A 61229-nucleotide genomic window follows, 5' to 3' on the forward strand; every position below is an offset into this window, starting at 1 on the left:
GAGACCTCTGGTTGTCATGCCAATGAACCGGTGACCCGGCCAGATGCGCGAGTTAGATGCAGCTGTCAGCGTTTGACAGCAGCATTTAACGGGTTAATAGCCGTGGGTGGATCGCGATTCCATCCGCGGCTATTCCGGACACATAGCTGATCAAAACAGCTGACATGTGCCGGGAAAGTTCTGGGCTCACCGCCAGAGCCCACAACAAAGGGAGGGTGTCCAACATTGGCGTACTATTACGCCCGATGTTGGAAAGGGGTTAATGATAACACCTCTATATACAGTAGATAACACAGGATTCACCATACACAATAGGTGATGTCGCAGATCACCTCCTCCCCCTCCTGTACTATGACTGATATCACCTCTATATACAGTACATAATACAGGTTCCACCATTCACAATAGGTGATGTCACAGCTCACCTCCTCCTCCTGTACAATGACTGATAGCACCTTTATATACAGTAGATATTACAGGATCCACCATTCACAATAGGTGATGTCACAGCTCACCTCCTCCTCCTGTACAATGACTGATAGCACCTCTATATACAGGTCCTTCTCAAAAAATTAGCATATAGTGTTAAATTTCATTATTTACCATAATGTAATGATTACAATTAAACTTTCATATATTATAGATTCATTATCCACCAACTGAAATTTGTCAGGTCTTTTATTGTTTTAATACTGATGATTTTGGCCTACAACTCCTGATAACCCAAAAAACCTGTCTCAATAAATTAGCATATCAAGAAAAGGTTCTCTAAACGACCTATTACCCTAATCTTCTGAATCAACTAATTAACTCTAAACACATGCAAAAGATACCTGAAGCTTTTAAAAACTCCCTGCCTGGTTCATTACTCAAAACCCCCATCATGGGTAAGACTAGCGACCTGACAGATGTCAAGAAGGCCATCATTGACACCCTCAAGCAAGAGGGTAAGACCCAGAAAGAAATTTCTCAACAAATAGGCTGTTCCCAGAGTGCTGTATCAAGGCACCTCAATGGTAAGTCTGTTGGAAGGAAACAATGTGGCAGAAAACGCTGTACAACGAGAAGAGGTGACCGGACCCTGAGGAAGATTGTGGAGAAGGACCGATTCCAGACCTTGGGGAACCTGAGGAAGCAGTGGACTGAGTCTGGTGTGGAAACATCCAGAGCCACCGTGCACAGGCGTGTGCAGGAAATGGGCTACAGGTGCCGCATTCCCCAGGTAAAGCCACTTTTGAACCATAAACAGCGGCAGAAGCGCCTGACCTGGGCTACAGAGAAGCAGCACTGGACTGTTGCTAAGTGGTCCCAAGTACTTTTTTCTGATGAAAGCAAATTTTGCATGTCATTCGGAAATCAAGGTGCCAGAGTCTGGAGGAAGACTGGGGAGAAGGAAATGCCAAAATGCCTGAAGTCCAGTGTCAAGTACCCACAGTCAGTGATGGTGTGGGGTGCCATGTCAGCTGCTGGTGTTGGTCCACTGTGTTTCATCAAGGGCAGGGTCAATGCAGCTAGCTATCAGGAGATTTTGGAGCACTTCATGCTTCCATCGGCTGAAATGCTTTATGGAGATGAAGATTTCATTTTTCAGCACGACCTGGCACCTGCTCACAGTGCCAAAACCACTGGTAAATGGTTTACTGACCATGGTATTACTGTGCTCAATTGGCCTGCCAACTCTCCTGACCTGAACCCCATAGAGAATCTGTGGGATATTGTGAAGAGAAAGTTGAGAGACGCAAGACCCAACACTCTGGATGAGCTTAAGGCCGCTATTGAAGCATCCTGGGCCTCCATAACATCTCAGCAGTGTCACAGGCTGATTGCCTCCATGCCACGCCGCATTGAAGCAGTCATTTCTGCCAAAGGATTCCCGACCAAGTATTGAGTGCATAACTGAACATTATTATTTGATGGTTTTTTTGTTTGTTATTAAAAAACACTTTTATTTGATTGGACGGGTGAAATATGCTAATTTATTGAGACAGGTTTTTTGGGTTATCAGGAGTTGTATGCCAAAATCATCAGTATTAAAACAATAAAAGACCTGACAAATTTCAGTTGGTGGATAATGAATCTATAATATATGAAAGTTTAATTGTAATCATTACATTATGGTAAATAATGAAATTTAACACTATATGCAAATTTTTTGAGAAGGACCTGTACAGTAGATATCACAGGGTCCACCATTCACAATAGGTGATGTCACAGCTCACCTCCTCCTCCTGTACAATGACTGATAACTCCTCTATATACAGTACATAACACAGGATCCACCATTCACAATAGGTGATGTCGCAGCTCACCTCCTCCTGTATAATGACTGATAACACCTCTATATACAGTAGATAACACAGGATCCACCATTCACAATAGGTGATGTCACAGCTCACCTCCTCCTCCTGTACAATGACTGATAACACCTCTATATACAGTAGATAACACAGGATCCACCATACACAATAGGTGATGTCACAGCTCACCTCCTCCTCCTGTACAATGACTGATAACTCCTCTATATACAGTAGATAACACAGGATCCACCATTTACAATAGGTGATATCACAGCTCACCTCCTCCTCCTGTACAATGACTGATAACATCTCTATATACAGTAGATAACACAGGATCCACCATTCACAATAGGTGATGTCACAGCTCACCTCCTCCTCCTGTACAATGACTGATAACACCTCTATATACAGTAGATAACTGTTGTGAACTCTGTTTTCAGGCTCCCTCTTGTGGTCACAGGTGGTATTGTGTGACTTTTGTTTTGGGCTCCCCCTGGTGGCTTTGTTTGTTATCCTGCGGGTCTGTGGCTGATCAGCTGCCTCGTTATTCACTTGGGAGTTTCCTATTTAGCTCTGTTTCACTTCCACTTGTTGCAGGCTGTCAATGTACTCAGTGCTATTCTGATTACTCCTGATTATCTTCGGTTTCAGTCTCTTCAGGAGAAGCTAAGTTCTGTTTAATTATTTTTTGCTCATCAGTCTGCAATATGATTTCTGTGTATGATGAGTTTAGTCCAGCTTGCTAATATGTGATTTCTTCTGCTGGTTTGCTCTGGGGTACAGAGTTGCTTCCCCCGCACAGTTAGTTGGTGCGGGGGCTCGAGCGATCTCTGCGTGGATATTTTGAATAGGGTTTTTAATTGACCGCACAGTTCCCTTTCTATTTTCTGCTTTCTAGTGTTAGCGGGCCTCATTTGCTAAATCTAATTTCATCTCTGCGTTTGTGCTTTCCCCTTAACTCACCGTTAATATTTGTGGGGGGCTATTCTATATCTTTGGGGTCATTTCACTGAGGCAAGTGAGGACTTTCGTTCCCTCTAGGAATAGTCAGTTTCTCAGGCCGTGAAGAGACGTCTAGTATTTTCCGGTAACGTTCCACGGCTGCCTATAGTTGTTTGTGGATAGGATCAGGTTGCGGTCAATTCAGTTACCACTTCCCCAGTTTGTAGTCGGTTTAGTTACTTAGCTAGTCCTACTTGCGATCATTGCCACTAGGATCATAACAGTACAGCCGGCCGGTAAAGTGTTAATTGCATGGCAGAAGCAGGAGAAAAGAAGCCTTGAGAATTTTTTTTTTTTGCCGTGTGTCTAGCTGCTGTGTGTCTAGCTTCTCTCCTCCTCTTAATCTTGGTGTGGCTCTGAACTCAGCTGCTGATATGGATATTCAGAGTTTGGCCTCCAGTGTAGATCATCTTGCTGCAAGGGTACAAAGTATTCAGGATTTTGTTGTTCACAGTCCTATGTCAGAGCCTAGAATACCTATTCCGGAGTTGTTTTCTGGAGATAGATCTAGGTTCCTGAATTTTAAGAACAATTGTAAATTGTTTCTTTCTTTGAAACCTCGTTCCTCTGGTGATTCCGTTCAGCAAGTTAAAATTATAATTTTTCTTGCGTGGTGACCCTCAAGATTGGGCCTTCGCATTGGCGCCAGGGGATCCGGCATTGCTCAGTGTTGATGCGTTTTTTCTGGCCCTTGGATTGCTCTATGAGGAACCTAATCTTGAGAACCAGGCTGAAAAAGCGTTGTTGGCCCTCTCTCAGGGGCAAGATGAAGCAGAGGTGTACTGCCAGAAATTTCGGAAATGGTCGGTGCTTACTCAGTGGAATGAGTGTGCCCTGGCTGCAAATTTCAGAAAAGGTCTTTCTGAGGCCATTAAGAATGTCATGGTGGGGTTCCCTACGCCTGCAGGTCTGAATGAGTCAATGACTCTGGCCATTCAGATTGATCGGCGTTCGCGGGAGCGCAAACCTGCGCACTATTTGGCGGTGTCTTCTGAACAGACACCTGAGTCTATGCAATGTGATAGAATTCTGACCAGAAGTGAACGGCAAAATTATAGATGGCAAAATGGGTTGTGCTTTTACTGTGGTGACTCAGCTCATGTTATCTCAGCATGCTCTAAGCGCAAAAAAAAAGGTTGATAAATCTGTCACCATTGGTACTTTACAGCCTAAGTTCATTTTGTCTGTTACCCTGATTTGTTCCTTGTCATCTTACCCGGTTATGGCTTTTGTAGATTCAGGTGCTGCCCTGAGTCTGATGGACTTGTCATTTGCCAGGCGCTGTGGTTTTGTTTTGGAGCCTTTAAAATTCCCTATTCCACTAAGGGGAATTGACTCTACGCCATTGGCTACGAATAAACCTCAGTACTGGACACAAGTGACCATGTGCATGACTCCTGTTCATTAGGAGGTGATTCGCTTTCTTGTGCTGCATAAATTGCATGATGTTGTCGTGTTGGGTCTGCCATGGTTGCAGACTCATAATCCAGTCCTGGATTGGAAAGCAATGTCTGTGTCAAGTTGGGGTTGTCAGGGAATTCATGGCGACGCTCCTGTGGTGTCAATTGCTTCATCCACTCCTTCTGAAGTCCCTGCGTTTTTGTCAGACTACCAGGATGTATTTGATGAGCCCAAACTCAGTTCTCTACCTCCTCATAGGGATTGTGATTGTGCTATAAATTTGATTGCTGGTAGTAAGTTTCCTAAGGAACGACTTTTCAATTTGTCAGTGCCGGAGCATGCTGCCATGCGGAGTTATATAAAGGAGTCTTTGGAGAAAGGACTTATTCGCCCCTCCTCCTCCCCTCTTGGTGCGGGGTTCTTTTTTGTGGCTAAGAAGGATGGTTCTCTGAGACCTTGTATTGATTATCGCCTTCTAAATAAAATCACAGTCAAATTTCAGTATCCTTTGCCATTGTTATCTGATCTGTTTGCTTGCATTAAGGGGTCTAGTTGGTTCACCAAGATAGATCTTCGTGGTGCGTATAACCTTGTGCGTATTAAGCAGGGTGATGAATGGAAAACTGCATTTAATACGCCCGAAGGCCATTTTGAGTACTTGGTGATGCCTTTTGGACTTTCTAACGCTCCTTCTGTCTTTCAGTCTTTTATGCACGACATCTTCCGCGAATATCTGGATAAATTTATGATTGTGTATCTGGATGATATTCTGGTTTTTTCTGATGATTGGGAGTCCCATGTTAAGCAGGTCAGGATGGTGTTTCAGGTCCTGCGTGCCAATGCTTTATTTGTGAAGGGCTCAAAATGTCTTTTTGGAGTCCAGAAGGTTTCTTTTTTGGGTTTCATTTTTTCTCCTTCTACTATTGAGATGGACCCAGTCAAGGTTCAGGCTATTCATGACTGGACGCAGCCTACATCTGTTAAGAGTCTTCAGAAGTTCTTGGGTTTTGCTAATTTTTACCGTCGCTTCATCGCTAATTTTTCAGGTGTTGTTAAGCCTTTGACGGATTTGACCAAGAAAGGTTCTGATGTTACTAACTGGTCTCCTGCGGCTGTGGAGGCCTTTCGGGAGCTGAAGCGCCGGTTTTCTTCGGCTCCGGTCTTATGTCAGCCAGATGTCTCTCTTCCTTTCCAGGTCGAGGTTGATGCTTCCGAGATTGGAGCGGGGGCTGTTTTGTCGCAGAGAAGCGCCGATGGCTCTGTGATGAAGCCATGTGCTTTCTTTTCAAGAAAGTTTTTGCCTGCCGAGCGGAATTATGATGTCGGTAATCGGGAGTTGTTGGCTATGAAGTGGGCATTTGAGGAGTGGCGACATTGGCTCGAGGGAGCTAAGCATCGTGTGGTGGTCTTGACTGATCACAAGAATTTGATTTATCTCGAGTCGGCCAAGTGGCTGAATCCTAGACAGGCTCGTTGGTCGTTGTTTTTCTCTCGTTTTGATTTCGTGGTCTCGTACCTGCCTGGTTCGAAGAATGTAAAGGCTGATGCTCTTTCTAGGAGTTTTGTGCCTGACTCTCCTGGAGATTCAGAACCGGCTGGTATTCTCAGAGAAGGGGTGATTTTGTCTGCCATCTCCCCAGATTTGCGATGAGTGCTGCAGGAGTTTCAGGCGGATAGACCTGACCGTTGTCCACCGGAGAGACTGTTTGTCCCGGATAGATGGACCAGCAGAGTTATTTCCGAGGTTCATTCTTCGGTGTTGGCGGGCCATCCTGGAATATTTGGTACCAGAGATTTGGTGGCCAGGTCCTTTTGGTGGCCTTCCTTGTCGCGGGATGTGCGTTCCTTTGTGCAGTCTTGTGGAATTTGTGCTCGGGCTAAGCCTTGCTGTTCTCGTGCCAATGGTTTGCTGTTACCTTTGCCTGTCCCGAAGAGGCCTTGGACGCACATTTCCATGGATTTTATTTCGGATCTCCCTGTCTCTCAGAGAATGTCTGTCATCTCGGTGGTGTGTGATCGTTTTTCTAAGATGGTCCATTTGGTGCCCTTGCCTAAGTTGCCTTCCTCCTCCGAGTTGGTTCCGCTGTTTTTTCAAAATGTGGTTCGTTTGCATGGGATCCCTGAAAATATTGTTTCCGACAGAGGATCCCAGTTTGTGTCTAGATTTTGGCGGACCTTTTGCGCTAAGATGGGCATTGATTTGTCTTTTTCGTCGGCCTTCCATCCTCAGACGAATGGCCAAACCGAACGAACTAATCAGACCTTGGAAACCTATTTGAGATGTTTTGTTTCTGCTGATCAGGACGACTGGGTGACTTTTTTGCCATTGGCCGAGTTTGCCCTTAATAATCGGGCTAGTTCTGCTACTTTGGTTTCTCCTTTTTTTTGTAATTCAGGGTTTCATCCTCGTTTTTCCTCGGGTCAGGTGGAGCCTTCTGACTGTCCTGGAGTGGATGTTGTGGTGGATAGGTTGCATCAGATTTGGAATCATGTTGTGGACAATTTGAAGCTGTCACAAGAGAAGGCTCAGCGCTTTGCCAACCGCCGTCGCTATGTGGGTCCCCGACTTCGCGTTGGGGACTTGGTGTGGTTGTCTTCTCGCTTTGTTCCTATGAAGGTCTCCTCTCCTAAGTTCAAGCCTCGGTTTATCGGTCCTTATAAGATTTTGGAAGTCCTTAACCCTGTGTCATTTCGTTTGGACCTCCCAGCATCGTTTGCTATTCATAATGTGTTTCATCGGTCGTTGTTGCGGAGGTATGTGGTGCCTGTGGGTCCTCCGGTTGAGCCTCCTGCCCCTGTGCTGGTTAAGGGAGAATTGGAATACGTGGTGAAGATCTTGGATTCTCGTATTTCTAGACGGAGGCTTCAGTATTTGGTTAAATGGAAGGGCTATGGTCAGGAGGATAATTCCTGGGTTGTCGCCTCTGATGTTCATGCGGCCGATTTGGTTCGTGCCTTCCATGTGGCTCACCCTGATCGCCCTGGGGGTTTAGATGAGGGTTCGGTGACCCCTCCTCAAGGAGGGGGGTACTGTTGTGAACTCTGTTTTCAGGCTCCCTCTTGTGGTCACAGGTGGTATTGTGTGACTTTTGTTTTGGGCTCCCCCTGGTGGCTTTGTTTGTTATCCTGCGGGTCTGTGGCTGATCAGCTGCCTCGTTATTCACTTGGGAGTTTCCTATTTAGCTCTGTTTCACTTCCACTTGTTGCCGGCTGTCAATGTACTCAGTGCTATTCTGATTACTCCTGATTATCTTCGGTTTCAGTCTCTTCAGGAGAAGCTAAGTTCTGTTTAATTATTTTTTGCTCATCAGTCTGCAATATGATTTCTGTGTATGATGAGTTTAGTCCAGCTTGCTAATATGTGATTTCTTCTGCTGGTTTGCTCTGGGGTACAGAGTTGCTTCCCCCGCACCGTTAGTTGGTGCGGGGGCTCGAGCGATCTCTGCGTGGATATTTTGAATAGGGTTTTTAATTGACCGCACAGTTCCCTTTCTATTTTCTGCTTTCTAGTGTTAGCGGGCCTCATTTGCTAAATCTAATTTCATCTCTGCGTTTGTGCTTTCCCCTTAACTCACCGTTAATATTTGTGGGGGGCTATTCTATATCTTTGGGGTCATTTCACTGAGGCAAGTGAGGACTTTCGTTCCCTCTAGGAATAGTCAGTTTCTCAGGCCGTGAAGAGACGTCTAGGATTTTCAGGTAACGTTCCACGGCTGCCTATAGTTGTTTGCGGATAGGATCAGGTTGCGGTCAATTCAGTTACCACTTCCCCAGAGTTTGTAGTCGGTTTAGTTACTTAGCTAGTCCTACTTGCAATCATTGCCACTAGGATCATAACAGATAACACAGGATCCACCATTCACAATAGGTGATGTCACAGCTCACCTCCTCCTCCTGTACAATGACTGATAACTCCTCTATATACATTAGATAACACAGGATCCACCATTCACAATAGGTGATGTCACAGCTCACCTCCTCCTCCTGTACAATGACTGATAACATCTCTATATACAGTAGAAAACACAGGATCCACCATTCACAATAGGTGATGTCACAGCTCACCTCCTCCTGTACAATGATTGATAACACCTCTATATACAGCATATAACACAGGATCCACCATTCACAATAGGTGATGTCACAGCTCACCTCCTCCTCCTGTACAATGATTGATAACTCCCCTATATACAGTAGATAACAGTATCCACCATTCACAATAGGTGATGTCACAGCTCACCTCCTCCTGTACAATGACTGATAACTCCTCTATATGTTGTGAATTTGGTTTTTGGGCTCCCCCGGTGGTCACTGGTGGTACTGGACTTGTGTGCTTCACTTTCTCTGTTCACCTGTTTCCATCAGGATATGGGAGTATCCTATTTAGCCTTGCTGCTCAGTTATTCTAGTGCCGGCCATCAATGTAACCAGAGCCTTTCTGTTGCATGTTCCTGCTTCTAGACTACTATCAGCTAAGTTGGACTCTTAGTCCTAAGTTTGTTTTGCATTTTTGTTCCAGTTCACAGTTATGTTATTTTTCTGTAGCTGGAAGCTCTTGTGGGCCGAAATTGCCACTCCGGTGTCATGAGTTGACACGAGTCTTAAAGTAATTTCGGGATGGTATTTTAATAGGGTTTTCAGCTGACCGTGAAGTTCCCTATTGTATCTTCTTGCTATCTAGTAAGCGGACCTCGCTTTGCTGAACCTACCTTCATACTGCGTATGTCTTTTCCTCTGAACTCACCGTCAATATATGTGGGGGGCTTCTGTCTCCTTTTTGGGGGAATTTCCCTAGAGGTAAGCCAGGTCTGTCTTTTCCTCTATTAGGGTTAGTTAGTCCTCCGGCTGGCGCTAGGCGTCTAGGGATAAAACGTAGGTACGCCACCCGGCCACTGTTAGTTGTGTGGTAGGTTTAGCTCACGGTCAGCTCGAGATTCCATCACCCAAGAGCTGTTCTGTTATTTATGTTCTCTGACGTTCCCTTGCCATTGGGAACCATGACAGTATGGCCGGCCCAGTGTTAAAACCGTTGGCAGAAGAAAGGAGAGAAAAAGAAGTCTGCAGATTTTTTTTTTTTTCTCTGAGCTTGCTCTATAGTTGACTTAGTTGCATTTCTGCTCTAATTGCAGCCTTTGTCTCTCTCTCTCCTTCTAATCCTTGAATGGCTCTGATCTCACCTGATTAAAATGGATCCTCAGAGTTTGGCTACAGGTTTGAATAATCTTGCTACGAAGGTTCAAAATTTACAGGATTTTGTTATTCATGCTCCTATATCTGAACCTAGAATTCCTATACCAGAATTTTTCTCCGGGGATAGATCTCGTTTCCTGAATTTCAAATATAATTGTAAATTATTTCTTTCCCTGAGATCTCGCTCCGCTGGAGATCCCGCACAGCAGGTTAGGATAGTAATTTCCTTGCTGCGGGGTGACCCTCAAGACTGGGCATTTGCATTGGCACCCGGGGATCCTGCGTTGCTCAATGTGGATGCGTTTTTTATGGCTTTGGGGTTGCTTTATGAGGAACCTAACTTAGAGATTCAGGCTGAAAAAGCCTTGATAGCCCTATCTCAAGGGCAAGATGAAGCTGAAATATACTGCCAAAAATTTTGTAAATGGGCTGTGCTTACTCAGTGGAATGAGTGCGCCCTGGCGGCGAATTTCAGAGAGGGTCTCTCTGATGCCATTAAAGATGTTATGGTGGGGTTCCCTGCACCTACAGGTCTGAATGAGTCCATGACAATGGCTATTCAGATTGATCGGCGTTTGCGGGAGCGCAAACCTGTGCACCATTTGGCGGTGTCTTCTGAGAAGGCTCCAGAAAATATGCAATGTGATAGAATTCTGTCCAGAAGCGAACGGCAGAATTTTAGGCGAAAAAATGGGTTGTGCTTCTATTGTGGTGATTCAACTCATGTTATATCAGCATGCTCTAAACGTACAAAAAAGGTTGATAAGTCTATTTCAATTGGCACTTTACAGTCTAAGTTTATTCTGTCTGTGACCTTGATTTGTTCATTATCGTCAATTACCGCGGATGCCTATGTCGACTCTGGCGCCGCTTTGAGTCTAATGGATTGGTCCTTTGCCAGGCGCTGTGGGTTTGATCTAGAGCCTCTGGAAGTTCCTATACCTCTGAAGGGTATTGACTCTACACCATTGGCTAGTAATAAACCACAATACTGGACACAAGTGACTATGCGTATGAATGCAGACCATCAGGAGATGATTCGCTTCCTTGTGTTGTACAATCTACATGACGTTTTGGTGCTCGGATTACCATGGTTACAATCTCATAACCCAGTCCTTGACTGGAAAGCAATGTCTGTGTTAAGCTGGGGATGTCAGGGGGCTCACGGGGACGTACCTTTGGTTTCCATTTCGTCATCTATTCCCTCTGAGATTCCGGAATTTTTATCTGATTATCGTGATGTTTTTGAGGAGCCTAAGCTTGGTTCACTACCTCCTCACAGAGATTGCGATTGTGCCATAGATCTGATTCCGGGCAGTAAATTTCCAAAGGGTCGTTTATTTAATCTATCTGTACCTGAACATGCTGCTATGCGAGAATATATTAAGGAGTCCCTGGAAAAGGGACATTCGTCCTTCTTCATCTCCCTTAGGAGCCGGTTTTTTCTTTGTATCTAAAAAAGATGGCTCTTTGAGGCCGTGTATTGATTATCGACTCTTGAATAAAATTACAGTCAAATATCAGTATCCTCTGCCACTGCTTACTGATTTGTTTGCTCGAATAAAAGGGGCTAAGTGGTTCTCTAAGATTGATCTCCGTGGGGCGTATAATTTGGTGCGAATTAAGCAGGGGGATGAGTGGAAAACCGCATTTAATACGCCCGAGGGCCATTTTGAGTATTTAGTAATGCCTTTTGGTCTTTCAAATGCCCCTTCAGTCTTTCAGTCCTTTATGCATGACATTTTCCGTGAATATTTGGATAAATTTATGATCGTGTATCTGGATGATATTTTGATTTTTTCGGATGACTGGGATTCTCATGTCCAACAGGTCAGGAGTAGTGTTGAGCGATACCGTCCGATACTTGAAAGTATCGGTATCGGAAAGTATCGGCCGATACCGGCAAAGTATCGGATCCAATCCGATACCGATACCAATACAAGTCAATGGGACTCAAGTATCGGACGGTATTCCTGATGGTTCCCAGGGTCTGAAGGAGAGGAAACTCTCCTTCAGGCCCTGGGATCCATATAAATGTGTAAAAGAAAGAATTAAAATAAAAAATATTGCTATACTCACCTGTCCGACGCAGCCTGGACCTCAGCGAGGGAACCGGCAGCGTTGTTTGTTTAAAATTCGCGCTTTTACTTGGTTACGTGAAGTCCCGGCTTGTGATTGGTCAGGGCGGCCATGTTGCCGGGACGCGGACCAATCACAGCAAGCCGTGACGAAATTACGTCACGGCTTGCTGTGATTGGTCCGCGTCCCGGCAACATGGCCGCCATTAACCAATCACAAGCCGGGACGTCACGGGAGGCTGGACACGCGCCCATTTTAAAAAGCGCGCGTGTCCAGCCTCCAGTGACGTCCCGGCTTATGATTGGTCACGGCGCCATGTTGCCGGGACGCGGACCAATCACAGCAAGCCGTGACGAAATTACGTCACGGCTTGCTGTGATTGGTCCGCGTCCCGGCAACATGGCCGCCATTAACCAATCACAAGCAGTGACGTCACGGGAGGCTGGACACGCGCGCTTTTTAAAATGGGCGCGTGTCCAGCCTCCCGTGACGTCCCGGCTTGTGATTGGTTGCGCCGCGGTCAACCAATCACAAGCCGGGAGGCTGGACACGCGCGCATTTTAAAATGGGCGCGTGTCCAGCCTCCCGGCTTGTGATTGGTTGATCGCGGCGCAACCAATCACAAGCCGGGACGTCACGGGAGACTGGACACGCGCCCATTTTAAAATGCGCGCGTGTCCAGCCTCCCGTGACGTCACGGCTTGTGATTGGTTGCGTCTCCCATGTGACTGCGACGCAACCAATCACAAAGCCGGAACGTAATTTTAAAATCCTTAAGGACCTGAAATTACGTCACGGCTTGCTGTGATTGGTTGCGTCTCCCATGTGACTGCGACGCAACCAATCACAAAGCCGGGACGTAATTTTAAAATCCTTAAGGACCTGAAATTACGTCACGGCTTGCTGTGATTGGTTGCGTCTCCCATGTGACTGCGACGCAACCAATCACAACGCCGGAACGTAATTTTAAAATCCTGAAGGACCTGAAATTACGTCACGGCTTGCTGTGATTGGTTGCGTCCCGGTCACATGGGCGGCACGCAACCAATCACAAGCCGGGACTCACGTAAAGGAAAGAAAAGCGCGAATTTTAAACAAAGAACGCTGCCGCTTCCCTCGGTAAGGTGCAGGCTGCGTCGGAGAGGTGAGTATAGCAATATTTTTTATTTTAATTCTCTCTTTTACACATTTTTACATTAATGTTGTTTCGATACCGATACCCGATATCACAAAAATATCGGATCTCGGTATCGGAATTCCGATACAGCAAGTATCGGCCGATACCCGATACTTGCAGTATCGGAATGCTCAACACTAGTCAGGAGGGTTTTTCAGGTTTTGCGGGCTAATTCCTTGTGTGTGAAGGGTTCTAAGTGTATTTTTGGGGTTCAAAAGATTTCTTTTTTGGGGTACATTTTTTCCCCCTCTTCCATTGAGATGGATCCTGTCAAGGTTCGGGCTATTTGTGATTGGACGCAACCTTCTTCTCTTAAGAGCCTTCAGAAATTTTTGGGCTTTGCTAATTTTTATCGTCGATTTATAACTGGTTTTTCTGATGTTGCTAAACCTTTGACTGATTTGACCAAAAAGGGTGCTGATGTTGCTGATTGGTCCCCTGCTGCTGTGGAGGCCTTTCGGGAGCTTAAGCGCCGCTTTTCTTCCGCCCCTGTGTTGCGTCAGCCTGATGTTACTCTTCCTTTTCAGGTTGAGGTCGATGCTTCCGAGATCGGAGCTGGGGCGGTCTTGTCGCAGAAAAGTTCCGACTGCTCCGTGATGAGACCTTGTGCGTTTTCTCGAAAATTTTCGCCCGCCGAGCGAAATTATGATATTGGTAATCGGGAGCTTTTGGCTATGAAGTGGGCTTTTGAGGAGTGGCGTCATTGGCTTGAGGGGGCTAGACATCAGGTGGTGGTATTGACCGATCACAAGAATTTGATTTATCTTGAGTCTGCCAGGCGCCTGAATCCTAGACAGGCGCGCTGGTCGTTGTTTTTCTCTCGGTTTAATTTTGTGGTCTCATACTTACCAGGTTCTAAAAATGTGAAGGCGGATGCCCTTTCTAGGAGTTTTGAGCCTGATTCCCCTGGTGATTCTGAACCTACAGGTATCCTTAAGGATGGGGTGATATTATCTGCTGTTTCCCCAGACCTGCGACGGGCTTTGCAGGAGTTTCAGGCGGATAGACCTGATCGTTGCCCGCCTGGTAGACTGTTTGTTCCTGATGATTGGACCAGTAGAGTCATCTCGGAGGTTCATTCTTCTGTGTTGGCAGGTCATCCCGGGATCTTTGGTACCAGGGATTTGGTGGCTAGGTCCTTCTGGTGGCCTTCCCTGTCTCGAGATGTACGAGTTTTTGTGCAGTCTTGTGATGTTTGTGCTCGGGCCAAACCTTGTTGTTCTCGGGCTAGCGGATTGTTGTTATCTTTGCCTATTCCGAAGAGGCCTTGGACTCACATCTCTATGGATTTTATTTCTGATCTCCCTGTTTCTCAGAAAATGTCTGTCATCTGGGTGGTGTGTGACCGTTTTTCAAAGATGGTTTATTTGGTGCCCTTGCCTAAGTTGCCTTCCTCATCCGAGTTGGTTCCTCTGTTTTTTCAAAATGTGGTTCGCTTGCATGGTATTCCGGAGAATATCGTTTCTGACAGGGGGACCCAGTTCGTGTCTAGATTTTGGCGGGCGTTCTGTGCTAGGATGGGCATTGATTTGTCTTTTTCGTCTGCGTTCCATCCTCAGACTAATGGCCAGACTGAGCGAACTAATCAGACCTTGGAGACTTATTTGAGGTGTTTTGTGTCTGCGGATCAGGATGACTGGGTTGCCTTTTTGCCGTTGTCGGAGTTTGCCCTCAATAATCGGGCTAGTTCTGCCACCTTGGTTTCTCCTTTCTTTTGCAATTCGGGGTTTCATCCTCGTTTTTCTTCCGGTCAGGTGGAGTCTTCGGATTGTCCTGGAGTGGATACTGTGGTGGATAGGTTGCATCGGATTTGGGGACAGGTGGTGGACAATTTGGAGTTGTCCCAGGAAAAGACTCGGCATTTTGCTAACCGCCGTCGTCGTGTTGGTCCTCGTCTTCGTGTTGGGGACTTGGTGTGGTTGTCTTCTCGTTTTGTCCCTATGAGGGTTTCTTCTCCTAAGTTTAAGCCTCGGTTCATCGGCCCGTATAAGATTTTGGAGATTCTTAACCCCGTGTCCTTTCGATTGGACCTCCCAGCATCTTTTTCTATCCATAATGTCTTCCATCGGTCATTATTGCGCAGGTATGAGGTACCGGTTGTGCCTTCCGTTGAGCCTCCCGCTCCGGTGTTGGTTGAGGGTGAATTGGAGTACGTTGTGGAGAAGATCTTGGACTCCCGTGTTTCCAGACGGAAACTTCAGTATCTGGTCAAGTGGAAGGGCTACGGTCAGGAGGATAATTCTTGGGTGACAGCCTCTGATGTTCATGCCTCTGATTTGGTCCGTGCCTTTCATAGGGCTCATCCTGATCGCCCTGGTGGTTCTTGTGAGGGTTCGGTGCCCCCTCCTTAAGGGGGGGATACTGTTGTGAATTTGGTTTTTGGGCTCCCCCGGTGGTCACTGGTGGTACTGGACTTGTGTGCTTCACTTTCTCTGTTCACCTGTTTCCATCAGGATATGGGAGTATCCTATTTAGCCTTGCTGCTCAGTTATTCTAGTGCCGGCCATCAATGTAACCAGAGCCTTTCTGTTGCATGTTCCTGCTTCTAGACTACTATCAGCTAAGTTGGACTCTTAGTCCTAAGTTTGTTTTGCATTTTTGTTCCAGTTCACAGTTATGTTATTTTTCTGTAGCTGGAAGCTCTTGTGGGCCGAAATTGCCACTCCGGTGTCATGAGTTGACACATGAGTCTTAAAGTAATTTCGGGATGGTATTTTAATAGGGTTTTCAGCTGACCGTGAAGTTCCCTATTGTATCTTCTTGCCATCTAGTAAGCGGACCTCGCTTTGCTGAACCTACCTTCATACTGCGTATGTCTTTTCCTCTGAACTCACCGTCAATATATGTGGGGGGCTTCTGTCTCCTTTTTGGGGGAATTTCCCTAGAGGTAAGCCAGGTCTGTCTTTTCCTCTATTAGGGTTAGTTAGTCCTCCGGCTGGCGCTAGGCGTCTAGGGATAAAACGTAGGTACGCCACCCGGCCACTGTTAGTTGTGTGGTAGGTTTAGCTCACGGTCAGCTCGAGATTCCATCACCCAAGAGCTGTTCTGTTATTTATGTTCTCTGACGTTCCCTTGCCATTGGGAACCATGACATCTATATACAGTAGATACAAATAAGGTGCGAGTCAGTCTAAACAGGAAGTACCATTCTTATATTAAACCTAGTGACTAGGGTTAATCGACTAGCTTAGGATGAGTGCTTATCCAAATAGCTGCCTCGGTAACCTGGATACCTGGAGTGCTCTTATCTAAAGCTATTTGATCCATCATTCTAGTGACCAAAGTGAAAATAACTAGCTTATTTATTGTCACTATAACTTGTGATACGAAGAGAAAAAAACAAACATTTCCTCCATGATAAGCTGATCGCAGACCCCACTTCCCTTGATAAGCTGATCGCAGACCCCAGTTCCCTCTATTAAGCTGATCGCAGACCCCCACTTCCCTCTGATACGCTGATCGCAGACCCCCACTTCCCTCTGATACGCTGATCACAGACCCCACTTCCCTCTGATACGCTGATTGCAGACCCCACTACCCTCTGATAAGCTGATCGCAGACCCCCACTTCCCTGATAAGCTGATCGTAGACCCCACTTCCCTCTGATAAGCTGATCGCATATTACCACTTCCCTCTGATAAGCTGATCGCAGACCCCACTTCCCTGATAAGCTGATCGCAGACCCCACTTCCCTCTGATAAGCTGATCGCATATTTCCACTTCCCTCTGATAAGCTGATCGCAGACCCCACTTCCCTGATAAGCTGATCGTAGACCCCACTTCCCTCTGATAAGCTGATCGCATATTTCCACTTCCCTCTGATAAGCTGATCGCAGACCCCACTTCCCTGATAAGCTGATCGCAGACCCCACTTCCCTTGATAAGCTGATCGCAGACCCCTACTTCCCTCTGATACGCTGATCGCAGACCCCCACTTCCCTCTGATACGCTGATCGCAGACCCCCACTTCCCTCTGATACGCTGATCACAGACCCCACTTCCCTCTGATAAGCTGATCGCAGACCCCACTTCCCTCTGATAAGCTGATCGCAGACCCCACTTCCCTCTGATAAGCTGATCGCAGACCCCCACTTCCCTCTGATAAGCTGATCGCAGACCCCCACTTCCCTGATAAGCTGATCGCAGACCCCACTTCCCTCTGATAAGCTGATCGCATATTTCCACTTCCCTCTGATAAGCTGATCGCAGACCCCACTTCCCTGATAAGCTGATCGCAGACCCCACTTCCCTCTGATAAGCTGATCGCAGACCCCCACTTCCCTCTGATAAGCTGATCGCAGACCCCACTTCCCTGATAAGCTGATCGCAGACCCCACTTCCCTCTGATAAGCTGATCGCAGACCCCCACTTCCCTCTGATAAGCTGATCGCAGACCCCACTTCCCTGATAAGCTGATCGCAGACCCCACTTCCCTCTGATAAGCTGATCGCAGACCCCCACTTCCCTCTGATAAGCTGATCGCAGACCCCCACTTCCCTCTGATAAGCTGATCACAGACCCCACTTCCCTCTGATAAGCTGATCACATATTTCCACTTCCCTCTGATAAGCTGATCGCAGACCCCACTTCCCTCTGATAAGCTGATCGCAGACCCCACTTCCCTGATAAGCTGATCGCAGACCCCACTTCCCTCTGATAAGCTGATCGCAGAGCCCCACTTCCCTCTGATAAGCTGATCGCAGACCCCACTTCCCTCTGATAAGCTGATATCAGACCCCACTTCCCTCTGATAAGCTGATCGCAGACCCCACTTCCCTCTGATAAGCTGGTCGCAGACCCCACTTCCCTCTGATCGCAAACCCCCACTTCCCTCTGATAAGCTGATCGCAGACCCCACTTCCCTCTGATAAGCTGATCACAGACCCCACTTCCCTCTGATAAGCTGATCACATATTTCCACTTCCCTCTGATAAGCTGATCGCAGACCCCACTTCCCTCTGATAAGCTGATCGCAGACCCCACTTCCCTGATAAGCTGATCGCAGACCCCACTTCCCTCTGATAAGCTGATCGCAGACCTCACTTCCCTCTGATAAGCTGATCGCAGACCTCACTTCCCTCTGATAAGCTGATCGCAGACCTCACTTCCCTCTGATAAGCTGATCGCAGACCCCACGTCCTGAAGATGGCGCTTCATAGATCAGTCAATTTACAATACCAGATCATATTACTGTATTGTGTAAGTGATCACAGGGTTTAGGTTCTCAGGGGGGAGATTCAATAATGTAATGTAACGTTCCCATCTCCTGAGCCCCCCACACGCCACGTTCCCATCTCCTGAGCCCCCCACACGCCACGTTCCCATCTCCTGAGCCCCCCACACGCCACGTTCCCATCTCCTGAGCCCCCCACACGCCACGTTCCCATCTTCTGAGCCCCCCACACGCCACGTTCCTGTCTCCTGAGCCCCCCACACGCCACGTTCCCATCTCCTGAGCCCCCCACACGCCACGTTCCCATCTTCTGAGCCCCCCCACACGCCACGTTCCCATCTCCTGAGCCCCCCACACGCCACGTTCCCATCTCCTGAGCCCCCCCACATGCCACGTTCCCATCTCCTGAGCCCCCCACACGCCACGTTCCCATCTTCTGAGCCCCCCCACACGCCACGTTCCCATCTTCTGAGCCCCCCCACACGCCACGTTCCCATCTCCTGAGCCCCCCCACACGCCACATTCCCATCTCCTGAGCCCCCCCACACACCACGTTCCCATCCCCTGAGCCCCCCCACACACCACGTTCCCATCCCCTGAGCCCCCCACACACCACGTTCCCATCCCCTGAGCCCCCGCCCGGTCTGAGCCCCTCTAGGCACCACGTTCCCGTCTCCTGAGCCCCTCCAAGAACCATATTCCCTGAGTCCCCCCGCCCCGTCTCCTCAGCCCCCGTGCACCATGTTCCCGTCTCCTGAGCCCCCCTGCCCGTCTGAGCCCCTCCAGGCACCACCTCAAAGTCTCCTGAGCCCCCCCGTGCACACAACGTCCCAGTCTCGTGAGCCCACCAAGCATCACGTCCCCGTCTCCTCCTGAGCCACTCGGTCTCCCGAGCCCCCCAAGCGCACCACATCACCGTCAGCCGGGAGCCCCCAGCACACAGATGCCTCTTTGTGTTTCCTGCTGAGTTTCGAACCTTGTGCCTATTTTTCCGGACCAATCACACACCAGAAGGGGGGCGGGGCCCAAACCTCCATAGTAACAAGCAATTGGCTGGAACCCCGGAGGGCGGGGTCAGGTCGGTGCCGCTTCTCCTCCTCTTGTGTCTGCGTGCGGAGAGAGCGGGACGGGAAGCGCGGCCGGGACCCGACTCGTTGGCGCCGTTCTACCTTCGCTCCCGAGTCTCGCCCGCCCGCCTCTGTGTATGCCGCTCTCCCACGACCCGGGCTGACACCGCACGGTGAGTGATTGTAAAGACGGGTGAGGAGGGCCAGACCGCGCTGGAGGCCTAGCGGTGCGGAGCCGGGGACCGCCGCTGTCCGGGGGTTGGTGGCGGATGTACCCGGGTGTGTGTATTGGTGACTCAGTGTCGCCGACATTGTGCGGGGAATGTAACAATGGGCGACTGTAAAATGGCGCCTGCTCGCGCCCTCGTCATCAGGCAGCTATGTGGTGACGTCACTACGGAAGCCCCCGCCGCTCAGTCCTCACAGGCGCGCAGTGTAGAGTCGTGCGAAGTCCCAGGGAGCGGATCCCAGTGCTGCGGATGAAGGGCACCCACTCTACATAAAGGAGTTATGTTTTTATATAAGTAAATGCACAGATTTTGGCCCAAAAATAATTTTTGCAATTCTGTTTCATTACAAGTTTGGCATTTACAACCTCTTTGTTTCCATGTCCAATCGTCTGTGCTGAAAGGAGCCCAGAAAGACAGGTAAGAGTTAAATTCTTCTGCTGGACTGCCAGAACAAGCTCACTGGTAGATTCTCAGTCAACTCATTCTACAGCCAGGCGTAAGAAAGCTTACCCATCCGCCCTGTCTGAGGACTTCCTGTGCCAGGGGCCACATGTATGTATGGTGCTCCCTCTGCACCTCTTGTGTTGGCCATGTGACTAGTGCAGGTGAGCTCCTCCCCCTGAGACTGTAAAGTAAGTGTTGCCTACCAATCCAATGACTGCGCTGGTGGTCGCTGCATTATACACAAAGTGATGACATTCTGACCAACAGTTACTTGACCACCACGTCCATTGATTGGATGTGTACCCTTTAGGTCAGGGGTGGGGAACCTCAGGGCCATTTACGGTCCCCGATGACCTTTTATCAGACCCCCGGGCAGATTCTCAGGGACCACATTCTTGGGCAGGAAGGTGTATTCTGATTGCCACCAGCTCATTAATTTCTTCTTGCTCTGTGAGCACACACACACAGTGTTCACTACTGAACACTGAAGGGCAGGCAATGAAAGATTACGTCCTGACACCAGTGCCAGAGTCAGGATGTACATTGTGTACAGCCCCCGAAGGACGGTATAAATATCCAAATGGCCCTTGGCAGAAAAGATTCCCCACCCCTGCTTTAGGTGAACTGAACTTCCTGCCAGCTTTCCCTCTCTTTAGACTACATTTCCCAGAAGGCAGTGCTCTCTACCTGTATTTGTGTCACCCTCATTCCCCGCCCACTTCTCCAGCAAAGCACCAGTTTGAGATTTTTATATAGCCTCAAGATGAATAAATAGCTGACCACACAGTTTCTCTCTTTTAACACTGTGTGTGTGCAGTCTTGCAAGCAGTTATGTTACTGACATGTACTGTAGGAGAGCAAAGAGTCATATAATGTATTATAATTTAATGTAGTAATCCAAAAGGCCCAGCACCAGCCCCTCTGGTCAAAGTCACCAGTTCATAAAATGACCTGGTCCCATAGAGGCTTCTGCTGAGGATCACCAGCCATGACATCACCTTACAGAGCTTCTCCTCCTGCATGCAGGCTTGTACTGGCCTCTCACTTAATGGTATCACCTCCAGACCTCACTGCTCAGAGAGCTGCGTACCAGTCCCAGTAGGCACCACCAGTGCAGCAAGTTGGGGGGCTTTGAGTGGTAACACATCTTTACTTTATGACTGCAAGCAGAGATCTTGGGCCTGACAGCCTGTTACTGAATGTCTTATTACAGTGACTGGGCTTTATACACAGAAAACCAGATCTCCTGTAATAGGAAGAATTCTAGCGGCTCAGGAATCCACTGGAACCTCAGCATCATTTATTTGGAGATTCCAGGTTCTGTCAATTTGGCAAAAATAAAGGATTTCATCTTAAAAGGGGTTGTCCAGGATTTTACAGAAAGCTCCGCAGAGTGGTCCTTTTGTAGAAGAAGTCTCTAATGAGAACAGCTGTTTTGTGTCATGTGTAATCTGATCCCTCAACCGGCTGTAGGAAAAATGACAAATCTCGTAAAAGCCAAAGACAGCGCTGTCTACTGTTCGGAGCTGCGGCTCCACGCTCGGAAAACTATGATCCGGAGGGTTGGAGCCTTCCTGGAAGTCCAGGCGGGGGGTCACAGGACGGGATGTGCTTAGACCGTGCCAGCTGTAATTTACAAGGTGTACCTGCTGATCGTGTTGTATTTGGTCGTTTGCCCTATTGTAGCACCATTCACGTGGCCAGTAAGGGGATCTTTGGGAGGGAGAGTTGCCACTTGTGGGTTTTTTACATAGAATGTATGGATTGTGTATAATTGGAAGTTACTGGGACCCGAAGATTGGTGCTCTGTCTTGATGGTGTGGCGTTGTGCTCATTGTATATGGTGGGGGCATGGCTCTGCTAATCTCATGCACAAGACATAGGGTGGAGGTTGACCCCCCACGCACCACTCCGCACCAAACAGCAGAGCGGTCCGATCCCCAGCAATCAGGATGTTATCTCCTATCCTGTGAACGGGGGAAACCTTCCAAGGGAATTCACCTTTTTAGGGGTTGTCCAGGATCAGAGAAACATGGCTTCTCCCTGTAAAGTAAGATGCTATGTATGGATGATGTGTGTATGTGCATGAGACCGTCCTGCATATGTGTAGCATTTCTATCACTGTATTTTTTTCCCGCTCTCTGCCATCCGCACATACAGCACAGTGCAGCCTGAGCGACACCATCGTAGCTTCCCTCAGCTTGAGACTGTGGAGCTGATGTAAGTCAGTACAAAATACCAGATTTTGTAAAAATTTATTTTTAATGTAATATATAAAGTTTGTGAATTATTATTATTTATTTATTTTTTTTACTATTTGTTATTGGACAAGTGGGAGAGTTAAAGTGTAGGCATTGCAATTTGCCCTTTGATTAATTTGCTTGTTTAACAGATACTGAAACCTTGCTCCATATGCACAGCATCGGACCCTGCAACGCTTGCCTGCTCCGTTGTAACATTAGCCCCCAGCCTCAGGCTACGACTTTCTACTAGGCCAGCTACTTTAATAGGGGCCCTGATTTCTATTAGCCTGAGGGAGTAATGTCAGTCGTGCACAGAATTGCAACAAAGACTGCGGCTCGGCCAATATTTGTGGGATCGTACTCTGTCTAGAAAACGTTGAGGATTCTGCAGGACTTCCTGTGCACATTTACAGTATGTAAAAGTGGGGAATTTTACCAAGAAACAAATAGGGGATTAAAAAATAGAGAACGGTGGCTAAAGCCGTCGTCCACTACTCGGACACAATACATGGCCTCATTCACACATCCGTGTTATCATGGATTCCAGGACTGTGGAGTTGGTATCAAATGGACTGACTCTGGCTCCTAAAATATATAATAAATTGGGTTCAGTAGTACACTGCAGAATGTGCTGTAAATGTTTTCATAAGAATTTGGGAAAGTTATGAAATGTCCTATAAATGTCTGTTCTGTTCCTGATCTAAGGATTTTGGCTTTTAGCGGAGATGAATCTGCTGCACTTTATGTACATGCCCAGTAGTGACCGGTGCTGTGAGGTCGGAGTTGAGATGAATCTGTGCTGCACTTTATGTACATGCTCAGTAGTTATCAGTGCTGTGGTTTTTTTTTTAATTTATTTAGGTTCTTTAGTCAACGCATTTCAAAGCCATTCCAGACTTCTTCCTCAGGACAAACACCATATATGATATAAGGTTTTTTTTTGTCCTGAGGAAGAAGTCTGGTATGACTTTGAAATGCGTTGACTAAAGAACCTAAAAAAAGTCATTTTTTTTTTTAATATCCTATGATTTGGATCTTCGTTAGCTATCAGCAGCACTCACAAACCACATTTGTCTTTTTTTGTTTTTTTTCCCCCCTTTATCTGTTGTCAGAAGACCCATGTGTATACGTGGTTGTGGCACACAACCACCATTTCGGGTTAGCATATCCCCCCTTTTTTTTTTTTTTTTGTGCATTGTAATATTAGATAAGACCCTATTTCCGCTTTTTTTTTTCTAGTTTTCCACTATATCCGTGCAGAACACACAGACAAAAAAGAAAGGTTATTTGGTATCGTGGATGAATACTGCTCATACTACTGTATGGGTCTGTGAAAAAACACAATAGCATCTGTTTGTTGCCTGTGTTTTAACATTGCGAAGTATTGGAGAAGCTTTGTCACTTTTCTTTCTTCATCCCTCTGAAAAACACTGATGGTAAAAACAAGACACTCTGACACCAGTAGCATTTTTTCACAGACATGTAAATGAGGCCTAACAAATATTCACTTCCTGCACCATTCCAGCAATGTCGGGACCAGGACTCCTGACTCGCATATCAATAACCACTGATTCACATGAGTCGGGAGACCTGGTGCTGAAGGCAAGTGTCTAGCTTCTATTATTTTACACCAGGGAACACTGTTTTTAGACAACCCCTTTTTAAAGGGTTGTTTTGGGATATTAATTGGCAGCTCCATCACTAGAATTTGCAGCCGATGTCTGATCAGCTGGTGCTGGATTACCTTGACCCCACTGGTTGCTAGAGCCACTGATTTCAGCACTGTGCTATGTCTTATTGGGCTGCCTGTTGCTGTTTCAGTAAAATCAGTGTTTTATCAGCAGGAGATTATCACTATTGGGCCGGTTTCACACTTGTGAGTTCAATGCGAGAAACTTGCGCATTAAGTCCTGGCACTGCCGCCGGCACTCGAGACCGGAGTGTACGGTTGCATGCATTTCTATGCAGCTGAATGCTCCGTTCCCGAGTGCCGGCGGCAGTGTCGGGACTTAATGCGCGAGTTTCTCACATTGAGCTCACAAGTGTGACCCCGGCCTAGGTATCTCGTGCCTCCTGGTCCCACCTTGACCCCCCAGCACTGATGAGCAGCTTTCTGTTAATCAGTGATATGGCTGGGGTTATACAGGTCTTAGCATTCCTAGCTTTGCTGGGTCTGTAGCAGAGAGAACTGATTCTATCACAACTACTTCACCCAGTAAACTAAGTGACATATCGCTGAAATCGGGATCTCTTTCCCTACATTGTGCTGTTGACAGATTCGCCTTAAAGAGCCTTGCCACATGACTTTGGATATTAAAGCCATTGTCCACCCTGAGACTGATAAGTGGCTATATGTTTTACATGTATCCTTGGGAACTCATTTTCTCCCACTGCTTACTCAGATCGACGTTGCAGTGTCATGGAGTGGGGAAGGGGTGCACTGGTAAGTTTTTAAAGCCTGACTTCCTGTGCTGTGGGTATAGGGAATACAGGGGGAAGTGCAGGTTATTTTTACCAGTATGCCCCTCCCGCGGGCCATTGAGGCGGCCTTGTTCGCTGATACACATTAGGAACTTTTAGTCACTTTTCAGTCGCTTTAAGCTAAAATAGAATCTCCCTTCGGATATAACTATTTTGGGGCTACTAAAAGACATTTAGCAATGTGTGCTCTTAAGGGGGTTGTCCAGTACTAGGACAACCTCTTCTTGATCTAAATGTTTTGCCCCGATTAAAATAATAAAGCCTATACTCTCCTCAGGCAACTTCCCCAGGCGACACAGAACGCCGCCAGCGCTGGAGCACCATAGCGAGTGCTGACCACCGGATCACCAAGCGACATAGCACGCTACCAGCCCCGGGTCAATGTACTGCAAACAGCATTGTGAACAATCTTAGATTACAGAGGGAATTCCCATCTGACCACAAACATTATTCTAATATTCCAGACAACATTGAACTGTTCTGAGGAAGGTCGATCTCGGACCGAAAGCGTTCAACAACAATTGGTTCTTTGTCTGGACGCATAATAAATTGAATTTTTTTTCTCTTCATAAATTGAGTGCCGAGTTGTTTTGGACATATACTCTCCTCCTGTACCGGCTCCATTCCCGTGGTGTCTGCACTGGTCCCCCCCCCCCCATGAACGGTTGTTGTGACCCTGTCCCCCAATCAGCGCTGACCCAAGTGCTGATTGGGCACCACGTGTCACGACAACAGCACAGGAGCCTCAGGGAATGTGCATGTTGACACTGGGGGGAATGGCACGGGAGGGGGGAGTATAAGCTTTTTTTTTTTTATTTTATCGGGGCCAAGCGTGGGGTACGGCAAAGATGTCCAAGTAGTGGACAACTTCTACAACTCCTGGCAAAAATTATGGAATCACCAGCTTTGGAGGATATTCATTCAGTTGTTTTAATTTTGTAGAAAAAAAGCAGATCGCAGACATGGCACAAAACTAAAGTAATTTCAAATGGTAACTTTCTGGCTTTAAGAAACACTAAAAGAAATCAAGAACAAAAAATCTTGGAGAGCTGTTGCACCAAGTGGACTGACATGAATCATGGCTCCAACACGAGAGATGTCAATTGAAACAAAGGAGAGGATTATCAAACTCTTAAAAGAGGGTAAATCATCACGCAATGTTGCAAAAGATGTTAGTTGTTCACAGTCAGCTGTGTCTAAAATCTGGACCAAATACAAACAACATGGGAAGGTTGTTAAAGGCAAACATACTGGTAGACCAAGGAAGACATCAAAGCGTCAAGACTGGAAACTTAAAGCAATATGTCTCCAAAACAGGAAATGCACAACAAAACACATGAGGAACGAATGGGTGGAAACTGGAGTCAACGTCTGTGACCGAACTTTAAGAAACCGCCTAAATGAAATGGGATTTACATACAGAAAAGCTAAACGAAAGCCATCATTAACACCTAAACAGAAAAAAACAAGGTTACAATGGGCTAAGGAAAAGCAATTGTGGACTGTGGATGACTGGATGAAAGTCCTATTCAGTGATGAATCACGAATCTGCATTGGGGAAGATGATGATGATGGAACTTTTGTTTGGTGCCGTTCCAATGAGATTTTATAAAGATGACTGCCTGAAGAGAACATGCAAATCTCCACAGTCATTGATGATATGGGGCTGCATGTCAGGTAAAGGCACTGGGGAGATGGCTGTCATTACATCTTCAATAAATGCACAAGTTTATGTTGATATTTTGGACACTTTTCTAATCCCATCAATTGAAAGAATGTTTGGGGATGATAAAATCATTTTTCAAGATAATGCATCCTGCCATAGATCAAAAAATCTGCAAACATTCCTTGAAAAAAGACACAGAAGGTCAATGTCATGGCCTGCAAATATCAATCCAATTGAAAATCTTTGGAAGTTGAAGAAAATGGTCCATGACAAGGCTCCAACCTGCAAAGCTGATCTGGCAACAGCAATCAGAGAAAGTTGGAGCCAGATTGATGAAGAGTACTGTGTGACACTCATTAAGTCCATGCCTCAGAGACTGCAAGCTGTTATAAAAGCCAGAGGTGGTGCAACAAAATACTAGTGATGTGTTGGAGTGTTTGTTTGTTTTTCATGATTCCATAACTTTTTCCACAGAATTGAGTGATTCCATAATTTTTCCCCTATGTTTGGTTAAAAAAAGTAACCATTACTGACTACCACATTTTTTGTTCTTGATTTCTTTTAGTGTTTCTTAAAGCCAGAAAGTTGCCATTTGAAATGACTTTAGTTTTGTGCCATGTCTGTTATCTGCTTTTTTTTTTTTTCTACAAAATTAAACAACTGAATGAACATCCTCCAAGGCCGGGGATTCCATAATTTTTGCCAGGGGTTGTAAAAGTTGTCCACTACTTGAACATCTTTGTCGTACCCCACACTTGGCCAGGGGTTGTATAATCTAAGGCTGTAAATTAAGGTTTGGCACAATACGGGCAACTTAGAACGAGGCCTTGAAGTGAATGGGAGCAGACAAGTTGTGCCGATTTCTGTTTAATATGACTTACGTGTATGTATATATAATAAATAAATATATATAATTTTTTTGTTTGTTTGTTTCCTACATGTGTTTTGCTCCAGGAATATTGCACTAATTGGTGTATTTTCGTTTTCAGCGCAGTTAATGCTCTGGCGTTTCCTTATCCTTTTAGAAACGCTCTTCTCATTTGAGGATCGTCCGTAGTGCTAGAATGAAGGATCTGTAAAGCGCCATGTATTCTCCAGTGCAGACTTTATTTATCACTGGCCTAGAAATGAACAGGACAACAGTTGTTTGCCACTTTTCTTTACTTCCATGTGCCGCAGTACATACACGAAGAAAACATTGTAATTACCTTCTAAAGAGGTATACGTTTATTTTAGAGACGTAAGTGGTTGTGATTTGCATTGGCCGCTTATTTATAACTCGTGTATCGTCTTGGTTTACGTGTAGTTTTGCTGCCGATGTGGAGCTTGTGTGTTACATGAGAATTGATGACCGTCATTGACACCCGTTCTTTTCTTGTTTCTTCCTCTCGCAGGACACAATGTTTACTCGAGGGATTAAAAGGAAGTCCTTGGATCCAGATGTGATCGACAGCTCTTTGGTTGTTGACTTAAAGAGCCTCCCTTCCTATACTCTAGAACGGCAGTCTATGTTGGACATGTCACTAGTGAAACTTCAGCTGTGCCACATGCTGGTAGAACCCAACCTCTGCCGTTCGGTGCTCATCGCCAACACGGTCAGGCAGATACAAGAGGAGATGACTCAAGACGGTAGCTGGCAGTTTTTTCATGTGCACCAAACCGATCATCCGGCTCCTTTGGATCGTCTCGTTTCTACAGAAATCCTCTGCCGCTCCTCTAAGGATCAAGCGGAAGAGAAACGCGTTGACAATTCCTATGTTACCTACAGCGAAGAACTAGAGGTTCAAGAGACTCAGGAAATTTCTGAAGTGTCCGCTGTCACCTCCGTCAAAGCGACACAAAATACTTCAACTGGCTTCTGGGAGATCGAAGGTCCACAGGAAAATAGAGCAAACCTTCAAAAATCCTTAGACCATATATTCGAAACCTTGGAAAATAGAAGCACAAATTCCATGGAGGACTTGTTTTCTGAAGTGGACACATCTTATTACGACCTTGATACTGTGCTGACGGGGATGATGGGAAATTCTAAGTTGGGCCATTGCGACGTGCTGGAGAGCTTATCGCAGACAGCCGCGGCCACTCACTGCAAATCGGAGCTCAACGAGATTGATCACATCGTGGAGATCCTTGTAGAGTCCTAAAGTCGAACCTGTGTTATGCATGACAGCATGGCTCGGTTAAAGAGCATTGCCGACTTGAGGTGTTCTCTTTTGACAGGTTACCTCAGCCTATCCCGAGTACCTACCAACCAACATGGCAGCCAGTCTACCTTCCACAAGGGCTTGGCATCCAGCTAGTCTCATCCATGTTGAAATGGTGTCTAGACAGGTTTGTCAGTCAGGAACCTGGAAGAATTGGCAACCAACCCCTATTGCACCTAAGGGAAATGTCCATCTTGTGCCATAGCTATGTGATTGTTAAATGAGTCTTATATTTTCTTAATGTGGTGCCATTAAAGAGTTGTTCTCTCTAACGGTTAAAATTGCAACGTGCTTGTAAAAGTAAAGCGCTTACAAGCTGTTTCCAGTAGAGCTCGTAAGTCCTGCTCTGAAGGTGGCCAGATCCAACGCTGCTCCCAAGCTTCAGAGGCAAAGTCCGTCCCAGGCTGTTCAGCCATCCTAGCTCTCATTTCCCCCCCCCCCCCCCCCCCAGAGAACAGTGAGTTCCTGAAAAGTACTGTTGAGAAAAGCCCCTTTAAAGGGCATTTATGTTACAAGGAAAAACAATGGCTACTTTCTCCCAAAACCAGTGGCACTTTTCACTACGGCCAGTGTCTGCCATTGCAGCTCGGCCCTTCGCATGTGATTGGGGGCTGATCTGCGGTGCCAGATACGGCCTAGGCTTGTTTCAAATAAGGCTGAGAATTCTTTTTTTATAAAAATAAAATGAAATCTCTAGACATACAAGGGGGAAGGGGGGGGGGGGACACACAGATGGTTTCTGAATTTGCATGAATTGTCCTGTTTTGTTTTTTTTTCCCAAATCTGCAGTGTTTTTCAATTTCTTTCAAAAGTGAACCTTTTTGGTGCGGATTTTACCCATTTATGGCAATGGAGGACTATTAATTAATCAGAACTGGCTTTCTGTTGCATTTCCGTCCAAAAATAAAAATGCACAATTCGTAAAGTTTTTTTATATCCAGAAACCTTGCAGATTTCAGTGGAGAATGAAATGGGTATAATCCATGCCAAGTTCTCAGCGTGGGAAGGGTCAGGTAATGGCTATATTAAATTATGTAAACTAGTGCTCTCCAGCTATTGTGAAACTATTCTCCTGGAATGCTGAGAGTTGTAGTTTCACAATGGCTTGGGCCGACAGCTGCCATATTTATCATGGGCACAGGTTTAGGATTCTTACACCATAGTGCACACTAGGCTTGGGGGCAGTTTTAAGACAGCTTCGTTGAGGATAACCTATTGTTACAGGGATGATGTCCACATATGTTAATACTTGCTCTTTACACTAATCCGCAGTATTTATTTTATATAGTCTATTTTTTTTTTTCATTCGTAATCCAGTATTTATTTTTCTTATTACCATATTTTATTTTTTCTAATTTCTAGAACACCTAATGGCCCATGTCCATGGAACATTTTAATTTCAGACCTGATCGGTGGGACAAGGCTATATTTTTGAGGTTTATGCTAGCACGTGTTGGTAAGAAGGTGGTGGTATGGGGTCCCTCACCTTATTGATAAACATTCCAACCTGTTGGTTTTTCGCTTCCACTCCCATCTCCCCCACCACCACTGTAATATTAAGGGGTTGTCTGACCTGAAAAAATAACCTATAGATGTGTTTAAAGGTGATGTCCCTTTTAGCTATATGTAACATAACACAACATGTCTTATTCCTTTTGAAGACCATACAAAAGGACTAGTGGCACTTGCTACGGGTGGAAGAAAAGAGATTCCGGCAGCTAAATAGGAAAGGGTTTTTTACAGTTAGAGCAGTCACACTGTGGAGTGCCGACCACAAGAGGTAGTAATGGCAGACATTATAGTAGCTTTTTATAAAGGGCTGAATGATTTCCCCAGCAGATATGTTATTGTGGGATATAGATAATTTAGTGTAAAAAAAATGTATAATTTGTGGAGAAAGTGAGATTTACTTGCGCTGCCTTTCGTCTGCTGCCAGAGTCTCTTGATCGGCTGCAGCGGTTAGACAGATGACTGACTAAAGATGATGTAGAGCACCGAAGCCCCTGAGCTCAGTGATTGACTACAGCGCAGTTGACGTTAAAGGGACTCTGTCACCTGAATTTGGAGGGAACAATTTTCAGCCATATGGGCGGGGTTTTCGGGTGTTTGATTCACCCTTTCCTTACCCGCTGGCTGCAATATTGGATTGAAGTTCATTCTCTGTCCTCCGCAGTACATACCTGCACAAGGCAATCTTGCCTTACGCAGGCGTGTACTATGAAGGACAGAGAATGAACTTCAATCCAATATTGTAGCCAGCATGCAGCCAGCGGGTAAGGAAAGGGTGAATCAAACACCCGAAAACCCCGCCCCTATGGCTGAAAATTGTTCCCTCCAAATTCAGGTGACAGTCCCTTTAAGTCACCTCACCGCTGCAGCAGAAGATCGGCAGCGCTGGACCTGCCAATGTAGAGGGCACGATCTGTTGAGCTCAGTGATTGACTGCAGCACTGTCGACATGGCTTCCTTGCTGCAGCTGATCAACGGAGACCAAGGGATGGGGGGGCGAGTAGAGCTCAAATTTATGTTTTACAGATCACTGAGCAGAGTTGCTGAAAGGGGACAATCCTTGTAAAATACCAATTCCCTTATGTGCTTGTTTTGTCGCTGATCATCACTTGTCCCGGCAGCTCCATTTCCGCATTGGGGCACAAGAGCATTTCTAGTCTGGTCATGTGCTCCTTGCTGTGTGTGAATGGGCTGGCTGAGTGGCTTATTCCTATAGCTAAGCCAGCACCACCTGCCACAGTGGAATCATAGAGAAGGGGACTGGCTTAGCTGTTGAAATGAGCCAGTCGGTCAGTGTCCCTCATATAAAGTCCAAAGGCAATAAAATGTGTAATTGTGTCCTAAATGGTAAAACACTGGGTGGAATGGTAACTTAAAAAGACTTGGGTTTATCACTGGACCACAAACTGCACTTTAGTGACCAGTGGCATGCTGCTGCTGCCAAGTCTAATAAAATAATGGGATGCATTAAGAGGTCTAGGTGCAAGTCACTAGTACGGCCATAGCTGCATAGAATAACCCAAGTCTTATTCCCTTCGTTGCACTAAAAGTATACTAGTTAAATGGATAGATTTTAAAATTTGGCTTTTATGCTTAGTCATATTGCAAGACTCGTTAAAGGGTTGATTGTGACTTGTAGGATGGCTACTTCCAACAGGTGGCGCTATAGAGTTCAAGTCCTCTTTCTCTCTGAAGAGGCAATTTGCATATAGATTATAAAACACATCTAAAGTACTTAGTTTCTAGCTGGACAACCCCTTAATATCAAAAGTGGATTTGAATGGGAAAAGTTTTTTTTTGTTCTTTCCATGCTTGGGATCCATAAAACTGCACCATGTGAATAAGGTATTAAGACTGACTCAACTGACTTTTTTTTTTTTATGGTTACCAAAATGTCAGCTGTCATAATGCAAATAGGTTTATATTAAAGGGGTATTCCAGCTGCCAAGGTGATGGCCTATCTGAAAGGCAGGGTGTGTTTGGAGCACCTACGTGGTTAATGTTGACGGCTGGGATACGCTTTCATTTTATGATTTCTGAGATATTAGAAGAGGGCATCAGTGAGGGTCCATAGGGTGACGGCCCGCCAGTCACTACAAGCTCCTCTGTTCCCCCTAGTGGACACATCCAATACCATTGTGATTCTTTACGTGCACTTAAAGCAATAATCCTTTGTGCAGGTTGATTGAAAAGTTGACAAAGTCCAAGCTGCAATGTATTTACGGTTCATGCATCTACAAAAGGTTTACATATTGTTGTGAATTATGGGGAGGGGGGGTGTCTTAAAGGGGTTGTCACGTTAAGCAAAATCTCATCGCCAATTCACAGGACAAGAGATAAATATGCGACTGCTGGTGTTTTCCCACCAATCGCAATAACAGGGGTCCTAAAGTCCTGTTTGAATGGAGCACTATTGTGCATATGATCACTGGCTCTATTCATTGCTATGGGCATGTGTGACCACCATTTTCCTAGGAAGTGAATGCGGCGGTGGTCTGTCAGGCTCCTTACCACTCTATTCAGAAAGGGGGCTTTGGGATTCCCCATTCTCGTGATCCAGTGGATAGGTGACAAATGTTTTATAGGACTTTCCTCCCAGAAAAGCAAACGTATATGTGACTTGCACTTATACATTCGTTATAGAGTGTATCTTACCCTCTTTAGTTCCTAAGGATCTTCTATATGTACAGGATTTTTTATTTTGTAAGAAAGAGAATCCATTTTAGTAGAATGGGTTTTGCAATTTTTTTTAGCATGATCACAAATACTGAACTTAAAATGCTGTTTTTTTTGCAGCAAATTTACACTAGGTCAGCCAGTCCTGGGTGTTATAACTGCGTTACATAGCTGCTGCGGGCATCGGTCTTAACAGGACACTAAAGAAAAAAAAAGTCAGGTCATCATGATCATCTCCACCGGTGTCACATACCTTTACTATACACGTATCAGGAGGAATCTATTTTCTCTTCTTTTTTTTATTATTTTGGATAAAAATTAAGATTGGGTCAGCTTCATACTTCTGACATTCCTAGTCCAAATCCAGACTGACCGCAGGCCTCGTGACCTGGACCTGGCAGCTTTGTAGGTATATGAGGCTGCCGAGTTCAGGTCAGGAATATGTCGGCCTGTCCAAACATCGTGGCCCGAACTTGGACCATGAATATCGGGCTTGTGAAACTGGCTGAAGGCCACATTTACACATTCAGTATTTTTAAGCTAAAATCAGGTAGAAGTATTGGGGGGGGGATATAATAGAAACCTGTCAGCACTTCTGTATTATCACCACTCCTGGTTTTGGCTTATAAATGCTGACGAAACGTGTGAATGTGGCCTAAGACAGCTCTCTGCGATGGAGACCAATAAATTTAAATCTAATCTCAAAAGATAAGACCGGTCCAGAAAGTGATGAAATTTGTTTTCTTTGCTAAATTTCTGCAACTGCCTTTTTTTCTTTTTTTTTTTTTTTTTTTTTTTCCTCCCTTCTAAATCCTATGAATTGGCCTCAAAGCCTTGTCTTGGACTTATCGGTTAGTATGTTGCTGTAAGAATAAGTTACTGATGTGCCTTTAAGTCTTCCATAAATCAGGATAAGCAGCTATTTTTGTGTCCACTCCACAAAACACCAGGTATATTTGGCTTTATGCGCCAGGAGCCTATAAGCACTTGTAGAAATGTTATCCCGCACTCCCTTGGATATTACATATGTGCACTTGGCCCTGATTTATCTATACATGACAGTATTGGACTATCTTGCTTTTTTTTATAGCCTGCTTTGTAATGTTATATGTACAATTTTGCAATGAATGTAGTTTAAGTATGTTTTATTAATAAAAAGTCTTTTTGGACTCTCTTTTATTTGTGCTTTTATATTAGATCAAAACATTTAACGAGGACCTGTCAGCCGGTCATGTGTGCAGTTTATGCTGTTTTATTCCCACTGTTCATCCTAGTTGTGTGTTATGTGGTTGTGTTTTTTGTTTTGTTTGTTTTTTTCGTAATCCGCCATACAGTTCCAGAGATACGGGCCTTTTTATTTAGTGCTAATTGTTATGTTTTGTTTTTTTCTTGTTTTTTTTTTAAACCAAGGAGGCATGGCTCACAGCGTAATACTGTGCAGCCTAAAGACCTGCCCCTGAGGATCCTGTGAGCCATGCCCCTTAAAGGCTATAAATTGGCACTAAATTAAAAAGTATTATATCTGTGAAACTATATGGCTGTTTAAAAAAAGAATGAAATTTAAGGAAAAGTGTCACCTGAAAAAAATGCTTTGAACCTGCAGACATGGGGTTAATTTAACCTGCCCGATACCGCACTTAGCTGAAGGCTGCAGGGAGAAAATTTTAACTTTATTTCCCCGAAGCATCCCAGTTTCAGTCACGAGGGCAGCGCTGGTTCAGTCACCGCTCCGAGTATACAGATCAGCTGTCATGTGCCCGGAAAGGTGCAGGCTTAGCGTCAGAACCTGTACCAAACGGGCAGTCTGAGATTGTGTACTATTAAGCCTGATGTTGGAAAGGGGTTAATAATAGCTCATAGTTGTTTGCTTAGCCTTTACTAGTTAGTTTAGGGGACTCCTGAAAAGAAAGACATAGTATCCCCCCTATAAATTATAACCAACAAAGGCTAAACAGACAGCTGTGGGTTGATATTAATAGCCTGGGAAGAGGTCAGGAGTCTTGGCTTCCCTCCCAGGCTACAGCCCTCGGCCACCCTAAAAATGGTGCATACATAAGATGTACCAAATCTGGTGCTTGTTTTCGCTCTTCCCACTTGCCCTGGTGCCGGGGCAAATGGGGTAATATGGTTGGGGTTGATGTCAGCTTTGTATTGTCAGGTGACATCAGTCCCAGGGGCTGCTAAAGGAGAAGCATTTATAAGACGCCCCCATTACTAACCCCATAGTCATTGTAAAGGACTTTATTCTGGCTGTCATTTTTAATTGAAATAAACACACCGCACCCTCATTTTCCCATTTATTACTATGAAAATGATAAAACATTTTCTTCACCTGAGAACAATCCATTTGTTCTATAAAGAAGTCCAGCTCTGCCACATCTGGATTACATGGCTGAGCACTGGCATGATGCGACCGCTCAACTGTAAGGGGGTCGACAGCACTGCCGGTACCTGTGTGCTGGGTCCGGAACTAGAGAGGCTGCATCCCCCTGTTCCCGGGGGAAAGCCTGAGTGAGCCAGACATTCCCCTTTCGCCAAGGGGAAGCCCTGGGGAGACAAACCTTTCTGCTGACCGAGGGGGGCAGACAAAGCTCGCGCAGCAGCGAGGGGATAAAAGAAAAAAAAGCTTCCCCTTCCCTCACCACAGAGCTTCGGCGCCGCGACAGGCCGCACTGACAAGGTCCCCCGATGTCTGTAGAGGGACTGCTGCAATGAGGAGAGCCCGGGAGTGCCAGGTGGAACCGTTGTAGAGACTGCAGAGCCAGGTGTGCGCAGCAGCAAACGGAGAGGAGTGCTCCGTCCTAGGAGCACCAGCTTCATGCAGGCAAGTGTTCGCCGTCGCCAGCAGCGGGGACCAGAGAGGAACAGGCAGTGTGCCCGGTGCCTACAGAGAGAAGGTGCCGGGGACCAACAGAAGCTGTGCGTCAGTAGCTGTCTGTACTTGAGTCTTGGCACGAACAGGCAGCGCGCAGCATAAAGAGAAAAGTACATCGTGACCAGAGAACAAGGTGCCGTATACTCCATGCCCGTGAGTACAGTACACGTGCCACATAAGAGTGACCACATACGGGTCTGACACTTGCTCCCTGAAGTCAGTGACTACATTTGCCCAGCCACTTGTGACTATTATTTTTATAGCACCATTAACCCCTTCCTGACATGCACTGTACTGCTCTGCGGGAACTGCGTTCCCACAAACCACAGTACTAGTACGGCCACATACAACTGCCACCCCGCAGCAAGGCCCACGATTGGTGCTAGCACTGATCGTGGCCATTTAACCCCTCTGATGCCGCTGTCCGTAGTAGCAGCATAGAGAACAATTGCGCAGGGAGGGGGCTCCCTGCACTCTCCCACCGGAACAACGCGATGCAATGGCATTGTTCCAGTGGTCTCCATGGAGACCTCCGGCTCCAAAATGGCCACGGGGTCCTTCAGTGAGATGGCTTGTCAGCGCCTGATGAGAGCAGGTGCCAGCATGCCTCCTACACTGCCTGTCAGATCCCTGATCTGACACCGTGCTATGCAAAGTAATAGTAATGTCCCAACCTGAGACAATGTTATAAAGTTTAACCCCTTTCTGACCTCGGACGGGATAGTACGTCCGAGGTCAGAAGCCCCGCTTTGATGCGGGCTCCAGCAGTGAGCCCGCATCAAAGCCGGGACATGTCAGCTGTTTTGAACAGCTGACATGTGCCTGCAATAGCGACGGGTGGAATCGCGATCCACCCGCCGCTATTAACTGGTTAAATGCCGCTGTCAAACGCTGACAGCGGCATTTAACCGGCCATCGGGCCAGAAATGAGCGCGTCGTCAGTAATGCATCGGCATAGTAACCATAGAGGTCCTTGAGACCTCTGGTTGCTGATGCCGGATTGCTATAAGCGCCACCCTGTGGTCGGCGCTCATAGCCATGCAGGATTTCAGCTACATAGGAGCGATCTCATGATCGCTCCCATGTAGCTGAGCCGATTGAGTTGTGCCAGCTTCTAGCCTCCCATGGAGGCTATTGAAGCATGGCAAAAGTAAAAAAAATGTGAAAAAAATATAAAAGTTTAAATCACCCTCCTTTCGCCCCATTCAAAATAAAACCAAAAAAAACAAAATCAAACCTACCCATATTTGGTATCGCCGTGTTCAGAATCGCCCGATCTATCAAAAAAAGGATTAACCTGATCGCTAAATGGCGTAGCGAGAAAAAAAAATTGAAACGCCAGAATTACATTTTTTTTGTCGCCGCAACATTGCATTAAAATGCAATAACGGGCGATCAAAAGAACTTATCTGCACAAAAGTGGTATCATTAAAAACGTCAGCTCGGTACGCAAAAAATAAGCCCTCACCCGACCCCAGATCACGAAAATTGGAGACGCTACGGGCATCGGAAAATGGCGCCTTTTTTTTTTTTTGCAAAGTTTGGAATTTTTTTCACTGCTTAGATAAAAAACCTAGACATGTTTGGTGTCTATGAACTCGTAATGACCTGGAGAATCATAATGGCAGGTCAGTTATAGCATTTAGTGAACCTAGCAAAAAAGCCAAACAAAAATCAAGTGTGGCATTGCACTTATTTTGCAATTTCACCACACTTGGAATTTTTTTCCTGTTTTCCAGTACACGACATGGTAAAACCAATGATGTCGTTCAAAAGTAAAACTTGTCCCGAAAAAAATAAGCCCTCACATGGCCATATTGACGGAAAAATAAAAAAAGTTATGGCTCTGGGAAGGAGGGGAGCGAAAAACTAACACGGAAAAACGGAAAATCCCAAGGTCATGAAGGGGTTAAAAAAATTAGAATGTGTAAAAAATAATTTTTTTTAAATCCCCAAATAAAAAAATATTTTTTCCAATAAATCCATTTATTTATGTAAATAAAAGTGCACATATTTGGTATCGCCGCATCCATAACAACCCGCTCTATAAAACTATTCCACTAGTTAACCTCTTCAGTGAACACTGTAAAAAAATTAAAAACGAGGCAAAAATCAATGCTTTATCATCATACTGCCGACCAAAAAGTGCGATAAAAAAGACGGATGTAAATAAAAATGGTACCACTGAAAACGTCATCTTGTCCCACAAAAAACAAGCTGCCATACAGCGTCATCAGCGGAAAAATAAAGCTATAGCTCAGAATAAAGCGATGCAAAAATAATTATTTTTTGTATAAAATAGTTTGTGTAAAAGCGCCAAAACATGAAAAAAAGATGTGAGGTAATGCTGTAATTGTACTGACCTGAAGAATAAAGCTGCCTTATCAATTTTACCACACGCGGAACGGTATAAAAAGTTATATTAAAAAAAAAAAACAATTCCTGAATTGCTGGTTTTTGTTAATTCTGCCTCCGAAAAATCGGAATAAAAAGCAATCAAAAAATGTCATGTGTCCGAAAATGGTGGCAATAAAAACGACAACTCGTCCTGCAAAAAACAAGACATAACATGACTCTGTGGGCCAAAATATGGATAAGTTATAGCTCTCAAAATGTTGTGACGCAAAAAATATTTTTTGCAATAAAAAGCATCTTTTAGTGTATGACAGCTGCCAAACAAAAACCCGCTATAAAAACCTGCTATAAATAGTAAATCAACACCTTCCCCCCCTTTATCACCCCCTTAGGCAAAAATAATAAAATAAAATGTATTTCCATTTTCCTATTCGGGTTAGGGCTAAAGTTAGGGTTAGGGCTTAAGTTAGGGTTAGGGCTAAAGTTAGGGTTGGGGTTTGGATTAGGGTTGGGATTATGTTTACGGTTGGGATTAGGGTAAGGGTTGGGATTAGAGGTGTGTCAGGGTTAGGGGTGTGGTTAGGGGTGAGTTTGGGTTAGCATTTTGGTTAGGGTTGGGATTAGGGTTAGAGGTGTGTTAGGGTTGGAGTTAGAATTGGGGGGTTTCCACTGTTTAGGCACATCAGGGGCTCTCCAAACGCGGCATGGCATCCAGTCTCACAATTCCAGCCAATTCTGCGTTAAAAAAGTAAAACGGTGCTACTTCTGTTCCGAGCTCTGCCGTGCCCCCAAACGGGTTTACCCCCACATATGGTGCGTACTCGGGACAAATTGGACAACAACTTTTGCAGTCCAATTTCTCCTGTTACCCTCATCAAAATACAAAATTGGAGCTAAAAAATCATTTTTGTGGAAAAAAAAATGATTTTTAATTTTCACAGCTCTGCATTACAAACTAGTGAAACACTTGGGGGTTCTCACAACACATCTAGATAAGTTCCTTGGGGGGTTTAGTTGCCAATATGGGGTCACTTGTGGGGGGTTTCTACTGTTTAGGTACATCAGGGGCTCTTCAAACGCAACATGACGCCCGCAGAGCATTCCATCAAAGTCTGCATTCCAAAACGGCGCTCCTTCCCATCCAAGCGCTGTCCTGCACCCCCAAACGGTGGTTCCCCCCCACATATGGGGTATGAGCGAACTCAGGACAAATTGCACAACTACTTTTGGGGTCCAATTTCTCCTGTTACCCCTGGGAAAATAAACAATTGCTGGCTAAAATATCATTTTTGTGGAAAAAAAGTGTTTGAATTTTCACGGCTCTACATTATAAACTTAATGAAACAATTGGGGGTTCAACGTGCTCACCACACATCTAGATAAGTTCCTTGGGTGGTCTACTTTCCAAAATAGTGTCACTTGAGGGTTTCCACTGTTTAGGCACATCAGGGACTCTCCAAACGCAACATGGTGTCTGATCTCAATTCCAGCCAATTTTGAATTAAAAAGTCAAACGGCGCTCCTTCCCTTCTGAGCTCTGCCATGCGCCCAAACAGTGGTTTACCCCCACATATGGGGTATCAGCGTACTCAGGACAAATTGCATAACAACTTTTGGGGTCCAATTTCTCCTGTTACCCTTGGTAAAATAAAACAAATTGGATCTGAAGTACATTTTTTGGAAAAAAAAGTTCAATATTAATTTTTTTAACGCCTTTCTGCCATTAGACGTACCATCCCGTCGAGGTGACCTGGGACTTCATTCCCAGGGACGGGACAGTACGTCATAGGCGATCGACTGCGCTCACGGGGAGAGCGCGGCCGATCGCAGCCGTGTGTCAGCTGATTATTACAGCTGACATCCGGCACTATGTGCCAGGAGCGGTCACGGACCGCTTCTGGCATGTTAAACCCCGGAACACTGCGATCAAACATGATCGCAGCATTCCGGCGGCATAGGGAAGCATCGCGCAGGGAAGGAGCTCCCTGCGTGCTTCCCTGAGACCCTCGGAACAACGCGGTGTGATCACATTGTTCCGAGGGTCTCCTCCCTGCAGGCTCCGGATCCAAGATGGCCGCGGGGGGGCCTTCCGGGTCCTGCAGGGAAGTGCCTGCAGCACTGCCTGTCAGATCGCTGATCTGACACAGTGCTGTGCAAAGTGTCAGATCAGCGATCTGACACTACACCATAATGTCCCACCCTGGGACAAAGTAAAAAAATATATATATTTACATGTTTAAAAAAAAAAACCTAAATAAATTAAAAAAAAGAAAAAAATATTGTTCCAATAAATACATTTCCCCTTCAGTGAACACCGTAACAAAAAAAGGAGGCAAAAAACAATGCTTTATCATCATACCGCTGAACAAAAAGTGGAATAACACGTGATCAAAAAGACGGATATATATTAACATGGTACCGCTGAAAATGTCATCTTGTCCCGCAAAAAATGAGCCGCCATACAGCGTTGAAAAAGTAAAACGGTGCTCCTTCCCTTCCGAGCTCTGCCATGCGCCCCTAACAGTGGTTTACCCCCACATATGGGGTATCAGCGTACTCAGGACAAATTGGACAACTTTTGGGGTCCAATTTCTCCTGTTACCCTTGGGAAAAAACAAAACTGGGGGCTAAAAAATCATTTTTGTGGAAATTTTTTATTTTTATTTTCACGTCTCTGCCTTATAAACTGTAGTGAAACACTTGAGGATTCAAAGTTCTCACAACACATCTAGATAAGTTCCTTGGGGGTCTAGTTTCCAATATGGGGTCACTTGGGGGTTTCTATTGTTTAGGTACATCAGGGGCTCTGCAAACGCAACGTGACGCCCGCAGACCATTCCATCAAAGTTTGCATTCCAAAACGCCACTTCTTCCCTTCCGAGCTCTGCAATGCTCCCAAACAGTAGTTTTCTCCCACATATGGGGCATCAGAGTATTCAGGACAAATTGGACCTCAACTTTTGAGGTCCAATTTCTCCTGTTACCCTTGGAAAAATACAAAACTGGGGGCTAAAAAATCATTTTTGTGGAAAAAAAAATTATTTTTAATTTTCACGGCTCTACATTATAAACTTCTGTGAAGCACTTGGGGGTTTAAAGTGCTCACCACACATCTAGATCAGTTCCTTAGGGGGTCTACTTTCCAAAATGGGGTCAGTTTTGGGGGGTTTCCTGTTATGGACCTGGTGGTTAGGAGCACCCGGAATGACCTGATGAGTAAACTAGTAATCGGAACAAGCTCTGGGAAAGTGGGAACTCTGCTGACCGCAAACCCTACTCCTATCACACAAACTAGAAATAGCCGTGGAGCGTACCTAACTCTCCCAGACGCCTCTTCACAGCCTAAGAGCTAACTACCCCTAAAGATAGAAATAGAAGCCTAACATTGCCTCAGAGAAATTCCCCAAAGGTAAAGGCAGCCCCCACATATATTGACTGTGAGTTAAGAGGAAAGTCACAAACACAGGAATGAAACAGGTTTTAGCAAAGGAGGCCAGACTTCACTAAATAGTCAGGATAGAAAAGAAAACTATGCGGTCAGCACAAAAAAAAAACTATAAAAACCACGCAGTGTATGCAAAAAGACCCCAACACCGACTCATGGCGTGGAGGCGCAACACTGCACTCCCAGAGCTTCCAGCTAGCAAGGAAATATCATGATAGCAAGCTGGACTAGAATTAGCAGTACTAAGAAATATATTCAGGCAGCAGTAACAACAAATGAACTAGCAAAGACTTATCTTCTGCTGGAGTAGACAGGTCCTCAGAGAAGTCCAAGAGAGATCTGAACCAATACTGAACATTGACAGCTGGCATGAAGTAACGATCTGAGTGGAGTTAAATAGGGAAACCAGCATAGCAATAAACGAGGGCAGCTGATAAAGCCAACCTCAGTGACCAGCAGTTCCGCTCGAAGCCACCAGAGGGAGTCCAAGAGCAGAACTAACCAAAGTACCATTCCTGACCACAGGAGGGAGTCCGAGAACGGAATTCACAACAGTACCCCTCCCTTGAGGAGGGGTCACCGAACCCTCACCAGGGCCCCCAGGCTGATCAGGACGAGCCAAATGAAAGGCACAAACTAAATCGGCAGCATGGACATCGGAGGCAACAACCCAGGAATTATCCTCCTGACCATAGCCCTTCCACTTAACCAGGTACTGAAGCTTCCGTCTCGAAATACGACAATCCAAAATTTTTTCCACCACATACTCCAACTCCCCCTTAACCAACACCGGAGCCGGAGGATCAACGGAGGGAACCATAGGCGCCACGTACTTCCGCAACAACGACCTATGGAACACATTATGGATGGCAAAAGAAGCTGGAAGGACCAAACGAAATGACACAGGGTTGAGAATTTCAGAAATCTTATAAGGACCAATGAATTGAGGCTCAAACTTAGGAGAAGAAACCTTCATAGGAACATAACGAGAAGACAACCAAACCAAATCCCTAACACGAAGTCGGGGACCAATACGACGACGGCGGTTAGCGAAACGTTGAGCCTTCTCCTGGGACAACGTCAGATTGTCCACTACGTGAGTCCAAATTTGCTGCAACCTGTCCACCACAGAATCCACACCAGGACAGTCAGAAGGCTCAACCTGCCCCTAAGAAAAACGAGGATGAAAACCAGAATTGCAAAAAAAAAAAAAGCGAAACCAAAGTAGCAGAACTAGCCCGATTATTAAGGGCGAACTCAGCCAATGGCAAGAAGGTCACCCAATCATCCTGATCAGCAGAAACAAAGCATCTCAGATAGGTTTCCAAAGTCTGGTTGGTTCGTTCGGTTTGGCCATTTGTTTGAGGATGGAAAGCCGAAGAAAAAGACAAATCAATGTCCATCTTAGCACAAAAGGACCGCCAAAACCTAGAGACAAACTGGGAACCTCTGTCCGACACAATGTTCTCTGGAATGCCATGCAAACAAACCACATGTTGAAAAAATAATGGCACCAAATCAGAGGAGGAAGGTAACTTAGGCAAGGGTACCAAATGGACCATCTTAGAAAAGCGCTCACAAACCACCCAGACGACAGACATCCTTTGAGAGACAGGAAGATCTGAAATAAAATCCATGGAAACATGCGTCCAAGGCCTTTTCGGGACTGGCAAGGGCAAAAGCAACCCACTGGCACGAGAACAGCAGGGCTTAGCCCGAGCACAAGTCCCACAGGACTGCACAAAAGAACGCACATCCCGTGACAAGGAAGGCCACCAAAAGGACCTAGCCACCAAATCTCTGGTACCAAAAATCCCAGGATGACCGGCCAACACCGAGCAATGAACCTCAGAAATAACTCTGCTAGTCCACCTATCAGGGACAAACAGTTTCCCCGCTGGACAACGGTCAGGTCTATCAGCCTGAAACTCCTGCAGCACCCGCCGCAAATCAGGGGAGATGGCAGACAGAATTACCCCCTCTTTGAGAATACCAGCCGGCTCTCGAACTCCCGGAGAATCAGGCACAAAACTCCTAGAAAGGGCATCCGCCTTCACATTCTTAGAACCTGGAAGGTATGAGACCACAAAATCGAAACGGGAGAAAAACAGCGACCATCGAGCCTGTCTAGGATTCAACCGCTTGGCAGACTCAAGATAAGTCAGATTTGTGATACGTCAAGACCACCACGCGGTGCTTGGCTCCCTCAAGCCAATGTCGCCACTCCTCGAATGCCCACTTCATAGCTAGCAGCTCCCGATTGCCAACATCATAATTACGCTCAGCAGGCGAAAACTTTCTAGAAAAGAAGGCACATGGCTTCATCACAGAGCCATCAGAACTTCTTTGAGACAAAACAGCCCCTGCTCCAATCTCAGAAGCATCAACCTCGACCTGAAAAGGGAACGAAACATCTAGCTGACGCAACACAGGGGCCGAAGAAAAACGACGTTTCAGCTCCTGAAAAGCCTCAACGGCCGCAGAGGACCAATTCATCACATCAGCACCTTTCTTGGTCAAATCAGTCAAAGGTTTAACCACACTAGAAAAATTAGCGATGAAGCGACGGTAAAAATTAGCAAAGCCCAGGAATTTTTGGAGGCTCTTCACAGATGTAGGTTGAGTCCAATCATAAATGGCCTGAACTTTAACAGGATCCATCTCGATAGTAGAAGGGGAAAAAATGAAACCCAAAAAGGAAACCTTCTGAACTCCGAAGAGACATTTAGACCCCTTCACAAACAAGGAATTAGCACGAAGGACCTGGAATACCATTCTGACCTGTTTCACATGAGACTCCCAATCATCCGAAAAGACCAAAATATCATCCAAATATACAATCATGAATCTATCCAGATACTTTCGGAAGATGTCATGCATAAAGGACTGAAACACAGATGGAGCATTTGAAAGCCCGAATGGCATTACCAGGTACTCAAAATGGCCCTCGGGCGTATTAAATGCTGTTTTCCATTCATCGCCCTGTTTAATACGCACAAGGTTATACGCCCCTCGAAGATCTATCTTGGTGAACCAACTAGCCCCCTTAATCCGAGCAAACAAATCAGACAGCAGAGGCAAAGGGTACTGAAATGTGACCGTGATTTTATTGAGAAGGCGGTAATCTATACAGGGTCTCAGAGAACCATCCTTCTTGGCCACAAAAAAGAACCCTGCTCCCAATGGTGATGAAGACGGGCGAATATGCCCTTTCTCCAAGGACTCCTTTATATAACTCCGCATAGCGGCGTGCTCTGGCACAGATAAATTGAAAAGTCGGCCCTTAGGAAACTTACTACCAGGAATCAAATTTATAGCACAATCACAATCCCTATGAGGGGGTAGGACACTGGATTTAGGCTCATCAAATACATCCTGGTAATCCGACAAAAACTCAGGGACTTCAGAAGGAGTGGAAGAAGAAATTGACACCAACGGAACATCGCCATGTACCCCTTGACAACCCCAACTAGACACAGACATTGATTTCCAATCCAATACTGGATTATGAACCTGTAGCCATGGCAAACCCAACACGACCACATCATGCAAATTATGCAACACCAAAAAGCGAATATCTTCCTGATGTGCAGGAGCCATGCACATGGTCAACTGAGTCCAGTACTGAGGTTTATTCTTGGCCAACGGCGTGGCATCAATTCCTCTTAATGGAGTAGGATACTGCAAAGGCTCCAAGAAAAAACCACAGCGCCTGGCAAACTCCAAGTCCATCAAATTCAGGGCAGCGCCTGAATCCACAAATGCCATAACCAAGTAGGATGACAAAGAGCAAATCAGAGTAACAGACAAAAGAAATTTAGGCTGTACAGTACCAATGGTGACAGACCTAGCGAACCGCTTAGTGCGCTTAGGACAATCAGAGATAGCATGAGCGGGGTCACCACAGTAAAAACACAGCCCATTCTGACGTTTGTGTTCTTGCCGTTCAGTTCTGGTCAAAGTTCTATCACATTGCATAAGCTCAGGCCTCTGCTCAGAGGACACCGCCAAATGGGGCACAAGCTTGCGCTCACGCAAACGCCGATCAATTTGAATGGCCAAGGACATTGATTCATTCAGACCAGCAGGCGTGGGGAACCCCACCATAACATCCTTAAGGGCTTCAGAAAGACCCTTTCTAAAAATTGCTGCCAGGGCACACTCATTCCATTGAGTAAGCACAGACCATTTTCTAAACTTCTGACAATATACCTCTGCTTCATCCTGACCCTGACACAAAGCTAGCAAGATTTTCTCTGCCTGATCCACTGAATTCGGTTCGTCATAAAGCAATCCAAGCGCCAGAAAAAACGCATCTACATTAAGCAATGCAGGATCTCCTGGCGCAAGGCAGAATGCCCAGTCTTGAAGGTCGCCACGTAACAAAGAAATAATAATTTTTACTTGCTGAATGGGGTCACCAGAGGAGCGGGGTTTCAAAGCAAGAAACAGTTTACAATTATTTTGAAATTCAGAAACTTAGATCTATCCCCAGAAAACAAATCAGGAATTGGAATTCTTGGCTCTAACATCGGATTCTGAACTACATAATCTTGAATGTTTTGGACCCTTGCAGCGAGTTGATCCACACAAGAGGACAGACCTTGAATATCCATATCTACACCTGAGTCCTGAACCACCCAGAGATTAAGGGGAAAAGAGAGACAAAACACACTGCAGAGAAAAAAAATGGTTTCAGAACTCCTCTTATCCCTCTTTTAAGATGCATTAACACTTTGAGGCCAGCTGTACTGTTATGGACCTGGTGGTTAGGAGCACCCGGAATGACCTGATGAGTAAACTAGTAATCGGAACAAGCTCTGGGAAAGTGGGAACTCTGCTGACCGCAAACCCTACTCCTATCACACAAACTAGAAATAGCCGTGGAGCGTACCTAACTCTCCCTAGACGCCTCTTCACAGCCTAAGAGCTAACTATCCCTAAAGATAGAAATAGAAGCCTAACATTGCCTCAGAGAAATTCCCCAAAGGTAAAGGCAGCCCCCACATATATTGACTGTGAGTTAAGAGGAAAGTCACAAACACAGGAATGAAACAGGTTTTAGCAAAGGAGGCCAGACTTCACTAAATAGTCAGAGGATAGAAAAGGAAACTATGCGGTCAGCACAAAAAAAACTACAAAAACCACGCAGTGTATGCAAAAAGACCCCCACACCGACTCACGGTGTGGAGGCGTAACACTGCACTCCCAGAGCTTCCAGCTAGCAAGGAAATATCATGATAGCAAGCTGGACTAGAATTAGCAGTACTAAGAAATATATTCAGGCAGCAGTAACAACAAATGAACTAGCAAAGACTTATCTTCTGCTGGAGTAGACAAGGTCCTCAGAGAAGTCCAAGAGAGATCTGAACCAATACTGAACATTGACAGCTGGCATGAAGTAACGATCTGAGTGGAGTTAAATAGGGAAACCAGCATAGCAATAAATGAGGGCAGCTGATAAAGCCAACCTCAGTGACCAGCAGTTCCGCTCGAAGCCACCAGAGGGAGTCCAAGAGCAGAACTAACCAAAGTACCATTCCTGACCACAGGAGGGAGTCCGAGAACGGAATTCACAACAGTTTCCACTGTTTAGGCACATCAGGGGCTCTCCAAACGAGACATGGTGTCCTCTTAATTCCAGCCAATTTTGCATTGAAAAGTCAAATGGCGCTCCTTCCCTTCCAAGCTCTGCCATGCGCCCAAGCAGTGTTTTACCCCCACATATGGGGTATCGGCGTACTCAGGACAAATTCTACAACAACTTTTGGGGTCCAATTTCTCCTGATACCCTTGATAAAATAAAACAAATTGGATCTGAAGTAATTTTTTTGTGAAAAAAAAGTTAAATGTTCATTTTTATTTTTTTTTAAACATTCCAAAAATTCCTGTGAAACACCTGGAGGATTAATAAACTTCTTGAATGTGGTTTTGAGCACCTTGAGGGGTGCAGTTTTTAGAATAGTGTCTCACTTGGGTATTTTCTATCATATAGACCCCTCAAAGTGACTTCAAATGTGATGTGGTCCCTAAAAAAATAGTGTTGTAAAAATGAAAAATTGCTGGTCAACTTTTAACCCTTAACTCCCTAAAAAAAAAGTTTTGGTTCCAAAATTGTGCTGATGTAAAGTAGACATGTTACTTATTAAGTATTTTGTGTGACATCTCTCTGTGATTTAAGGGCATGAAAATTCAAAGTTGGAAAATCGCGAAATTTTCAAAATTATTGGCAAATTTCGTTTTTTTTTTCACAAGTAAACGCAAGTAATGTCAAGGAAATTTTACCATTTAAGTACAATATGTCACGAGAAAGCAATGTCAGAATCACCGGGATCCATGCAAGCGTTCCAGAGTTATAACCTCACATAAAGACAGTGGTCAGAATTGCAGAATTGTAAAAATTGGCCCTGTCATTAACATGCAAACCACCCTTGGGGGTTAAGGGGTTAAACATTCCAAAAATTCCTGTGAAGCACCTGAAGGGTTAATAAACTTCTTGAATGTGGTTTTGAGCACCTTGAGGGGTGCAGTTTTTAGAATGGTGTCATTTTTGGACATTTTCTGTCATATAGGCCCCTCAAAGTCGCTTCAAGTGTGAGGTGGTCCCTAAAAAAATGGTTTTGCAAATTTTGTTGTAAAAATGAAAAATCGCTGGTCAACTTTTAACCCTTATAACTTCCTAACAAAAAAAATTATGTTTCCAAAATTGTTCTAATGTAAAGCAGACATGTGGGAAATGTTATTTATTAACTATTTTGTTTGATAAGACTCTGTAATTTAAGGGCATAAAAACTAAAAGTTTGGAAATTGCAAAATATACAAAAATTTTTCCAAAATTCCGTTTCCTTCACAAACTCAAGTCATATTGAAAAAATGTTACCAATTTCATAAAGTACACTATGTCACAAGAAAACAATCTCAGAATCACCAGGATCCGTTAAAACGTTTCAGAGTTATGACCTCATAAAGTGACAGTGGTAAGAATTGAAAAAAAATGGCCTAGTCAGGAAGTTGAAAACAGGCTTCAGGGTGAAGGGGTTAATTCCATGGTGCTGTACATGAGAAAGGGTAAGGCTACTTTCACACTAGTGTCGTGCACTGCACGTCGCTATGCGACGTTGCGGCGCAGCGACGCTAGCTGTGAAAGCGCCGCACAACGGGGGCAGCGGATGCAGTTTTCCAACGCATCCACTGCCCCATTGTGAGGTGCGGGGAGGCGGGGGCGGAGTTCCGGCCGCGCATGCGCAGTCGGAAATGCTACAGACGACGCACCAAAAAACGTTACAAGCAACGTTTTTTGGTGGTGACGGTCCAACGCAACACGACGCAACCGTCGAACGACGGTTGCGACGTGTGGCAATGCGTCGCACTGCGTCGCTAATAAATCTATAGAGAAAAAACGCATCCTGCAAGCACTTTTGCAGGATGCGTTTTTTCTGCAAAATGACGCATAGCGACGTGCAGTGCACGACGCTAGTGTGAAAGTAGCCTTACATACAAAGTTATAGATATCGTTTACAGTAAACAAATTTACCATGACAGACTGGTACAGAGGGGAGAGGACCCTGCCCTTGCGGACTTACATTCTACTAGATGATGGGGAAGAGACAGAAGGTCGGGGTGCTGCAGCACTGGTGGTGGTGAGGCGGCAGCTCGGGTGGTGGTGAGGCGGCTGAATGGTTATTGCAGGCTGTAGGCTTTCCTAAAGAGATGGGTTTTCAGGTTCCATCTGAAGGATCCGACGGTGGTGGATAATCAGATATGTTGAGGCGTGAAATTCCAGAGGATGGGGGATATTCAGGAGAAATCTTGGAGGCGGTTGTGTGAGGAACGAATAAGGCTACTTTCACACTTGCGTTGTGTGACGTACGTCGCAATGCGTCGTTTTGGAAAAAAACGCATCCTGCAAATTTGCCCGCAGGATGCATTTTTTCTCCATAGACTTGCATTAGCGACGCATTGCGACGCATGGCCACACGTCGCATCCGTCGTGCGACAGATGCGTCGTGTTTTTGCGGCCGCGACCCACAAAAAAAAGTTCAATGTAACGGTTTTTTGTCCGTCGGTTCCGCTTTTTCCGACCGCGCATGCGCGGCCGGAACTTCGCCCCCTCCTCCCCGCTCATCACACTGGGCAGCGGATGCGTCATAAGACTGCATCCGCTGCCCACGTTGTGCTAAATTTAGCACACTGTCCGTCGGTACGTCGGGCCGACAGAAGTGTGAAAGTAGCCTAAGTGTGGAGGAGAGTAGGAGGTCTTGGGAGGATCGAAGATTACGTGAGGGAAGCTATTGAGAGATTAGTTCAGAGATATGGGGGGGGACAGGTTGTGGATGGCTTTGTAGGTCAGTGTTAGTAGTTTGAACTGGATTAGTCGGGGGATTGGGAGCCAGTGGAGGGATTTGCAGAGGGGAGAAACAGTGGAGTCACGAGGAGAGAGGTGGATTAGTCGGGCAGCAGAGTTGAGTTATGGTGGCATGTTTGAAGGCAGAGGGGAAGGTACCAGAAGATAGCGATGAGTTGCAGAGCCACATTGGGCTTTTACAGGACTGTGGCCTGTACCTCTTTCAGCAACTGCAGTTTATGGACTAGTACCAGTGGAAGGTAGCGGAGACCAACCACTGCCACCAGAAGACGGGGCATTGATGCCCACAGGACTTTTCTGGAAAATACACCGCGCCAGCCATTGCCGGCACCATTGAGTTCTCAGCAGGAGTTACAGTTGGCAAAATTCCTGATACAAGTACTTCACAAGAACTGCCGTTATCTGAACCGTCGTCGTTCTCCTTACAAAATCCTTTGCCATCTAAACTGTTGAATCCCCTGTTTAACTCTTTACCTCCCAACAGCCTTTTCCCATTATACTGTTTAACCCTTAACCTCCCTGCATGGAGTACTCCCGTTATAAAACTTGTTAACCCTTGCTCTGCCTCCTGTCCATCACTGCATCCCGCACACCTGCTTACACAACCATAAATCCAGGACACACTGAGCTGAGGATGGAACACAGCTTCAGTGTTGAGTGGTGAGGTCATAGAGGTTACAGCCGGTCACTGCCAGCTGTTCCCACACTCAGCTCAGAGAAAATTCTCCCGATGCTAGCAGTAATCTCATTGAGTTCATTGGCCGGCTCACAATGAGCTGCCCATGTGAACCACAGCTTCAGTAACCTGTGGTATCCTCAATAACGTCACCCCAGATCACAGAAGCTGTGCTCTGACACTCAGCATCTCCTGGAAGGCAGGCTCAATGGTCGCATCATGCCACTGCAGTGCCCCGTCAGGGCAGGGGGTACTCAGTACCGGGTCCGGTCGGCTCAAAGGGGATGTCACAGTGGCTGACCCGGTCCGTGGCCCTGGGACGTCCGTATAAAAGGGAAAGGTCTTTAAAGGGATAAAGTTTATGTTCGTGACGCCACCTGTGGTATTCTGTCAGGGTGACCGACGCTGCTTTATGGGGTCCGCTGGGGTGATGTTATGGCAGCTAGATGGTATAACTTCCCACACGTGAAGTGTATCCCCAGGGCTTCCCGGTATATAGTGTGATGCAGCGATGTCCTTGCTGTGCAGTGAGAAGGCAATGACCCATATAAAGTTCAAAAATAAAGTCTTGTTTCTTTTATAGCATACTACTCACAAACAGAAAAAAATAAGCAAACAAGTCCTTCGGTATGCAGCCGGGAGAATAAAGATAGTCCACAATCCGTTGACATGAACGTAAACACCACCGTGTACGCTGGGGTGTCCGGCTTTTTAGGCTCTGCCTGGCCCGTGTTGCTCCACACGGAAAGAGCTCCTCATAAGCCTCCTGCTAGGTCTGACTCCCAGACCAATACTGACACACCCCAAACTCTCTTGCCGAGTTTTTTTCTTTTCATTCCTCAGGATTCTATGGCCATGGGCCACTATACGATCTGGGCTGGAGGAAACGGACCGGCCCCACTCCCTTCCTGCAGTCCGTTTAAAAAATAAAAGCCCATACCGGGTTTTCCTGAATAATTTCTGGGTCAAATAACTTGACCCAGTTCACACTCACTTTTATTCTTCCCTGTGTCTCACAGGCAACCTGCTGTGAGCACAGGGCACTCCAACGGATCTAATATGCTTCTAAGCATATCCTGGGAGATACATAGCGACCCTCGCATATGACACCGGTCACTACCTCACAATAGATGGTGAATGGTGAGTAGCGCGGAAAAGAACGAGGACACAGGATTGCAGTCTCTTTACCTTTTACTGAAGACTTCAGCATCCACAGTCCAGAGCACCAGACCACAGGGCAGGCAGGGTCCGGCCGGTTTGGAGGCAAGTCCAGAGTCCTCTTGTCCAGGTGGAGAATAAAAGCCTTCCTTTGCGCTGTAGTGGTGTAGTCCCTTACTGCCTATGGCTTCACATAAGGTCCTCACAGATGTTATCTCTCTCTCTGTCCCCCGGATAGGATAGGACAAAATCCGTATGACTGGTGATTTGAGCCTGTTTATGGGATCTCTTAGATGACCCGACTCTATGGGTGTCACCGTGCCTCCTGGGTGTAGGTGCGGACAGGTAACATGCAATTAGCTGTCCCGCCGGTCTTTGATGTAAGGCGTAGAGGTCCTCACAACCTCGGTGTTCCGGCTACCGGCGTTTCTGCGCCTCAGAAGGAGGCAGCCTGCTCGGGGCTGGTCCCCTTCTGGTATCCTCTCCTGTGCTTCCTCTCCTGCACGCTCGCTGCAAACAATTCCACCTTCAATGTCTCTTTCTGGGAGCTGCAGCTCTGTGGGCATGCACAGCTCCGTGAACCTTCTATCCTCCTCAGACGGCTGTCTGGAACTAGCTGAGCTGAGCTCAGCTAGCAACTAACTTCTGTCTGGAACTGACTAACTTTCCCTACAGACCACCAGTTATATATATGTGGGGAGTGACCTAATAAATAGGAACAAAAGCTCTCCCTGGTGGCCTGGAGTGTGAAGTGTTGCATGTTTGTGGCACTTGGATGCAGTTATCCTTCCTTGCCTCCAAACGTAGCATCACTCTCCCAGAGAGGAAAGCAATACCAGTGTGATGACCAGGACCCTGGTCAACAACAGTTACAAATTAGCAAAAAGACAACAGTTTTTAAAGGGAACCTGTCACCCCGGTTTTTCACTCAGAGATAAAAATACTGCTACATAGGGCATGAGCTGTGCTTTACAAAAGTGTTTTTTTTCTACCCTGATTCCCCACCTAAGCTGCCGAAATTACTTACCAAAGTCGCCGTTTTCGCTTGTCAATCATGCTGGTCTGTTCATAGGGGCGTGGTGACAAAGCTGTTTCTTCCCCCAGATCTTGCTTAGGTTTCCGTTGGTGGCGTAGTGGTTTGCGACTGCGCAGGTGACGAAAAACAGCGCGCTCTGCGCTATATCCCTGGTGATCGGTGGGGGCGGCCATCTTCCTGTGGCTGCGCATGCGCAGTTGGAGCGCTCTGCTGCCCGGGGCTTCAGGAAAATGGCCGCGGGATGCCGCGCGTGCGCAGATGGGGATCGCAGCGGCCATTTTCCTGAAGCAGAGGCCGCAGAAAAAGTGCTATAAAACAAGTTAATACTATATCTAAGGTTCCCTTTATGGGAGGTGAGGACACTTGAATGTTGCATTAACTATTTACATTATGGGTCCATTTTGATAAGAGTGGAAAACAATATAACAATTAACTGACAATGAAAAACAATTATTAAAGGTGATTACTCCTTTAAGGGTGTACTATCTTTTAAGTGCTAAGGCAAACATTCTATCTTTGTTCAAGCATTTTATCTCTATTCAAGTGCAAAGTTTTCGACTAACCCCCATGGGTTTACTATTTTCTCTTCTCAGTTTTATTCAAAAGTGCATCAGGATATCAGCTATCAGCTTATAGTGGAAAGTTTTTGATCATGCACAGTTCATGATTCACAGTTCTTTAAACAAGAAGGTAACTTGTACAAACATAGGATCCCTTTAAACAGGGGACCCCTTTAACCCCTTAAGCCCCAAGGGTGGTTTGCACGTTAATGACCGGGCCAATTTTTACAATTCTGACCACTGTCCCTTTATGAGGTTATAACTCTGGAACGCTTCAACTGATCCTGATGATTCTGACATTGTTTTCTCGTGACATATTGTACTTTATGATAGTGGTAAAATTTCTTCGATAAGACTTGCGTTTATTTGTGAAAAAAAAAATGGAAATTTGGCGAAAATTTTGAAAATTTCACAATTTTCCAACTTTGAATTTTTATGCCCTTAAATCACAGAGAGATGTCACACAAAATACTTAATAAGTAACATTTCCCACATGTCTACTTTACATCAGCACAATTTTGGAACCAAAATTTTTTTTTGTTAGGGAGTTATAAGGGTTAAAAGTTGACCAGCAATCTTTCATTTTTTCAACACCATTTTTTTTAGGGACATCTCATTTGAAGTCATTTTGAGGGGTCTATATGATAGAAAATAACCAAGTGTGACACCACTCTAAAAACTGCACCCCTTAAGGCACTCAAAACCACATTCAAGAAGTTTATTAACCCTTCAGGTGTTTCACAGGAATTTTTGGAATGTTTAAATAAAAATGAACATTTAACTTTTTTTCACACAAAATTTACTTCAGCTCCAATTTGATTTATTTTACCAAGGGTAACAGGAGAAAATGGACCCCAAAAGTTGTTGTACAATTTGTCCTGAGTACGCCGATACCCCATATGTGGGGATAAACCACTGTTTGGGTGCATGGCAGAGCTCGGAAGGGAAGGAGCGCCATTTAACTTTTCAATGCAAAATTGACTGGAATTGAGATGGGACGCCATGTTGCGTTTGGAGAGCCCCTGATGTGCCTAAACATTGAAACCCCCAACAAGTGACACCATTTTGGAAAGTAGACCCCCTAAGGAACTTATCTAGATGTGTGGTGAGCACTTTGACCCATTAAGTGATTCACAGAAGTTTATAATGCAGAGCCGTAAAAATAAAAAAATCATTTTTTCACAAAAATGATCTTTTCGCCCCCAATTTTTTATTTTCCCAAGGGTAAGAGAAGAAATTGGACGCCAAAAGTTGTTGTACAATTTGTCCTGAGTACGCTGATACCCCATATGTGGGGGTAAGCCACTGTTTGGGCGCATGGCAAAGCTCGGAAGGCAGGGAGCGCTATTTGACTTTTCAATGCAAAATTGACTGGAATTGAGATGGGACGCCATGTTGCGTTTGGAGAGCCACTGATGTGCCTAAACATTGAAACCCCCCACAAGTGACATTTTGGAAAGTAGACCCCCTAAGGAACTTATCTAAATGTGTGGTGAGCACTTTGACCCACCAAGTGCTTCACAGAAGTTTATAATGCAGAGCCGTGAAAATAAAAAATATTTTTTTTTCCACAAAAATGATCTTTTTGCCCCCAATTTTTTATTTTCCCAAGGGTTAGAGAAGAAATTGGACCCCAAAAGTTGTTGTGCAATTTGTCCAGAGTACGCTAATACTCCATATGTGGGGGGGAACCACCGTTTAGGCGCGCGGCAGAGCTCAGAAGGGAAGGAGCGCCATTTGGAATGCAGACTTAGATGGATTGGTCTGCATGCGTCACATTGCGTTTGCAGAGCCCCTAATATACCTAAACAGTAGAAGCCCCCCACAAGTGACCCCATATTGGAAACTAGACCCCCCAAGGAACTTATCTAGACGTGTTGTGAGAACTTTGAACCCCCAAGTGTTTCACTACAGTTTTTAACGCAGCCGTGAAAATAAAAAAGAATTTTTTTCCCACAAAAATGTTTTTTTAGCCCCCCAAATTTTTATTTTCCCAAGGGTAACAAGAGAAATTGGACCATAAAAGTTGTTGTCCAATTTGTCCTGAGTACGGTGATACCCCATATGTTGGGGTAAACCCCTGTTTGGGCGCACGGGAGAGCTCGGAAGGGAAGGAGCACTGTTTTACTTTTTCAACGCAGAATTGGCTGGAATTGAAATGGGACGCCATGTCGTGTTTGGAGAGCCCCTGATGTGCCTAAACAGTGGAAACCCCCAATTCTAACTGAAACCCTAACCCTAGCCCCAACACTAACCCTAGCCCCAACCCTAACCCTAGCCCCTACCCTAACCCTAGCCCCAACCCTAGCCCTAACCCTAACCCTAATGGGAAAATGGAAAAAAATACATTATTTTTATTTTATTATTTTTCCTTAACTAAGGGGGTGATGAAGGGGGGTTTGATTTACTATTTATAGCGGGGTTTTTTAGTGGATTTTTATGATTGACAGCCGTCACAGACTAAAAGACGCTTTTTATTGCAAAAAATAGTTTTTGCATCTCCACATTTTGAGAGCTATAATTTTTCCATATTTTGGTCCACAGAGTCATGTGAGGTCTTGTTTTTTGCGGGACGAGTTGACGTTTTTATTTGTAACATTTTCGGGCACGTGACATTTTTTGATGAGACAGAATGACCAAAAATTAGCTATTCATGAATTTCTTTTTTGGGGGGGGCGTTTATACCATTCCACATTTGGTAAAATTGATAAAGCAGTTTTATTGTTCGGGTCAGTACGATTACAGCGATACCTCATTTATATCTTTTTTTATGTTTTGGCGCTTTTATACGACAAAAACTATTTTATAGAAAAAATAATTATTTTTGCATCGCTTTATTCTGAGGACTATAACTTTTTTATTTTTTCACTGATGATGCTGTATGGCGGCTCATTTTTGCGGGACAAGATGACGTTTTCAGCGGTACCATGGTTATTTATATCCGTCTTTTTGATCACGTGTTATTCCAATTTTTGTTCGGCGGCATGATAATAAAGCGTTGTTTTTTGCCTCATTTTTTTTTTACCGTGTTCACTGAAGGGGTTAAGTAGCGGGACAGTTTTATAGGTGGGGCGATACTAAATATGTGTACTTTTATTATTTAGATAAAGAAATGTATTTATGGGAACAATATTTATTTTTTTTTCTTTATTTAGGATTTTTTTTTATTTTTTTTTTACACGTGTATATATATTTTTTACACTATAACATTGCCCCGGGGGGGGGGGGGGGGGGGGGGGGGCATCATGTTATAGTGACAGATCGCTGATCTGACACTTTGCACAGCACTGTGTCAGATCAGGGATCTGACATGCAGGGCTGCAGGCTTACCAGCACTTGCTCTGAGCAGGCGTTGGTGAGCCACCTCCCTGCAGGACCCGGATGCAGCCCTGTGGCCATTTTGGATCCGGGGCCTGCAGGGAGAAGAAGGTAGGAGACCCTCAGAGCAACGTGATCACATCGCGTTGCTCCGAGGGTCTCAGGGAAGCCCCCTCCCTGCGAGATGCTTCCCTATGCCGCCGGAACACTGCGGTCATGTTTGATCACAGTGTGCTGGGGGTTAATGTGCCAGGAGCGGTCCGTGACCGCTCCTGGCACATAGTGACGGATGTCAGCTGCGATAGTCAGCTGACACCCGGCCGCAATCGGCCGCGCTCCCCCGTGAGCGTGGCTGATCGCGCTGGACGTACTATCCCGTCACTGGGAATTAAGTCCCAGGTCACCTCGACGGGATAGTACGTTCAATGGGATTAAGGGGTTAAGAACTTTTGAACGGTAGCAGAAGATGAAGATGGAACTATTTACAGTCATTTTCAGATTTGTTTTACTGTAGCAGTTGCCAAGGCACCAGTCGGTATCGAACACGTCCTGGCCCAGAAAAGTTTGTATCCAGATCGTCATCTGATGCTATATCAACCTCATGGGTTTGCCTCTCATGTATGGTCAAGTCATTGGCTGCTATCAGAGTTTGCGTGGCCTGAGTACGTACGTCAGCTATTGCATTGGACACAGCAGTTGTCTCAGTGGTGGTGATTATGCACACAGTTGTAGTAGTGTTGGTTTGAGGAGTTGCTGTTTCAGAGACTGGAGGGATAGCGCTGGTGGTTTTAGTTTTGACACCAGGTGGCGCTACTGCAGGTGCACATCTTTTAACATTCATAGCGTACCGTCCCTTATCTCCCCAATGTCTGGTGTAGGTGACACGGTCTCCAGGATAGAGGTCCCTGTCCGGGTGTCCGTCCATTCGGTGTGCCTCTACGTCTCGCCTGGTCACGAAGACTTCGGGGTTGAGATCTGGCTCTTTCATGAAACCCCAGCCGGAATTGAGGCGGAATGTGACTACTGTCCCATACCTCCGCGGGCCTCGGTCCTCACAACCCACCTTCCGGGCCCGGGCTTTGACCTGCAGATCTTTTTCGTGGGCAACATGGCGTCGGTGCTCCTCCTCCCATTTTTTCTGTTCTCGTTGGAGCGCCCGCTGCCGGTGATACTCCTTTTGGCTGATGACCTCGATTTGCTCCCCTTCTGGCTGGGCCTCCCCGGGGAACCCGATCAGATCGGTGGTGGTGTGGGTCCACCTGAAAGTCACCCACTCCCCCTGGACGTCCACAGTCTGTTTAGTGGGCTGCAGCGGGCCGTTGGAGGTCTTCAAGGTCTCACAGGGCCTTTTCCATTCTAGGCGGCTACACACCCGTCTGGGTGGTGGTGGTGGTGGGGGCGAGTCTATGGCCACTAGCAGGGTGGTGTCTTCGGCTACCGGGGCAGGGTCAGTAGGCTTACTCGCAGCCGCAGCGTCCCTGGCGCCAGTCTCTTCCGCTGCAGGCTGAGGCTCCGATGGCTGGTTACGCTGCCGCTCCTGGATGCTGGCAGCCGCACGGTACCAAGAGCTCCGGAGCTGATGACACAGCTCCTCGACCTCCGCGCCAAGAACCTCTGGGTTCATGAGTGACAACGGGGCCTCCTCCGATTGGTGCGAGGCGCCGCTGGCTTTCTCCCCCTCCTCCAGGTGACCTCCGCTCGCCATTTTGCCAACCAGGTCTGTGTCAGCGTCTTCCTGTTGTTCCGGCTCCTCCTCTCCTGGAGGGCGGTTCCTTCTTCTCCCTCCACCATCCCAGACTAGGAGGCGGATCCCTTTTGTTGATGGGCATATCTTTCTGACATAGTAGTATCTGTGAGGGACGGCTTCCATTCTCGCACAGTTTTTCCAGGCTACGCCCACGACGACACGCCCCACTCCTCCTGCACCCACACGGCGCTGTAATGGCAGCAATTTTTGCGGTCTTTTGCGATCCACAGTCTCTGAGCACAAAACAGTTAGGCACAGTCTTTTAAGGCGCACATGACCCAATTTCCAAGGTCAGTCCATCCTGTTCGTGACACCAAGTTTGGAGCGCCCCGTCAGGGCAGTGGGGTACTTGGTACCGGGTCCGGTCGGCTGAAAGGGGGATGTCACAGTGGCTGACCCGGTCCGTGGCCCTAGGACGTCCGTATAAAAGGGAAAGGTCTTTAAAGGGATACAATTTATGTTCGTGACGCCACCTGTGGTATTCGGTCAGGGTGACCGACGCTGCTTTACGGGGTCCGCTGGGGTGATGTTATGGCAGCTAGATGGTATAACTTCCCACAGGTGAAGTGTATCCCCAGGGCTTCCCGGTGTATAGATGGTGAATGGTGAGTAGCACAGAAAAGAACGAGGACACAAGGTTGCAGCCTCTTTACCTTTACTGAAGACTTCAGCATCCACAGTCCAGGGCACCAGATCACAGGGCAGGCAGGGTCCGGCCGGTTTGGAGGCAAGTCCAGAGTCCCCTTGTCAAGGTGGAGAATAAAAGCCGTCCTTTGCGCTGTAGTGGTGTAGTCCCTTACTGCCTATGGCTTCACATAAGGTCCTCACAGATGTTATCTCTCTCTCTGTCCCCCGGATAGGAGAAAACCCGTATGACTGGTGACTTGAGCCTGTTTATAGGATCTCTTAGATGACCCGGCTCTATGGGTGTCACCGTGCCTCCTGGGTGTAGGTTCGGACAGGTAACGTGCAATTAGCTGTCCTGCCGGTCCTTGATGTTAGAGGTCCTCACAACCTCAGTGTTCTTGCTATTGGCGTTTCTGAGCCTCAGAAGGAGGCAGCCTGCTCGGGGCTGGTCCCCTTCTGGTATCCTCTCCTGTGCTTCCTCTCCTGCATGCTCGCTGCAAACAATTCCGCCTTCAATGTCTCTTTCTGGGAGCTGCAGCTCTGTGGGCATGCACAGCTCCGTGAACTTTCTATCCTCCTCAGACGGCTGTCTGGAACTAGCTGAGCTCAGCTAGCAACTAACTTCTGTCTGGAACTGACTAACTTTCCCTACAGACCACCAGTTATATATATGTGGGGAGTGACCTAATAAATAGGAGCAAAAGCTCCCCCTGGTGGCCTGGAGTGTGAAGTGTTGCATGTTTGTGGTACCTGGATGCAGCTATCCTTCCTTATCCACAGTTATCCACAATACCACTGTGACGACCAGGACCCTGGGGCGCCACACCACCATTAGAAGCAGAGATGGATTACGACTTGGGACAAATGGACTATCATTGGACAGGTGAGGAATATGGCGTTTGTTTGTTTTTTAATTTTATACTAATAGGTAAAATAGGTTGGGGAGTGTTTATTTCAAATTAAAGAGTATGCGTCTTTCTTTCAATTAAAGGACTTTATGCTGGCTGTGTATTTTTTACAATATGACTATGGGATTAGTAATGGGTGTGTCTTAGACACCTTTTCATTACTAACCCCTGGGATTGATGTCAGTGGCCATAAAACAGCTGACATCAACCCCAACCATTACCGCTCTTGCCACCACACCAGGTCAAGTGGGAATAGCGAGACTAAGCACCAGATGTGCTGCATTTAATGGATGCGCCATTTCTGGGTGGCTGAGGACTGATGTTATTAGCCTGGGAGGGTGACAATATTCCTGACCCCTACCCAGGCTATTCATATTAGCCCACAACTGTCTGCCTAGCCTTTACTGGTTTGAATTTATAGGAGGACCCTATGTAACTTTTTTTCACCCCTGAGGGCCCCCTGAAAACTAACCAGTAAAGGCTAAGCAAACAGCTATGATTGTAATTGATAATTGATGACTGTAATTAATAGCCTGGGAACATTTAGGGCTAATGGCAGAGTGTTACAGAGCAGGAAGAGCTGAGCATATTGAAATACATCTACGTGGGAAATGTTTCCGTAAAATATATTTTTAATTTATTATGCATTGCTTATATAGCGCTATCATATTCCGCAGTGCTTTACATACACTAGCGAATGCCTGGTGGCTATGGATATGAGTCCAGTGGGTGGTCCTTTCTACTGATTGACAGTCTTCCCTCCTATGACTGTATGCAGAGATAGCTGTCAATCACTAGTAAGACCGCCCCTGGAGTCATACAAACACCAGGGATTTCTGCGCAGTGGAATATGTTAGCGCTATATAAAAATAAACATTATTTATTCTGCTTAGCGCCTGCGCTATATCATGCTGCCCACAGATCGACCTACATCGTACTAAAAAAAAAAAAGCTTTTGAAGTGATATGCAAATGAGGCCAAAGAGCTATGGTAGATCTGAAGCTTTTAAGCTCCTCACTGTCCCCTCCTCCTCCTAACAGCCTCTATGCTCTGTGACTTCAGGCAAATGATCAGTCAAGCAGGAGGAAGCAGCGCTGGATGGGGAATAGAGCTGGAGTGACAGACGCTTCAGATCTACCATAACACTTCAGCCTCTGGGACCACTCACTTGAGGTTTTTTAACAAAAGTCACTTTTGATCTCTGAATAATGGGCGACTATCAAGACCAACATCCAACTTGGAAAAAAAAGATGATAAATATGTAAGGCTTAAAAAAAAAACCAGAATAGATATTTTTTTTACCCCCAAACAAAAAAGAAT

At 46.0% G+C, this 61229-nt stretch overlaps 1 protein-coding gene across 9 annotated transcripts; it reads left to right on the plus strand.

Annotated features, from left to right (window-relative positions):
- The first annotated feature begins 19361 nt into the window (after nt 1–19361).
- Nucleotides 19362–34012, plus strand: CDCA4 (cell division cycle associated 4). Of its 9 annotated transcripts, none has more exons than XM_077266264.1 (6): nt 19370–19559; nt 19967–20033; nt 22221–22280; nt 22453–22715; nt 27440–27690; nt 27845–34012. In XM_077266264.1, exon 6 carries the CDS (start codon nt 27851–27853, stop codon nt 28592–28594), a length of 744 nt encoding a protein of 247 aa, XP_077122379.1. In that variant the 5' UTR covers nt 19370–19559; nt 19967–20033; nt 22221–22280; nt 22453–22715; nt 27440–27690; nt 27845–27850; the 3' UTR covers nt 28595–34012. The 9 variants fall into 9 exon arrangements, with proteins under 9 accessions (XP_077122407.1, XP_077122379.1, XP_077122415.1 ...); XM_077266222.1 differs by having other exon boundaries at nt 19371–19559; nt 27440–27669; XM_077266256.1 differs by having other exon boundaries at nt 19371–19559; nt 27476–27669.
- The last annotated feature ends 27217 nt before the right edge of the window (nt 34013–61229 follow it).

The sequence above is a fragment of the Ranitomeya variabilis genome, chromosome 1, assembly GCF_051348905.1.
Source record: "Ranitomeya variabilis isolate aRanVar5 chromosome 1, aRanVar5.hap1, whole genome shotgun sequence".
NCBI classification, from domain to species: domain Eukaryota; kingdom Metazoa; phylum Chordata; class Amphibia; order Anura; family Dendrobatidae; genus Ranitomeya; species Ranitomeya variabilis.

Bases quoted from the DNA above. Each gene is read 5' to 3' on its own strand.
- CDCA4 (XM_077266292.1), top strand. From the start codon at position 27,851: ATGTTTACTCGAGGGATTAAAAGGAAGTCCTTGGATCCAGATGTGATC.